We start from the raw sequence: 69,511 nt of genomic DNA, 5'->3' as shown, positions 1-69,511 counted from the left end.
ACTGCGAAACAGATAGCTATACCACTGGTTAAATTTGCATATCATCTACCATGCAGGTTTTTCCATTACATTGCATGACTACGCATGCCCCAGAAAGGGGTTCGTGTGGCTCCCCTCCCCAGGTCAATTTTGGCCTCATGGATCCCATCCCCCGGTGCCTGGCTCATTATTAAAAGGGATGTGGGGCTTTGCGGCCCCCTCTAGAACCGATTATGGCCCTGGGGTTTTCATCCCCTGTGGCCCATATATTTCATGCTCGGTGCCCTGGCCCCCCTCAGGGCATCCAGTGTGCACTGTTGGAGGCTGCGGGGGAGCTTCAATGCCCCCATGGTACCTGCCGGCCCCCTTCCTCCAGTGGGAGCCAGCCTTGCTGGTGCACACAGGGAGCAGAAAGAAATACTGCTCCCTGCATGCTGGAGATGGTTTTTCATTTTTTCCCTGCCCGTTTCAAGCAGACAGGGAAACAGATGAAAAGTCCACTCCTAGCTGGTGGAAGCAGTTTTGTAGGGGTGGCAGTTCCCAGGGCCATTAATGACTCCAGGAGGGGTGTCCTCTCCATTCAAATTCAAATTAAATGGACTGTGTGGGAAAGGTGGTGGTCCCTGGGGACAAAACGGGCCCAGGATGGGGGCCACTCCTTGTTCAAATTGGCCTGCCCCAGGAAGGTGGTGGTCCCCAAGGCAGGAAAGGGTCCTGGGGGGGGGTCTGCATGGCCCTCATTCACTTTGGAAACTTCGGCCTTGCCCTAGGGAGGTGGTGATCACCGGGGCAAAATGGGGACTGCATTAATTTCTTTTACATTTTTGCTGAGATTCAAAAAGATTTTCACAGCAAAATTTGTATAACAAATGCATTTTGGCCTAGGCAGGGTCCCTGTGGGAACCCACCACCAGGCCAAAAAGGACCGGATATTCTTAAACTGCCCCCATTCTCTTTTTTTAAACTTCCTGGTTGCAGTGTTGGCAGCCAATCAGATCTCAGTATGTCATTGGTTGGATCCACGGAGGATCAGCGTCCCTAGAAATAAAAATGTGTTTTTTCATTAATAACTTGAAATCTACTGAACTGATTTACCCCAAATCACAAAAAGGGCTCTTTCTGGTCTCAGAGCTTGATTTTTCCAAAATTTGGTGTCATTTTGTTCAGCAGTTCAGTCTTTAGTCATGGGACCCCCTTTTTCTCTGCCACCGCTTGAGGAATCACCGCAAAATCTTAACCTCAGCAGTTGAACTCATGTGCATACTAGTTTTGTAAACATTTTGAAAACATTTGTCAAACAGCGCCAAGGTTATTAGCAAAAAAAATCTAATTCTATAGAAACTAGGTTCTAACTATAACTGCCTAGTGGCAACCACCAATAGGATAGTTATAGTTAGGATCATGTTTCTATAGACTTGCTTTTATTTTTGGTGCATTTTAATAAATCTTCATGGAATTATGTGTCGTAGTCAGTCTTATCGTGAATGGAAAATTTTGAGGTGATCTGTCAAGTGGGGTAGAGAAAAAGGGGTGTTGAAAAAAATAAGATTTCCCATGTTAATTCCTGTTGGACTTGGCCCTTTTTGCAGGGTCATCCCTAAACTTTTTGCCTTCATCCTAGCCTTTTTTTTTACATGGTGTTGGTGGTTTTAGGACTCTGGGCACTTAAGCACTGCTGTCCAGTGTAAAGTGCGTGTGCTGTCTGTGTTAAATATGGTAAGATTGGTCTACACCTGTTTGGCCTATTTCATTTACCTGTCAGTCCCTTGTAAAGTGGTATCTCATATACCCAGGGCTGGTAAATTAAATGCTACTGGTGGGCTTGCAGCTCTGATTGCGTAACCCACCAAAGTAGCCTTTCAAACCTATCTCAGGCCTGTGCCATTGCAGGGCCTGTGCGCGCAGTGTTACTGCCATTGTGACGTGGTACCTAAAGTGTGTGCCATGTCTGTGAACCCCCTGTTCCTACATGTCAGACACCCCTAAGGTAGGCCCTAGCTAGCCCTATGGGCAGGGTGCATTGAGGTAAAATATAGGACATGTACCTTAAGTGAGTGACATGTCCTGGTAGTGACAAACAGCCATTTTGGTTTCTCACTACTGTGGGGCTGCCCTCCCATAGGAATGCATTGGGGATTCCCTGATAAGTGTTTCAGTGATAATTCCTGATATGAGAGGAGCAGCATGGTCAGGTTTAGTATATTTGAAATGGTAATGTTAAATTCTGCTCAATGGTGTGCGCACATTTATTATAACTATTTTAGAAATGCCACTTTTAGAAGTTGGCATTTCTGTGTGCTATGTGTCTGCCTTACCTGATGTGAATTGCATGTCTGGCTTTTGAGTGACAGGGGCTGGTGAGGTGTGTGTGGCTCCAGGAGGAGCAGGGTGAGTCAGCACTAGGGACATCTACATTTGGAGTAGTGGGAGGAGCAGTCCCCTGACCCTGAATAGGATTGTGCCTGCCATGTAAAATACTGGCTCCGCCACCTGTGGTGTGTCTGGTCATCGAGCCCCCACCTGACAGTGCAGTGGTGTTCGGGTAGTGTAGGGGGTCGTGCTGGGGTTGATGTGTTCTACGGTGTAGGGCAGTGCAGTGCTGTTCGATCAGTGTAGGTGGTCATGCTGGGGGTGGTGTTTCAGGGTTTAGGGCAGTGTAGTGGTGTTCAGGCAGTGTAAGGGGTCGTGCTGGGGTGGTGTTTCAGGGTTTGGGGCAGTGCAGTGGTGTTCGGGCAGTGTAGGGGGTCGTGCTGGGGGGTGGTGTTGCAGGGTTTTGGAGAGGGCATTGGTGTTCAGGCAGTGTAGGGGGTCATGCTGGGGGTGGTGTTTCAGGGTTTAGGGCAGTGCAGTGGTGTTTGGGGAGAGTAGGGGGTCGTGCTGGGGCTGGTGTTTCAGGTTTTAAGGCAGTGCAGTGGTGTTCGGGCAGTGTAGAGGGTCGTGCTGGGTGTTCTGTTTCAGGGTTTAGGGCAGTGCAGTCGTCTTCGGGCAGTGTAGGTGGTCATGCTGGGGGTGGTGTTTTAGGGTTTAGGGAAGTGCAGTGGTGTTCTGGCATTGTAGGGGGTAGTGCTGGGGCTGATGTTTCAGGGTTTAGGGCAGTGCTGTGCTGTTCGGGCAGTGTAGGGGGTTGTGCTGGGGCTGGTTTTTCAGGGTTTAGGGTAGTGCAATGGTGTTCGGGCAGTGTAGGTGGTCGTGCTGGGGGTGGTGTTTCAGGGTTTAGGGTGGTGCAGTGGTGTCATGGCAGTATAGGGGGTAGTGCAGGGTGTGGTATTTCAGGGTTTAGGGCAGTGCAGTGGTGTTCGGGCAGTGTAGGTGGTGGTACTGCGGGTGGTGTTTCAGAGTTTAGAGCAGTGCAGTGGTGTTTGGGCAGTGAAGGGGGTGGTGCTGGGACTGGTGTTTCAGGGTTTAGGGCAGTGCAGTGGTGTCATGGCAGTGTAGGGGGTAGTGCAGGGTGTGGTATTTCAGGGTTTAGGGCTGAGTAGTGGTGTTCAAGCAGTGTAGGGGGTCGTGCTGGGGTGGTGATTCAGGGTTTAGTGCAGTGCAGTGGTGTTCGGGCAGTTTAGGGGGTCATGCTGGGTGTGGTGTTTCAGAGTTTAGGGCAGAGCAGGGGTGTTTGGGCAGTGTAGGGGGTCGTGCTGGATGTGGTGTTTCAGGGTTTAGGTCACTGCAGGGGTGATTGGGCAGTATACAGGGTCATGCTGGGTGTGGTGTTTCAGAGTTTAGGGCAGAGCAGTGGTGTTCGGGCAGTGCAGGGGGTCGTGCTGGTGCTGGTGTTTCAGGGTTTAGGGCAGAGCAGTGGTTTTCGGGCAGTGCAGGGTGACTTGCTTGGAGTGGTGTTTCAGGGTTTAGGGCAGAGCAGTGGTGTTCGGGCAGCGCAGAGGGTCATGCTGGTGTGGTGTTTCAGGGTTTAGGACAGTGCAGTGGTGTTCGGGCAGTGTAGGGGGACGTGCTGGGACAGGTGTTTCAGGATTTAGGGCAGTGCCATGGTGTTCAGGCAGTTAAGGGGGTCGTGCTGGGGACGGTGTTTCAGTGTTTAGGGCAGTGCAGTAGTGTTTTGGGAGAGTAGGGGGTCGTGGTGGATCTGGTGTTTCAGGTCTTAGGGCAGTGCAGTGCTGTTCGGGCAGAGTAGGGGGTTGTGCTGGGGCTGGTGTTTCAGGGTTTAGGGTAGTGCAGTGGTGTTTGGGCAGTGTAGGGGTCATGCTGGGGCTGCTGTTTCAGGGTTTTGGGCAGTGCAGTGGTGTTCGGACAGTGTAGGTGGTCGTGCTGGGGATGGTGTTTCAGGGTTTAGGGCAGTGCAGTGGTGTTCGGGTAGTGTAGGGGGTGCTGTTGGGGCTGTGTGTTTCAGGGTTAAGGGCAGTGCCGTGGTGTTCGGGCAGTGTAGGGAGTCATGCTGGGGGTGGTGTTTGAGGGTTTAGGGCAGTGCAGTGGTATTCGGGCAGTGTAGGGGGTCGTGCTGGGGCTGGTGTTTCAGGGTTTAGGGCAGAGCAGTGGTGTTTGGGCAGTGCAGGGGGACTTGCCTGGGGTGGTGTTTCAGGGTATAGGGCAGAGCAGTCAGGCAGTGCAGTGGGTCATGCTGGGGTGGTGTTTCAGGGTTTAGGGCAGTGCAGTGGTGTTCGGGCAGTGTAGGGGGATGTGCTGGGGGTGGTGTTTTAGGGTTTAGGGCAGAGCAGTGGTGTTCGAGCAGTGTAGGGGGTCGTGCTGGGGGTGGTGTTTCAGGGTTTAGGGCAGTGCAGTGGTGTTTGGGCAGTGTAGGGGGTTGTGCTGGGGCATGTGTTTCAGGGTTTAGGGCAGTGCAGTGGTGTTCAGGGAGAGTAGGTGGTTGTTCTGGGGCTGGTGGTTCAGGGTTTAGGGCAGTGCAGTGGTGTTCGGGCAGTGTAGTGGTCGTGCTGGCGGTGTTGCTTCAGGGTTTAGGGCAGTGCAGTGGTGTTAGGGCAGTGTAGGTGGTCGTGCTAGGGGTGGTGTTTCAGGGTTTAGGGCAGTGCAGTGGTGTTCGGGGAGAGTAGGGGGTATTGCTGGGGCTGGTGTTTCAGGGTTTAGGGCACTGCAGTGGTGTTCTGGCAGTGTAGGAGGTCGTGCTGGGGCTGGTGTTTCAGAGTTTAGGGCAGTGCAGTGATGTTTGGGCAGTGCAGGTGGTCATGCTGGGGGTGGTGTTTCAGGGTTTAGGTCAGTGCGTGGTGATCGGGGACAGCAGGGGGTCATGCTGGGGTAGTGTTTCAGGGTTTAGGTCACTGCAGTGGTGTTTGGGCAGTGCAGGAGGTCGTGCTGGGGGTCATGTTTCAGGGTTTAGGGCAGAGCAGTGGTGTTCGGGCAGTGCAAGGTGTCATGCTGGTGCTTTTGTTTTAGGGTTTAGGGCAGAGCTCTGGTGTTCGGGCAGTGCAGGGGGACTTGCTGGGGGTGGTGTTTTAGGGTTTAGGGCAGAGCAGTGCTGTTCGGGCAGTGCAGAGGGTCATGCTGGGATGGTGTTTCAGTGTTTAGGGCAGTGCAGTTGTGTTCGGGCAGTGCAGGGGGTAGTGCAGGGGGTGGTGTTTCAGGCTTTAGGGCAGAGCAGTGGTGTCCGGGCAGTGCAGGGGGACTTGCTGGGGGTGGTGTTTCAGGGTATAGGGCAGAGCAGTCGGGCAGTCCAGGGGGTCATGCTGGGGTGGTGTTTCAGGGTTTAGGGCAGTGCAGTGGTGTTCGGGCAGTGTAGGGGGACATGCTGGGGGTGGTGTTTTAGGGTTTAGGGCAAAGCAGTGGTGTTTGAGCAGTGTAGGGGGTAGTGCTGGAGGTGGTGTTTCAGGGTTTAGTGCAGTGCAGTGGTGTTAGGGCAGTGTAGGGGGTCGTGATGGGCCTGGTATTCCAGGGCAAAAGGAAGTGCAGTGGTGTTCGGGCAGTGTAGGGGTCGTGCTGGGGGTTCTGTTTCAGGGTTTATGGCAGTGCAGTGGTGTTCTGGCAATGTAGGTGGTCGTGCTGGGGTGGTCTTTCAGGGTTTAGGGCAGTGCAGTGGTGTTTGGGCAGTGTAGGGGGTGGTGTTGGGGTCGTGTTTCAGGGTTTAGGGCAGTGCCGTGGTGTTCGGGCAGTGTAGGGGGTCGTGCTTGGGCTTGTGTTTCAGGATTTAGGGCAGTGCAGTGGTGTTCGGGCAGTGCAGGAGGTCATGCTGGGGGTAGTGGTTCAGGGTTTAGGTCACTGCAGTTGTGTTCGGGCAGTGTTGGGTGTCATGCTGGGGGTGATGTTTCAGGGTTTAGGGCAGAGCAGTGGTGTTCGGGCAGTGCAGGGGGACTTGCTGGGGGTGGTGTTTCAGGGTTTAGGGCAGAGCAGTGGTCTTCGGGCAGTGCAGGGGGTCATGCTGGGGTGGTGTTTCAGTGTTTAGGGCAGTGCAGTGGTTTTCGGGCAGTGTAGGGGATATGTTGGGGTGGGTGTTTAGGGTTTAGGGCAGAGCAGTGGTGTTCGAGCAGTGTAGGGGTCGTGCTTGGGGTGGTGTTTCAGGGTTTAGTGCAGTGCAGTGGTGTTTGGGCAGTGTAGGGGTCGTGCTTGGGGTGGTGTTTCAGGGTTTAGTGCAGTGCAGTGGTGTTTGGGCAGTGTAAGTGGTTGTGCTGGGGGTGGTGTTTCAGGGTTTAGGGCAGTGCAGTGGTGTTCAGGCAGTGTAGGGGGATGTGCTGGGGTGGTGTTTTAAGGTTTAGGACAGAGCAGTGGTGTTTGTGCAGTGTAGGGGGTCATGCTGGGGTAGTGTTTCAGGGTTTAGGGCAGAGCAGTGGTGTTCGGGCAGTGCAGGGAGACTTGCTGGGGCTGGTGTTTCAGGATTTAGGGCACTTCCGTGGTGTTCGGGCAGTTTAGGGGTCGTGCTGAGAAGGGTGTTTCAGGGTTTAGGGCAGTGCAGTTGTGTTCGGGGAGAGTTGGGGGTCGTGCTGGGGCTGATGTTTCAGGGTTTAGGGCAGTGCAGTGGTGTTCAGGGCGTGTAGGGGGTTTTCGTGCTGGGCCTGGTGTTTCAGGGTTTAGGGTAGTACAGTGGTGTTCGGGCAGTGTAGGGGTCGTGCTGGGGGTGCTGTTTCAGAGTTTAGGGCAGTGCAGTGGTGTTCGGGCAGTGTAGGTGGTCGTGCTGGGGGTGGTGTTTCAGGGTTTAGGGCAGTGCAGTGGTGTTCGGGCAGTTTAGGGCGTGGTGTTTCAGGGTTTCTGGCAGGGCAGTGGTGTTCGGGAAGTGTAGAGGGTGGCGCTGGGGCTGTGTGTTTCAGGGTTTAGGGCTGTGCCGTGGAGTTCGGGCAGTGTAGGGGGTTGTGCTGGGGGTCGTGTTTCAGGATTCAGCGCACAGCAGTGGTTTTCGGGCTGTGCAGGGGGTCCTGCTGGTGCTGTTTCTTCAGGGTTTATGGCAGAGCAGTGGTATTCGGGCAGTGCAGAGTGTCGTGCTTCAGGTGGTGTTTCAGGGTTTAGGGCAGAGCAGTGGCATTCGGGCAGTGCAGGGGGTTGTGCTCGGGTGGTGTTTCAGGGTTTAGGGCAGTGGAGTGGTGTTCGGGGAGTGCAGGGGGACGTGCTGGGGGTGGTGTTTCAGGGTTTAGGGTAGAGCAGTGGTGTTCGGGCAGTGTAGGGGGTCGTGCAGTGGGTGGTGTTTCAGGGTTTAGGGCAGTGCAGTGGTTTTCGGGCAGTGTAGGGAGTCTTGCTGGGGCTGGTGTTTTAGGGTTTAGGGCAGAGCAGTGGTGTTCGGGCAGTGCAGGGGGACTTGTTGGGGGTGGTGTTTCAGGGTTTAGGGCAGAGCAGTGGTGTTCGGAAAGTGTAGTGGTCGTGCCGGGGGTGGTGTTTCAGTGTTTAGCGCAGTGCAGTGGTGTTCGGTCAGTGTAGGTGGTCGTGCTGAGGGCGGTGTTTCAAGGTTTAGGGCAGTGCAGTGGTATTTGGGAAGTGTAAGGGGACGTGCTGGGGGTGGAATTTGAGAGTTTAGGGCAGAGCAGTGTTGTTCGAGTAGTGTAGGGGGTCGCGCTGGGGCTGCGTGTTTCAGGGTTTAGGGCAGTGCCATGGTGTTTAGGCAGGGTAGGGGGTCATGCTGGGGCTGGTGTTTCAGGATTTAGGGCAGTGCAGTGGTGTTTGGGCAGTGTAGGGAGATGTGCTGGAGCTGGTGTTTCTGGGTTTAGGGCAGTGCAGTGGTGTTCGGGCATTGTAGCGGGTCGTGCTTTGGCCGGTGTTTTAGGGTTTAGGGCAGAGCAGTGGTGTTCGGGCAGTGCAGGGGGTCGTGCTGGTGTTTCAGGGTTCAGGGCAGAGCAGTGTTTTTCGGGCAGTGCAGGGGGTCTTGCTGGCGGTGGTGTTTCAGGGTTTAGGTCAGTGCAGTGGTGTTCGGGCAGTGCAGGGGGATGTGCTGGGGGTGGTGTTTCAGGGTTTAGTTCACTGCAGTGGTGATCGGGCAGTATAGGGGGTCATGCTGGGTGTGGTGTTTCAGGGTTTAGGGCAGAGCAGTGGTGTTCGGGCAGTGCAGGGGGTCATGCTGGTTCTGGTGTTTCAGGGTTTAGGGGAGAGCAGTGGTTTTCGGGCAGTGCAGGGGGACTTGCTGGGGATGAAGTTTCAAGGTTTAGGGCAGTGCCATGGTGTTTGGGCAGTGTAGGGGGTCATGCTGTGGCTGATGTTTCAGGGTTTAGGGCAGTGCAGTGGTGTTTGGGCAGTGTAGGGAGATGTGCTGGAGCTGGTGTTTCTGGGTTTAGGGCAGTGCAGTGGTGTTTGGGCATTGTAGCGGGTCGTGCTGTGGCCGGTGTTTTAGGGTTTAGGGCAGAGCAGTGGTGTTCGGGCAGTGCAGGGGGTCGTGCTGGTGTTTCAGGGTTCAGGGCAGAGCAGTGTTGTTTGGGCAGTGCAGGGGGTCTTGCTGCGGTGGTGTTTCAGGGTTTAGGTCAGTGCAGTGGTGTTCAGGCAGTGCAGGGGGTCGTGCTGGGTCTGGTGTTTCAGAGTTTAGGGCAGTGCAGTGGTGTTTGGGCAGTGCAGGTGGTCATGCTGGGGGTGGTGTTTCAGGGTTTAGGTCAGTGCGTGGTGATCGGAACCAGCAGGGGGTCATGCTGGGGTAGTGTTTCAGGGTTTAGGTCACTGCAGTGGTGTTCGGGCAGTGCAGGAGGTCGTGCTGGCGGTCATGTTTCAGGGTTTAGGGCAGAGCAGTGGTGTTCGGGCAGTGCAAGGTGTCATGCTGGTGCTTTTGTTTTAGGGTTTAGGGCAGAGCTCTGGTGTTCGGGCAGTGCAGGGGTCTTGCTGGGGGTGGTGTTTTAAGGTTTAGGGCAGAGCAGTGGTGTTCGGGCAGTGCAGAGGGTCATGCTGGGATGGTGTTTCAGTGTTTAGGGCAGTGCAGTTGTGTTCGGGCAGTGCAGGGGGTAGTGCAGGGGGTGGTGTTTCAGGCTTTAGGGCAGAGCAGTGGTGTTCGGGCAGTGTAGGGGGACTTGCTGGGGGTGGTGTTTCAGGGTATAGGGCAGAGCAGTCGGCAGTCCAGGGGGTCATGCTGGGGTGGTGTTTCAGGGTTTAGGGCAATGCAGTGGTGTTCGGGCAGTGTAGGGGACGTGCTGGGGTGGTGTTTTAGGGTTTAGGGCAGAGTAGTGGTGTTCAAGCAGTGTAGGGGGTCGTGCTGGGGGTGGTGTTTCAGGGTTTAGTGCAGTGCAGTGGTGTTCGGGCAGTGTAGATGGTCGTGCTGGGGGTGGTGTTTTAGGGTTTAGGGCGGTGCAGTGGTGTCATGGCAGTGTAGGGGGTAGTGCAGGGTGTGGTATTTCAGGGTTTAGGGCAGTGCAGTGGTGTTCGGGCAGTGGAGGGGGTGGTACTGCGGGTGGTGTTTCAGAGTTTAAGGCAGTGCAGTGGTGTTTGGGCAGTGTAGGGGGTGGTGCTGGGACTGGTGTTTCAGGGTTTAGGGCAGTGCAGTGGTGTTCGGGCAGTGTAGGGGGTCGTGCAGTGGGTGGTGTTTCAGGGTTTAGGGCAGTGCAGTGGTTTTCGGGCAGTGTAGGGAGTCTTGCCGGGGCTGGTTTTTTAGGGTTTAGGGCAGAGCAGTGGTGTTCGGGCAGTGCAGGGGACTTGTTGGGGGTGGTGTTTCAGGGTTTAGGGCAGAGCAGTGGTGTTCGGAAAGTGTAGTGGTCGTGCTGGGGGTGGTGTTTCAGTGTTTAGCGCAGTGCAGTGGTGTTCGGTCAGTGTAGGTGGTCGTGCTGAGGGCGGTGTTTCAAGGTTTAGGGCAGTGCAGTGGTATTTGGGAAGTGTAAGGGGACGTGCTGGGGGTGGAATTTGAGAGTTTAGGGCAGAGCAGTGTTGTTCGAGTAGTGTAGAGGGTCGCGCTGGGGCTGCGTGTTTCAGGGTTTAGGGCAGTGCCATGGTGTTTGGGCAGTGTAGGGGGTCATGCTGGGGCTGGTGTTTCAGGGTTTAAGGCAGTGCAGTGGTGTTTGGGCAGTGTAGGGAGATGTGCTGGAGCTGGTGTTTCTGGGTTTAGGGCAGTGCAGTGGTGTTCGGGCATTGTAGCGGGTCGTGCTGTGGCCGGTGTTTTAGGGTTTAGGGCAGAGCAGTGGTGTTCGGGCAGTGCAGGGGGTCGTGCTGGTGTTTCAGGGTTCAGGGCAGAGCAGTGTTGTTCGGGCAGTGCAGGGGGTCTTGCTGCGGTGGTGTTTCAGGGTTTAGGTCAGTGCAGTGGTGTTCAGGCAGTGCAGGGGGTCGTGCTGGGGCTGGTGTTTCAGAGTTTAGGGCAGTGCAGTGGTGTTTGGGCAGTGCAGGTGGTCATGCTGGGGGTGGTGTTTCAGGGTTTAGGTCAGTGCGTGGTGATCGGGGACAGCAGGGGGTCATGCTGGGGTAGTGTTTCAGGGTTTAGGTCACTGCAGTGGTGTTCGGGCAGTGCAGGAGGTCGTGCTGGGGGTCATGTTTCAGGGTTTAGGGCAGAGCAGTGGTGTTCGGGCAGTGCAAGGTGTCATGCTGGTGCTTTTGTTTTAGGGTTTAGGGCAGAGCTCTGGTGTTCGGGCAGTGCAGGGGAACTTGCTGGGGGTGGTGTTTTAGGGTTTAGGGCAGAGCAGTGGTGTTCGGGCAGTGCAGAGGGTCATGCTGGGATGGTGTTTCAGTGTTTAGGGCAGTGCAGTTGTGTTCGGGCAGTGCAGGGGGTAGTGCAGGGGGTGGTGTTTCAGGCTTTAGGGCAGAGCAGTGGTGTTCGGGCAGTGTAGGGGGACTTGCTGGGGGTGGTGTTTCAGGGTATAGGGCAGATCAGTCGGGCAGTCCAGGGGGTCATGCTGGGGTGGTGTTTTAGGGTTTAGGGCAATGCAGTGGTGTTCGGGCAGTGTAGGGGGACGTGCTGGGGGTGGTGTTTTAGGGTTTAGGGCAGAGCAGTGGTGTTTGAGCAGTGTAGGGGGTAGTGCTGGAGGTGGTGTTTCAGGGTTTAGTGCAATGCAGTGGTGTTAGGGCAGTGCAGGGGGTCGTGATGGGGCTGGTGTTTCAGGCTTTAGGGCAGAGCAGTGGTGTTCGGGCAGTGTAGGGGGACTTGCTGGGGGTGGTGTTTCAGGGTATAGGGCAGATCAGTCAGGCAGTCCAGGGGGTCATGCTGGAGCTGGTGTTTCTGGGTTTAGGGCAGTGCAGTGGTGTTCGGGCATTGTAGCGGGTCGTGCTGTGGCCAGTGTTTTAGGGTTTAGGGCAGAGCAGTGGTGTTCGGGAAGTGCAGGGGGTCGTGCTGGTGTTTCAGGGTTCAGAGCAGAGCAGTGTTGTTCGGGCAGTGCAGGGGGTCTTCCTGACGGTGGTGTTTCAGGGTTTAGGTCAGTGCAGTGGTGTTCGGGCAGTGCAGGGGGACGTGGTGGGGGTGGTGTTTCATGGTTTAGTTCACTGCAGTGGTAATCGGGTAGTATAGGGGGTCATGCTGGGTGTGGTGTTTCAGGGTTTAGGGCAGAGCAGTGGTCGGGCAGTGCAGGGGGTCATGCTGGTTCTGGTGTTTCAGGGTTTAGGGCAGAGCAGTGGTGTTCGGTCAGTGCAGGGGGTCATGCTGGGGTGGTGTTTCAGCGTTTAGGGCAGTGCAGTGGTGTTTGGGCATTGTAGGGGACGTGCTGGGGTGGTGTTTTAGGGTTTAGGGCAGGGTAGTGGTGTTCAAGCAGTGTAGGGGGTCGTGCTGGGGGTGGTGTTTCAGGGTTTAGTGCAGTGCAGTGGTGTTCGGGCAGTGTAGATGGTCGTGCTGGGGGTGGTGTTTCAGGGTTTAGGGCGGTGCAGTGGTGTCATGGCAGTGTAGGGGGTAGTGCAGGGTGTGGTATTTCAGGGTTTAGGGCAGTGCAGTGGTGTTCGGGCAGTGTAGGGGGTGGTACTGCGGGTGGTGTTTCAGGGATTAGGGCAGTGCAGTGGTGTTTGGGCAGTATAGGGGGTTGTCTAGGGAGGTGGTGTTTCAGGGTTTAGGGCAGTTCAGTGGTGTTCGGGCAGTGTGCTGGGTCATGCGGGGGTGGTGTTTCAGGGTTTAGGGCAGTGCAGTGGTGTTCGGGCAGTGCAGGGGGTCAGGCTGGGATGGTGTTTCAGGGTTTATGGCAGTGCAGTGGTGTTCGGGCAGTGTGGGAGGTCATGCTGAGGCTGGTTTTTCATGGTTTAGGGCAGTGCCGTGGTGTTCGGGCAGTTTAGGGGGTGGTGCTGGGACTGGTGTTTCAGGGTTTAGGGCAGTGCAGTGGTGTCATGGCAGTGTAGGGGGTAGTGCATGGTGTGGTATTTCAGGGTTTAGGGCAGAGTAGTGGTGTTCAAGCAGTGTAGGGGGTCATCCTGGGGGTGGTGTTTCAGGGTTTAGAGCAGTGCAGTGGTGTTCGGGCAGTTTATGGGGTCGTGTTGGGGCATGTGTTTCAGGGTTTAGGGCAGTGCAGTGGTGTTTGGGGAGAGTAGGGGGTCGTGCTGGGGCTGGTGTTTCAGGTTTTAGGGCAGTGCAGTGGTGTTCGGGCAGTGTAGAGGGTCGTGCTGGGGCTGGTGTTTCAGGGTTTAGGGTAGGGGTGGGCGGAATTTGCGAAATCGCGTTACGCAAATCTCCGCGAAACGGTAAAAAATCTCCGCGAACACGCAGAAATTCCGCGAACATGCGGAATTGCTTGTTCGCGATACTTTTTTCCTGTTCGCGATCGCTGTTTGCGTGCTCGGGGTGAAATATCTCGCGAACACGCATATTGAGAACGCGAACAAGCAAAAAATTTCGCGAAGTCGCGGAACGCAGATTTTTGGCCAATTTCGCGTTCTCCGCGGAACGCGAAATTACCCAAATTCCGCAAATTCCGCGAACGGAACGGAATTTACCGCCCAGGCCTAGTTTAGGGTAGTGCAGTGGTATTCGGGCAATGTAGGGGTCGTGCTGGGTGTTCTGTTTCAGGGTTTTGGGCAGTGCAGTGGTGTTCGGGCAGGGTAGGGGGTGGTGTTGGGGGTGATGTTTCCGGGTTTAGGGCAGTGTAATGGTGTTCGGGCAGGGTAGGGGTCGTGCTAGAGCTGGTGTTTCAGGGTTTAGTGCAGTGGTGTTTGGGCACTATAAGTGGTCAAGCTGGGGGTGGTGTTTTAGGGTTTAGGGCAGACCAGTGGTGTTCAGGAAGTGCAGAGGGTCGTGCTGGTGCTGGTGTTTCAGAGTTCAGGGCAGAGCAGTGGTGTTTGGGCAGTGCAGAGGGTCGTGCAGGTTGTGGAGTTTCAGTGTTTAGGTCAGTGCAGTGGTGTTCGGGCAATGCAGGGGGTCATGCTGGATGTGGTGTTTCAGGATTTAGGTCACTGCAGGGGTGATTGGGCAGTATAGGGGTCATGCTGGGTGTGGTGTTTCAGAGTATAGGGCAGAGCAGTGGTGTTCGGGCAGTGCAGGGGGTCGTGCGGGTGCTGGTGTTTCAGGGTTTAGGGCAGAGCAGTGGTTTTCGGGCAGTGCAGGGGGACTTGCTTGGGGTGGTGTTTCAGGGTTTAGGGCAGAGCAGTGGTGTTCGGGCAGCGCAGAGGGTCATGCTGGTGTGGTGTTTCAGGGTTTAGGGCAGTGCCGTGGTGTTCGGGCAGTGTAGGGGGACGTGCTGGGACGGGTGTTTCAGGGTTTAGGGCAGTGCCATGGTGTTCAGGCAGTTTAGGGGGTCGTGCTGGGGCCGGTGTTTCAGTGTTTAGGGCAGTGCAGTAGTGTTTTGGGAGTGTAGGGGGTCGTGATGGATCTGGTGTTTCAGGTTTTAGGGCAGTGCAGTGCTGTTCGGGCAGTGTAGGGGTTGTGCTGGGGCTGGTGTTTCAGGGTTTAGGGTAGTGCAGTGGTGTTCGGGCAGTGTAGGTGGTCGTGCTGGGGGTGGTGTTTCAGGGTTTAGGGCGGTGCAGTGGTGTCATGGCAGTGTAGGGGGTAGTGCAGGGTGTGGTATTTCATGGTTTAGGGCAGTGCAGTGGTGTTCGGGCAGTGTAGGGGGTGGTACTGCGGGTGGTGTTTCAGAGTTTAGGGCAGTGCAGTTGTGTTTGGGCAGTGTAGGGGGTGGTGCTGGGACAGGTGTTTCAGGGTTTAGGGCTGTGCAGTGGTGGCATGGCAGTGTAGGGGGTAGTGCAGGGTGTGGTATTTCAGGGTTTAGGGCAGAGTAGTGGTGTTCAAGCAGTGTAGGGGGTCGTGCTGGGGTGGTGTTTCAGGGTTTAGGTCACTGCAGGGGTGATTGGGCAGTATACGGGGTCATGCTGGGTGTGGTGTTGTAGAGCTTAGGGCAGAGCAGTGGTGTTCGGGCAGTGCAGGGGGTCGTGCTGGTGCTGGTGTTTCAGGGTTTAGGGCAAAGCAGTGGTTTTCGGGCAGTGCAGGGTGACTTGCTTGGGGTGGTGTTTCAGGGTTTAGGGCAGAGCAGTGGTGTTCAGGCAGCGCAGAGGGTCATGCTGGTGTGGTGTTTCAGGGTTTAGGACAGTGCAGTGGTGTTCGGGCAGTGTAGGGGGACGTGCTGGGACGGGTGTTTCAGGGTTTAGGGCAGTGCCATGGTGTTCAGGCAGTTTAGGGGGTCGTGCTGGGGCCGGTGTTTCCGTGTTTAGGGCAGTGCAGTAGTGTTTTGGTAGAGTAGGGGGTCGTGGTGGATCTGGTGTTTCAGGTTTTAGGGCAGTGCAGTGCTGTTCGGGCAGTGTAGGGGGTTGTGCTGTGGCTGGTGTTTCAGGGTTTAGGGTAGTGCAGTGGTGTTCGGGCAGTGTAGGGGTCATGCTGGGGCTGCTGTTTTTGGGCAGTGGTGTTCGGACAGTGTAGGTGATCGTGCTGGGGGTGGTGTTTCAGGGTTTAGGGCAGTGCAGTGGTGTTCGGGTAGTGTAGGGGGTGCTTTTGGGGCTGTGTGTTTCAGGGTTAAGGGCAGTGCTGTGGTGTTCGGGCAGTGTAGTGGTATTCGGGCAGTGTAGGGGGTCGTGCTGGGGCTGGTATTTTAGGGTTTAGGGCAGTGCAGTGGTGTTCGGGCAGTGCAGGGAGTCATGCTGGGGGTGGTGTTTCAGGGTTTAGGTCAGTGCAGTGATGTTCGGGCAGTGCAGGGGGTCGTGCTGGGGGTTGTGTTTCAGGGTTTAGGTCACTGCAGTAGTGTTCGGGTAGTGTAGGGTGTCGTGCTGGGGGCGGTGTTTCAGGGTTTTGGGCAGAGCAGTGGTGTTCGGGAAGTGCAGCGGCTTGTGCTGGTGCTGGTGTTTCAGGGTTTAGGGCAGAGCAGTGGTGTTCGGGCAGTACAGGGGGACGTGCTGGGGGAGGTGTTTCAGAGTTTAGGGCAGAGCAGTGGTGTTCAGGCAGTGCAGGGGGTCATGTTGGGGTGGTGTTTCAGGGTTTAGGGCAGTGCAGTGGTGTTTTGGCAGTGTACGGGTGGTGCTGGGGGTGGTGTTTCAGGGTTTAGGGCAGTGCAGTGGTGTTTGGGCAATGTAGCGGGTGGTGCTGGGGCTGGTGTTTCAGGGTTTTGGGCAGTGCCGTGGTGTTCGGGCAGTTTAGGGGGTCGTGCTGGGGCGGGTGTTTCAGGGTTTAGGGCAGTGCAGTGTTGTTTGGGGAGAGTAGGGGGTCGTGCTGGAGCTGGTGTTTCAGGGTTTAGGGCAGTGCAGTGGTGTGCGAGCAGTGTAGGGGGTCGTGCTGGGGCTGGTGTTTCAGGGTTTAGGGTAGTGCAGTGGTGTTCGGGCAGTGTAGGGGTCGTGCTGGGGGTGCTGTTTCAGGGTTTAGAGCAGTGCAGTTGTGTTCGGGCAGTTAGGTGGTCGTGCTGGGGGTGGTGTTTCAGGGTTTTGGCAGTGCCGTGGTGTTCGGGCAGTGTATGGGTTGATGCTGGGGCTGGTGTTTCAGGGTTTAGGGCAGTGCAGTGGTGTTCGGGCAGTGTAGGGGGTGGCGCTGGGGCTGTGTGTTTCAGGGTTTAGGGCCGTGCCGTGGTGTTCGGGCAGTGTAGGGGGTCGTGCTGGGGCTGGTGTTTCAGGGTTTAAGGAAGTGCAGTGGCGTTCGGGAATTGTAGGGGGTCATGCTGCGGCTGGTGTTTCAGGGTTTAGGGCAGTGCAGTCGTGTTTGGGAAGTGTAGGGGGTCATGCTGGGGTGGTGTTTCAGGGTTTAGGGCAGAGCAGTGGTTTTTGGGCAGTGCAGGGGGTCCTGCGGGTGCTGGTATTTGAGGGTTTATGGCAGAGCAGTGGTGATTGGGCAGTGCAGGGGGTCATGCTTTGGGTGGTGTTTCAGGGTTTAGGGCAGTGCAGTGGTGTTCGGGCAGTGCAGGGGGATGTAGTGGGGGTGGTGTTTCAGGGTTTAGGGCAGAGCTGTGGTGTTCGGGCACTGTAGGGGGTCCTGCAGGGGGTGGTGTTTCAGGGTTTAGGGCAGTGTAGTGGTGTTTGGGCAGTGTAGGGCGTTGTGCACTGGGTGGTGTTTCAGGGTTTAGGACAGTGCTGTGGTTTTTAGGCAGTGTAGGGGTCTTGTTAGGGGTGATGTTTCAGGGATTAGGGCAGTGGTGTTTGGGCAGTGTAGGGAGTCTTGCTGGGGCTGGTGTTTCAGGGTTTAGGGCACTGCAGTGGTGTTTAGGCAGTGTAGGGGGTCGTGCTGGGGCTGGTATTTCAGGGTTTAGGACAGAGCAGTGGTGTTCGGGCAGTGCAGGGGGACTTGCTGGGGGTGGTGTTTCAGGGTTTAGGGCACAGCAGTGGTGTTCGGGCGGTGCATGTGGTCATGCTGGGGTAATGTTTCAGGTTTTAGGGCAGTGCATGTTGTTCGGGCAGTGTATGGGGACCTGCTGTGGTTGGTGTTTTAGGGTTTAGGGCAGAGCAGTGTTGTTCGAGCAGTGTAGGGGGTCGTGCTGGGGGTGGTGTTTCAGGTTTTGGAGCAGTGCAGTGGTTTTCGGGCAGTGTAGGGGGATGTGCTGGGGGTGGTGTTTTAGGGTTTATGGCAGAGCAGTGGTGTTCGAGCAGTGTAGGGGGTCGTGCTGGGGTGGTGTTTCAGCGTTTAGTGCGGTGCAGAGGTGTTTGGGCAATGTAGGTGGTCATGCTGGGGGTGGTGATTCAGGGTTTAGGGCAATGCAGTGGTTTTTGGGCAGTGCAGGGGGACTTGCTGGGGGTGGTGTTTCAGGGTTTAGGGCACAGCAGTGGTGTTCGGGCAGTGTAGGGGGACGTGCAGGGGGTGGTGTTTCAGGGTTTAGTGTAGTGCAGTGGTGTTCGGGCAGTGTAGGTGGTCGTGCTGGGGGTGGTGTTTCTGGGTTTAGGGCACTGCCGTGGTGTTTGGGCATTTTAGGGCGTAGTGCTGGGGCGGGTGTTTCAGGGTTTAGGGCAGTGCAGTAGTGTTCGGGGAGAGTAGGGGGTCGGTCTGGGGCTAGTGTTTCAGGGTTTAGGGCTGTGCAGTGGTGTTTGGGCAGTGTAGGGGGTCATGCTGGGGCTGGTGTTTCAGTGTTTAGGGTAGTGCAGTGGTGTTTGGGCAGTGTAGGGGTTGTGCTGGGGGTGCTGTTTCAGAGTTTAGGGCAGTGCTGGGGTGTTCGGGCAGTGCAGGGGGACGTGCTGGGGGTGGTGTTTCAGGGTTTAGGGCAGTGCAGTGGTGTTTGGGCAGTGTAGGGGGTGGTGTTGGGTGTGGTGTTTCATGGTTTAGGGCAGTGCAGTGGTGTTTGGGCAGTGTAGGGGGTGGTGTTGGGTGTGGTGTTTCATGGTTTAGGGCAGTGCAGTGGTGTTCGGGCAGTGTAGGGGGTGGCGCTGGAGCTGTGTGTTTCAGGGTTTAGAGCAGTGCCGTGTTATTCGGGCAGTGCAGGGGGTCATGCTGGGGCTGGTGTTTCAGGGTTTAGGGCAGTGCAGTGGTATTCGGGCAGTTTAGGTGGTCGTGCTGGGGCTGGTGATTCAGGGTTTAGGGCAGTGCAGTGGTGTTTGGGCAGTGTAGGGGGTCGTGCTGGGGGTGATGTTTCAGGGCTTAGGGCAGATCAGTGGTGTTCGGGCAGTGCAGGGGGTCCTGCTGGTGCTGGTGTTTCAGGGTTTAGTGCAGAACAGTGGTGTTCAGGCAGTGCAGGGGGTCCTGCTGGGGGTAATGTGTTGCAGGGGTTAGGGCAGAGCAGTGGTGTTCGGGCAGTGTTGGGGGTCTTGCAGTGGGTGGTGTTTCAGGGTTTAGGGCATTGGTGTTCGGGCAGTGTAGGGGTCATGATGGGGGTGGTGTTTCAGGGTTTAGGGCAGTGCAGTGATGTTCGGGCAGCATAGGGGGTCTTGCTGGGGGTGGTGTTTCAGGGTTAAGGGCAGTGGTGTTTGGGCAGTGTAGGGGGTCTTGCTAGGGGTGCTGTTTCAGGGATTAGGGCAGTGGTGTTCGGGCAGTGTAGGGAGTCTTGCTGGGGCTGATGTTTCAGGGTTTAGGGCAGTGCAGTGGTGTTTGGGCAGTTTAGGGGATCGTGCTGGGGCTGGTGATTCAGGGTTTAGGACAGTGCAGTGGTGTTCGGGCAGTGTAGGGGGTCGTGCTGGGGGTGGTGTTTCAGGGCTTAGGGCAGATCAGTGGTGTTTGGGCAGTGCATGGGGTCCTGCTGGTGCTGGTGTTTCAGGGTTTAGGGCAGAACAGTGGTGTTCAGGCAGTGCAGGGGGTCCTGCTGGGGGTAATGTGTTTCAGGGTTTTGGGCAGAGCAGTGGTGTTTGGGCAGTGTTGGGGGTCTTGCAGTGGGTGGTGTTTCAGGGTTTAGGGCAGAGCAGTGGTGTTCGGGCTGTACAGGGGGACGTGCTGGGGGAGGTGTTTCAGAGTTTAGGGCAGAGCAGTGGTGTTCAGGCAGTGCAGGGGGTCATGTTGGGGTGGTGTTTCAGGGTTTAGGGCAGTGCAGTGGTGTTTGGGCAGTGTACGGGTGGTGCTGGGGGTGGTGTTTCAGGGTTTAGGGCAGTGCAGTGGTGTTTGGGCAATGTAGCGGGTGGTGCTGGGGCTGGTGTTTCAGGGTTTTGGGCAGTGCCGTGGTGTTCGGGCAGTTTAGGGGGTCGTGCTGGGGCGGGTGTTTCAGGGTTTAGGGCAGTACAGTGTTGTTTGGGGAGAGTAGGGGGTCGTGCTGGAGCTGGTGTTTTAGGGTTTAGGGCAGTGCAGTGGTGTGCGAGCAGTGTAGGGGGTCGTGCTGGGGCTGGTGTTTCAGGGTTTAGGGTAGTGCAGTGGTGTTCGGGCAGTGTAGGGGTCGTGCTGGGGGTGCTGTTTCAGGGTTTAGAGCAGTGCAGTTGTCTTCGGGCAGTTAGGTGGTCGTGCTGTGGGTGGTGTTTCAGGGTTTTGGCAGTGCCGTGGTGTTCGGGCAGTGTATGGGTTGATGCTGGGGCTGGTGTTTCAGGGTTTAGGGCAGTGCAGTGGTGTTCGGGCAGTGTAGGGGGTGGTGCTGGGGCTGTGTGTTTCAGGGTTTAGGGCCGTGCCGTGGTGTTCGGGCAGTGTAGGGGGTCGTGCTGGGGCTGGTGTTTCAGGGTTTAAGGAAGTGCAGTGGCGTTCGGGAATTGTAGGGGGTCATGCTGCGGCTGGTGTTTCAGGGTTTAGGGCAGTGCAGTGGTGTTTGGGAAGTGTAGGGGGTCATGCTGGGGTGGTGTTTCAGGGTTTAGGGCAGAGCAGTGGTTTTTGGGCAGTGCAGGGGGTCCTGCGGGTGCTGGTATTTGAGGGTTTATGGCAGAGCAGTGGTGATTGGGCAGTGCAGGGGGTCATGCTTCGGGTGGTGTTTCAGGGTTTAGGGCAGTGCAGTGGTGTTCGGGCAGTGCAGGGGGATGTAGTGGGGGTGGTGTTTCAGGGTTTAGGGCAGAGCAGTGGTGTTTGGGCACTGTAGGGGGTCCTGCAGGGGGTGGTGTTTCTGGGTTTAGGACAGTGTAGTGGTGTTTGGGCAGTGTAGGGCGTTGTGCACTGGGTGGTGTTTCAGGGTTTAGGACAGTGCTGTGGTTTTTGGGCAGTGTAGGGGTCTTGTTAGGGGTGATGTTTCAGGGATTAGGACAGTGGTGTTTGGACAGTGTAGGGAGTCTTGCTGGGGCTGGTGTTTCAGGGTTTAGGGCACTGCAGTGGTGTTTGGGCAGTGTAGGGGGTTGTGCTGGGGCTGGTATTTCAGGGTTTAGGGCAGAGCAGTGGTGTTCGGGCAGTGCAGGGGGACTTGCTGGGGGTGGTGTTTCAGGGTTTAGGGCACAGCAGTGGTGTTCGGGCGGTGCATGGGGTCATGCTGGGGTAATGTTTCAGGTTTTAGGGCAGTGCATGGTGTTCGGGCAGTGTATGGGGACCTGCTGTGGTTGGTCTTTTAGGGTTTAGGGCAGAGCAGTGTTGTTCGAGCAGTGTAGGGGGTCGTGCTGGGGGTGGTGTTTCAGGATTTGGTGCAGTGCAGTGGTTTTCGGGCAGTGTAGGGGGATGTGCTGGGGGTGGTGTTTTAGGGTTTATGGCAGAGCAGTGGTGTTTGAGCAGTATAGGGGGTCGTGCTGGGGTGGTGTTTCAGCGTTTAGTGCGGTGCAGTGGTGTTTGGGCAATGTAGGTGGTCGTGCTGGGGGTGGTGTTTCAGGGTTTAGGGCAATGCAGTGGTTTTTGGGCAGTGCAGGGGGACTTGCTGGGGGTGGTGTTTCAGGGTTTAGGGCACAGCAGTGGTGTTCGGGCAGTGTATGGGGACGTGCAGGGGGTGGTGTTTCAGGGTTTAGTGTAGTGCAGTGGTGTTCGGGCAGTGTAGGTGGTCGTGCTGGGGGTGGTGTTTCTGGGTTTAGGGCACTGCCGTGGTGTTTGGGCATTTTAGGGGGTAGTGCTGGGGCGGGTGTTTCAGGGTTTAGGGCAGTGCAGTAGTGTTCGGGGAGAGTAGGGGGTCGGTCTGGGGCTAGTGTTTCAGGGTTTAGGGCTGTGCAGTGGTGTTCGGGCAGTGTAGGGGATCATGCTGGGGCTGGTGTTTCAGTGTTTAGGGTAGTGCAGTGGTGTTTGGGCAGTGTAGGGGTTGTGCTGGGGGTGCTGTTTCAGAGTTTAGGGCAGTGCTGGGGTGTTCGGGCAGTGCAGGGGGACGTGCTGGGGGTGGTGTTTCAGGGTTTAGGGCAGTGCAGTGGTGTTTGGGCAGTGTAGGGGGTGGTGTTGGGTGTGGTGTTTCATGGTTTAGGGCAGTGCAGTGGTGTTTGGGCAGTGTAGGGGGTGGTGTTGGGTGTGGTGTTTCATGGTTTAGGGCAGTGCAGTGGTGTTCGGGCAGTGTAGGGGGTGGCGCTGGGGCTGTGTGTTTCAGGGTTTAGAGCAGTGCCGTGTTATTCGGGCAGTGCAGGGGGTCGTGCTGGGGCTGGTGTTTCAGGGTTTAGGGCAGTGCAGTGGTATTCGGGCAGTTTAGGGGGTCGTGCTGGGGCTGGTGATTCAGGGTTTAGGGCAGTGCAGTGGTGTTCGGGCAGTGTAGGGGGTCGTGCTTGGGGTGGTGTTTCAGGGCTTAGGGCAGATCAGTGGTGTTTGGGCAGTGCATGGGGTCCTGCTGGTGCTGGTGTTTCAGGGTTTAGGGCAGAACAGTGGTGTTCAGGCAGTGCAGGGCGTCCTGCTGGGGGTAATGTGTTTCAGGGTTTTGGGCAGAGCAGCGGTGTTTGGGCAGTGTTGGGGGTCTTGCAGTGGGTGGTGTTTCAGGGTTTAGGGCAGAGCAGTGGTGTTCGGGCTGTGCAGGGGGACGTGCTGGGGGAGGTGTTTCAGAGTTTAGGGCAGAGCAGTGGTGTTCAGGCAGTGCAGGGGGTCATGTTGGGGTGGTGTTTCAGGGTTTAGGGCAGTGCAGTGGTGTTTGGGCAGTGTACGGGTGGTGCTGGGGGTGGTGTTTCAGGGTTTAGGGCAGTGCAGTGGTGTTTGGGCAATGTAGCGGGTGGTGCTGGGGCTGGTGTTTCAGGGTTTTGGGCAGTGCCGTGGTGTTCGGGCAGTTTAGGGGGTCGTGCTGGGGCGGGTGTTTCAGGGTTTAGGGCAGTACAGTGTTGTTTGGGGAGAGTAGGGGGTCGTGCTGGAGCTGGTGTTTCAGGGTTTAGGGCAGTGCAGTGGTGTGCGAGCAGTGTAGGGGGTCGTGCTGGGGCTGGTGTTTCAGGGTTTAGGGTAGTGCAGTGGTGTTCGGGCAGTGTAGGGGTCGTGCTGGGGGTGCTGTTTCAGGGTTTAGAGCAGTGCAGTTGTCTTCGGGCAGTTAGGTGGTCGTGCTGTGGGTGGTGTTTCAGGGTTTTGGCAGTGCCGTGGTGTTCGGGCAGTGTATGGGTTGATGCTGGGGCTGGTGTTTCAGGGTTTAGGGCAGTGCAGTGGTGTTCGGGCAGTGTAGGGGGTGGTGCTGGGGCTGTGTGTTTCAGGGTTTAGGGCCGTGCCGTGGTGTTCGGGCAGTGTAGGGGGTCATGCTGGGGCTGGTGTTTCAGGGTTTAAGGAAGTGCAGTGGCGTTCGGGAATTGTAGGGGGTCATGCTGCGGCTGGTGTTTCAGGGTTTAGGGCAGTGCAGTGGTGTTTGGGAAGTGTAGGGGGTCATGCTGGGGTGGTGTTTCAGGGTTTAGGGCAGAGCAGTGGTTTTTGGGCAGTGCAGGGGGTCCTGCGGGTGCTGGTATTTGAGGGTTTATGGCAGAGCAGTGGTGATTGGGCAGTGCAGGGGGTCATGCTTCGGGTGGTGTTTCAGGGTTTAGGGCAGTGCAGTGGTGTTCGGGCAGTGCAGGGGGATGTAGTGGGGGTGGTGTTTCAGGGTTTAGGGCAGAGCAGTGGTGTTTGGGCACTGTAGGGGGTCCTGCAGGGGGTGGTGTTTCAGGGTTTAGGACAGTGTAGTGGTGTTTGGGCAGTGTAGGGCGTTGTGCACTGGGTGGTGTTTCAGGGTTTAGGACAGTGCTGTGGTTTTTGGGCAGTGTAGGGGTCTTGTTAGGGGTGATGTTTCAGGGATTAGGACAGTGGTGTTTGGACAGTGTAGGGAGTCTTGCTGGGGCTGGTGTTTCAGGGTTTAGGGCACTGCAGTGGTGTTTGGGCAGTGTAGGGGGTTGTGCTGGGGCTGGTATTTCAGGGTTTTGGGCAGAGCAGTGGTGTTCGGGCAGTGCAGGGGGACTTGCTGGGGGTGGTGTTTCAGGGTTTAGGGCACAGCAGTGGTGTTCGGGCGGTGCATGGGGTCATGCTGGGGTAATGTTTCAGGTTTTAGGGCAGTGCATGGTGTTCGGGCAGTGTATGGGGACCTGCTGTGGTTGGTGTTTTAGGGTTTAGGGCAGAGCAGTGTTGTTCGAGCAGTGTAGGGGGTCGTGCTGGGGGTGGTGTTTCAGGATTTGGTGCAGTGCAGTGGTTTTCGGGCAGTGTAGGGGGATGTGCTGGGGGTGGTGTTTTAGGGTTTATGGCAGAGCAGTGGTGTTTGAGCAGTATAGGGGGTCGTGCTGGGGTGGTGTTTCAGCGTTTAGTGCGGTGCAGTGGTGTTTGGGCAATGTAGGTGGTCGTGCTGGGGGTGGTGTTTCAGGGTTTAGGGCAATGCAGTGGTTTTTGGGCAGTGCAGGGGGACTTGCTGGGGGTGGTGTTTCAGGGTTTAGGGCACAGCAGTGGAGTTCGGGCAGTGTAGGGGGACGTGCAGGGGGTGGTGTTTCAGGGTTTAGTGTAGTGCAGTGGTGTTCGGGCAGTGTAGGTGGTCGTGCTGGGGGTGGTGTTTCTGGGTTTAGGGCACTGCCGTGGTGTTTGGGCATTTTAGGGGGTAGTGCTGGGGCGGGTGTTTCAGGGTTTAGGGCAGTGCAGTAGTGTTCGGGGAGAGTAGGGGGTCGGTCTGGGGCTAGTGTTTCAGGGTTTAGGGCTGTGCAGTGGTGTTCGGGCAGTGTAGGGGATCATGCTGGGGCTGGTGTTTCAGTGTTTAGGGTAGTGCAGTGGTGTTTGGGCAGTGTAGGGGTTGTGCTGGGGGTGCTGTTTCAGAGTTTAGGGCAGTGCTGGGGTGTTCGGGCAGTGCAGGGGGACGTGCTGGGGGTGGTGTTTCAGGGTTTAGGGCAGTGCAGTGGTGTTTGGGCAGTGTAGGGGGTGGTGTTGGGTGTGGTGTTTCATGGTTTAGGGCAGTGCAGTGGTGTTTGGGCAGTGTAGGGGGTGGTGTTGGGTGTGGTGTTTCATGGTTTAGGGCAGTGCAGTGGTGTTCGGGCAGTGTAGGGGGTGGCGCTGGGGCTGTGTGTTTCAGGGTTTAGAGCAGTGCCGTGTTATTCGGGCAGTGCAGGGGGTCGTGCTGGGGCTGGTGTTTCAGGGTTTAGGGCAGTGCAGTGGTATTCGGGCAGTTTAGGGGGTCGTGCTGGGGCTGGTGATTCAGGGTTTAGGGCAGTGCAGTGGTGTTCGGGCAGTGTAGGGGGTCGTGCTGGGGGTGATGTTTCAGGGCTTAGGGCAGATCAGTGGTGTTCGGGCAGTGCAGGGGGTCCTGCTGGTGTTTCAGGGTTTAGGGTAGAACAGTGGTGTTCAGGCAGTGCAGGGGGTCCTGCTGGGGGTAATGTGTTTCAGGGTTTAGGGCAGAGCAGTGGTGTTCGGGCAGTGTTGGGGGTCTTGCAGTGGGTGGTGTTTCAGGGTTTAGGGCATTGGTGTTCGGGCAGTGTAGGGGTCATGATGGGGGTGGTGTTTCAGGGTTTAGGGCAGTGCAGTGATGTTCGGGCAGCATAGGGGGTCTTGCTGGGGGTGGTGTTAAAGGGTTAAGGGCAGTGGTGTTTGGGCAGTGTAGGGGGTCTTGCTAGGGGTGCTGTTTCAGGGATTAGGGCAGTGGTGTTCGGGCAGTGTAGGGAGTCTTGCTGGGGCTGATTTTTCAGGGTTTAGGGCAGTGCAGTGGTGTTTGGGCAGTTTAGGGGATCGTGCTGGGGCTGGTGATTCAGGGTTTAGGGCAGTGCAGTGGTGTTCGGGCAGTGTAGGGGGTTGCGCTGGGGGTGGTGTTTCAGGGCTTAGGGCAGATCAGTGGTGTTCGGGCAGTGCATGGGGTCCTGCTGGTGCTGGTGTTTCAGGGTTTAGGGCAGAACAGTGGTGTTCAGGCAGTGCAGGGGGTCCTGCTGGGGGTAATGTGTTTCAGGGTTTTGGGCAGAGCAGTGGTGTTTGGGCAGTGTTGGGGGTCTTGCAGTGGGTGATGTTTCAGGGTTTAGGGCATTGGTGTTCGGGCAGTGTAGGGGTCATGATGGGGGTGGTGTTTCAGGGTTTAGGGCAGTGCAGTGATGTTCGGGCAGCATAGGGGGTCTTGCTGGGGGTGGTGTTTCAGGGTTAAGGGCAGTGGTGTTTGGGCAGTGTAGGGGGTCTTGCTAGGGGTGGTGTTTCAGGGTTTATGGCAGTGCAGTGGTGTTTGGACAATGTAGGGGGTTTTGCTGGGGTGGTGTTTCAGGGTTTAGGGCAGTGCAGTGGTGTTTGGGCAGTATAGGTGGTTGTCTAGGGAGGTGGTGTTTCAGGGTTTAGGGCTGTGCAGTGGTGTTTGGGCAGTGTGCGGGGTCATGCCGGGGGAGGTGTTTCAGTGTTTAGGGCAGTGCAGTGGTGTTCGGGCAGTGCAGGGGGTCGGGCTGGGGTGGTGTTTCAGGGTTTAGTTCAGTGCAGTGGTGTTCGGGCAGTGTGGGGGGTCGTGCTGGGGCTGGTGTTTCAGGGTTTAGGGCAGAGCAGTGGTGTTCGGGCAGTGCAGGGGGTCCTGCGGGTGCTGGTATTTGAGGGTTTATGGTAGAGCAGTGGTGATCGGGCAGTGCAGGGGGTCGTGCTTCGGGTGGTGTTTCAGGGTTTAGGGCAGTGCAGTGGTGTTCGGGCAGTGCAGGGGGATGTAGTGAGGGTGGTGTTTCAGGGTTTAGGGCAGAGCAGTGTTGCTCGGGCACTGTAGGGGGTCGTGCAGGGTGTGGTGTTTCAGGGTTTAGGGCAGTGTAGTGGTGTTCGGGCAGTGTAGGGGGTTGTGCAGGGGTGGTGTTTCAGGGTTTAGGACAGTGCAGTGGTTTTCGGGCAGTGTAGGGGTCTTGTTAGGGGTGGTGTTTCAGGGATTAGGGCAGTGGTGTTTGGGCAGTGGAGTCTTGCTGGGGCTGGTGTTTCAGGGTTTAGGGCAGTGCAGTGGTGTTTGGGCAGTTTAGGGGTAGTGCTGGGGTGGGTGTTTCAGGGTTTAGGGCAGTGCAGTGGTGTTTGGGCATTATAGGGGGTTGTCTAGGGAGGTGGTGTTTCAGGGTTTAGGGCAGATCAGTGGTGTTCGGGCAGTGTGCTGGGTCATGCGGGGGTGGTGTTTCAGGGTTTAGGGCAGTGCAGTGGTGTTCGGGCGTGCAGGGGGTCAGGCTGGGGTGGTGTTTCAGGGTTTAGTGCAGTGCAGTGGTGTTCGGGCAGTGTGGGAGGTCATGCTGAGGCTGGTTTTTCATGGTTTAGGGCAGTGCCGTGGTGTTCGGGCAGTGTAGGAGGTTGTGCTGGGGCTGGTGCTTCAGGGTTTAGGGCAGTGCAGTGGTGTTCGGGAATTGTAGGAGGTCATGCTGGGGCTGGTGTTTCAGGGTTTAGGGCAGTGCAGTGGTGTTTGGGCAGTGTAGGGGGTCATGCTGGGGGTTGTGTTTCAGGGTTTAGGGCAGAGCAGTGGTGTTCGGGCAGTGCAGGGGGTCCTGCAGTGCTGGTATTTGAGGGTTTATGGCAGAGCAGTGGTGATCGGGCAGTGCAGGGGGTCGTGCTTCGGGTGGTGTTTCAGGGTTTAGGGCAGTGCAGTGGTGTTTGGGCAGTGCAGGGGGATGTAGTGGGGGTGGTGTTTCATGGTTTAGGGCAGAGCAGTGTTGTTCGGGCAGTGTAGGGGGTCGTGCAGGGGGTGGTGTTTCAGGGTTTAGGGCAGTGCAGTGGTGTTCGGGCAGTGTGGGGGGTCGTGCTGGGGCTGGTGTTTCAGGGTTTAGGGCAGAGCAGTGGTGTTCGGGCAGTGCAGGGCGTCCTGCGCGTGCTGGTATTTGAGGGTTTATGGCAGAGCAGTGGTGATCGGGCAGTGCAGGGGGTCGTGCTTCGGGTGGTGTTTCAGGGTTTAGGGCAGTGCAGTGGTGTTTGGGCAGTGCAGGGGGATGTAGTGTGGGTGGTGTTTCAGGGTTTAGGGCAGAGCAGTGTTGTTCGGGCACTGTAGGGGGTCGTGCAGGGGGTGGTGTTTCAGGGTTTAGGGCAGTGTAGTGGTGTTCGGGCAGTGTAGAGGGTTGTGCAGGGGTGGTGTTTCAGGGTTTAGGACAGTGCAGTGGTTTTCGGGCAGTGTAGGGGTCTTGTTAGGGGTGGTGTTTCAGGGATTAGGGCAGTGGTGTTTGGGCATTGGAGTCTTGCTGGGGCTGGTGTTTCAGGGTTTAGGGCAGTGCAGTGGTGTTTGGGCAGTGTAGGGGGTCGTTCTGGGGCTGGTATTTCAGGGTTTAGGGCAGGGCCGTGGTGTTTGGGCAGTTTAGGGGGTAGTGCTGGGGCGGGTGTTTCAGGGATTAGGGCAGTGCAGTGGTGTTTGGGCAGTATAGGGGGTTGTCTAGGGAGGTGGTGTTTCAGGGTTTAGGGCAATTCAGTGGTGTTCGGGCAGAGTGCTGGGTAATGCGGGGATGGTGTTTCAGGGTTTAGGGCAGTGCAGTGGTGTTCGGGCAGTGCAGGGGGTCAGGCTGGGATGGTGTTTCAGGGTTTATGGCAGTGCACTGGTGTTCGGGCAGTGTGGGAGGTCATGCTGAGGCTGGTTTTTCATGGTTTAGGGCAGTGCCGTGGTGTTCGGGCAGTGTAGGGGGTCGTGCTGGGGCTGGTGTTTCAGGGTTTAGGGCAGTGCAGTGGTGTTCGGGAATTGTAGGAGGTCATGCTGGGGCTGGTGTTTCATGGTTTAGGGCAGTGCAGTGGTGTTCAGGCAGTGTAGGGGGTCATGCTGGGGGTGGTGTTTCAGGGTTTAGGGCAGAGCAGTGGTGTTCGGGCAGTGCAGGGGGTCCTGCAGTGCTGGTATTTGAGGGTTTATGGCAGAGCAGTGGTGATCAGGCAGTGCAGGGGGTCGTGCTTTGGGTGGTGTTTCAGGGTTTAGGGTAGTGCAGTGGTGTTCGGGCAGTGCAGGGGGATGTAGTGGGGGTGGTGTCTCATGGTTTAGGGCAGAGCAGTGTTGTTCGGGCACTGTAGGGGGTCGTGCAGGGAGTGGTGTTTCAGGGTTTAGGGCAGTGCAGTGGTTTTCGGGCAGTGTAGGGGTCTTGTTAGGGGTGGTGTTTCAGGGATTAGGGCAGTGGTGTTCGGGCAGTGTAGGGAGTCTTGCTGGGGCTAGTGTTTCAGGGTTTAGGGCAGTGCAGTGGTGTTTGGGCAGTGTAGGGGGTCATGCTGGGGCTGGTATTTCAGGGTTTAGGGTAGTGCAGTGGTGTTCGGGCAGTGTAGGGGTCGTGCTGGGGGTGCTGTTTCAGGGTTTAGAGCAGTGCAGTTGTCTTCGGGCAGTTAGGTGGTCGTGCTGTGGGTGGTGTTTCAGGGTTTTGGCAGTGCCGTGGTGTTCGGGCAGTGTATGGGTTGATGCTGGGGCTGGTGTTTCAGGGTTTAGGGCAGTGCAGTGGTGTTCGGGCAGTGTAGGGGGTGGTGCTGGGGCTGTGTGTTTCAGGGTTTAGGGCCGTGCCGTGGTGTTCGGGCAGTGTAGGGGGTCATGCTGGGGCTGGTGTTTCAGGGTTTAAGGAAGTGCAGTGGCGTTCGGGAATTGTAGGGGGTCATGCTGCGGCTGGTGTTTCAGGGTTTAGGGCAGTGCAGTGGTGTTTGGGAAGTGTAGGGGGTCATGCTGGGGTGGTGTTTCAGGGTTTAGGGCAGAGCAGTGGTTTTTGGGCAGTGCAGGGGGTCCTGCGGGTGCTGGTATTTGAGGGTTTATGGCAGAGCAGTGGTGATTGGGCAGTGCAGGGGGTCATGCTTCGGGTGGTGTTTCAGGGTTTAGGGCAGTGCAGTGGTGTTCGGGCAGTGCAGGGGGATGTAGTGGGGGTGGTGTTTCAGGGTTTAGGGCAGAGCAGTGGTGTTTGGGCACTGTAGGGGGTCCTGCAGGGGGTGGTGTTTCAGGGTTTAGGACAGTGTAGTGGTGTTTGGGCAGTGTAGGGCGTTGTGCACTGGGTGGTGTTTCAGGGTTTAGGACAGTGCTGTGGTTTTTGGGCAGTGTAGGGGTCTTGTTAGGGGTGATGTTTCAGGGATTAGGACAGTGGTGTTTGGACAGTGTAGGGAGTCTTGCTGGGGCTGGTGTTTCAGGGTTTAGGGCACTGCAGTGGTGTTTGGGCAGTGTAGGGGGTTGTGCTGGGGCTGGTATTTCAGGGTTTTGGGCAGAGCAGTGGTGTTCGGGCAGTGCAGGGGGACTTGCTGGGGGTGGTGTTTCAGGGTTTAGGGCACAGCAGTGGTGTTCGGGCGGTGCATGGGGTCATGCTGGGGTAATGTTTCAGGTTTTAGGGCAGTGCATGGTGTTCGGGCAGTGTATGGGGACCTGCTGTGGTTGGTGTTTTAGGGTTTAGGGCAGAGCAGTGTTGTTCGAGCAGTGTAGGGGGTCGTGCTGGGGGTGGTGTTTCAGGATTTGGTGCAGTGCAGTGGTTTTCGGGCAGTGTAGGGGGATGTGCTGGGGGTGGTGTTTTAGGGTTTATGGCAGAGCAGTGGTGTTTGAGCAGTATAGGGGGTCGTGCTGGGGTGGTGTTTCAGCGTTTAGTGCGGTGCAGTGGTGTTTGGGCAATGTAGGTGGTCGTGCTGGGGGTGGTGTTTCAGGGTTTAGGGCAATGCAGTGGTTTTTGGGCAGTGCAGGGGGACTTGCTGGGGGTGGTGTTTCAGGGTTTAGGGCACAGCAGTGGTGTTCGGGCAGTGTAGGGGGACGTGCAGGGGGTGGTGTTTCAGGGTTTAGTGTAGTGCAGTGGTGTTCGGGCAGTGTAGGTGGTCGTGCTGGGGGTGGTGTTTCTGGGTTTAGGGCACTGCCGTGGTGTTTGGGCATTTTAGGGGGTAGTGCTGGGGCGGGTGTTTCAGGGTTTAGGGCAGTGAAGTAGTGTTCGGGGAGAGTAGGGGGTCGGTCTGGGGCTAGTGTTTCAGGGTTTAGGGCTGTGCAGTGGTGTTCGGGCAGTGTAGGGGATCATGCTGGGGCTGGTGTTTCAGTGTTTAGGGTAGTGCAGTGGTGTTTGGGCAGTGTAGGGGTTGTGCTGGGGGTGCTGTTTCAGAGTTTAGGGCAGTGCTGGGGTGTTCGGGCAGTGCAGGGGGACGTGCTGGGGGTGGTGTTTCAGGGTTTAGGGCAGTGCAGTGGTGTTTGGGCAGTGTAGGGGGTGGTGTTGGGTGTGGTGTTTCATGGTTTAGGGCAGTGCAGTGGTGTTTGGGCAGTGTAGGGGGTGGTGTTGGGTGTGGTGTTTCATGGTTTAGGGCAGTGCAGTGGTGTTCGGGCAGTGTAGGGGGTGGCGCTGGGGCTGTGTGTTTCAGGGTTTAGAGCAGTGCCGTGTTATTCGGGCAGTGCAGGGGGTCGTGCTGGGGCTGGTGTTTCAGGGTTTAGGGCAGTGCAGTGGTATTCGGGCAGTTTAGGGGGTCGTGCTGGGGCTGGTGATTCAGGGTTTAGGGCAGTGCAGTGGTGTTCGGGCAGTGTAGGGGGTCGTGCTGGGGGTGATGTTTCAGGGCTTAGGGCAGATCAGTGGTGTTCGGGCAGTGCAGGGGGTCCTGCTGGTGTTTCAGGGTTTAGGGTAGAACAGTGGTGTTCAGGCAGTGCAGGGGGTCCTGCTGGGGGTAATGTGTTTCAGGGTTTAGGGCAGAGCAGTGGTGTTCGGGCAGTGTTGGGGGTCTTGCAGTGGGTGGTGTTTCAGGGTTTAGGGCATTGGTGTTCGGGCAGTGTAGGGGTCATGATGGGGGTGGTGTTTCAGGGTTTAGGGCAGTGCAGTGATGTTCGGGCAGCATAGGGGGTCTTGCTGGGGGTGGTGTTAAAGGGTTAAGGGCAGTGGTGTTTGGGCAGTGTAGGGGGTCTTGCTAGGGGTGCTGTTTCAGGGATTAGGGCAGTGGTGTTCGGGCAGTGTAGGGAGTCTTGCTGGGGCTGATTTTTCAGGGTTTAGGGCAGTGCAGTGGTGTTTGGGCAGTTTAGGGGATCGTGCTGGGGCTGGTGATTCAGGGTTTAGGGCAGTGCAGTGGTGTTCGGGCAGTGTAGGGGGTTGCGCTGGGGGTGGTGTTTCAGGGCTTAGGGCAGATCAGTGGTGTTCGGGCAGTGCATGGGGTCCTGCTGGTGCTGGTGTTTCAGGGTTTAGGGCAGAACAGTGGTGTTCAGGCAGTGCAGGGGGTCCTGCTGGGGGTAATGTGTTTCAGGGTTTTGGGCAGAGCAGTGGTGTTTGGGCAGTGTTGGGGGTCTTGCAGTGGGTGATGTTTCAGGGTTTAGGGCATTGGTGTTCGGGCAGTGTAGGGGTCATGATGGGGGTGGTGTTTCAGGGTTTAGGGCAGTGCAGTGATGTTCGGGCAGCATAGGGGGTCTTGCTGGGGGTGGTGTTTCAGGGTTAAGGGCAGTGGTGTTTGGGCAGTGTAGGGGGTCTTGCTAGGGGTGGTGTTTCAGGGTTTATGGCAGTGCAGTGGTGTTTGGACAATGTAGGGGGTTTTGCTGGGGTGGTGTTTCAGGGTTTAGGGCAGTGCAGTGGTGTTTGGGCAGTATAGGTGGTTGTCTAGGGAGGTGGTGTTTCAGGGTTTAGGGCTGTGCAGTGGTGTTTGGGCAGTGTGCGGGGTCATGCCGGGGGAGGTGTTTCAGTGTTTAGGGCAGTGCAGTGGTGTTCGGGCAGTGCAGGGGGTCGGGCTGGGGTGGTGTTTCAGGGTTTAGTTCAGTGCAGTGGTGTTCGGGCAGTGTGGGGGGTCATGCTGGGGCTGGTGTTTCAGGGTTTAGGGCAGAGCAGTGGTGTTCGGGCAGTGCAGGGGGTCCTGCGGGTGCTGGTATTTGAGGGTTTATGGTAGAGCAGTGGTGATCGGGCAGTGCAGGGGGTCGTGCTTCGGGTGGTGTTTCAGGGTTTAGGGCAGTGCAGTGGTGTTCGGGCAGTGCAGGGGGATGTAGTGTGGGTGGTGTTTCAGGGTTTAGGGCAGAGCAGTGTTGCTCGGGCACTGTAGGGGGTCGTGCAGGGTGTGGTGTTTCAGGGTTTAGGGCAGTGTAGTGGTGTTCGGGCAGTGTAGGGGGTTGTGCAGGGGTGGTGTTTCAGGGTTTAGGACAGTGCAGTGGTTTTCGGGCAGTGTAGGGGTCTTGTTAGGGGTGGTGTTTCAGGGATTAGGGCAGTGGTGTTTGGGCAGTGGAGTCTTGCTGGGGCTGGTGTTTCAGGGTTTAGGGCAGTGCAGTGGTGTTTGGGCAGTTTAGGGGTAGTGCTGGGGTGGGTGTTTCAGGGTTTAGGGCAGTGCAGTGGTGTTTGGGCATTATAGGGGGTTGTCTAGGGAGGTGGTGTTTCAGGGTTTAGGGCAGTTCAGTGGTGTTCGGGCAGTGTGCTGGGTCATGCGGGGGTGGTGTTTCAGGGTTTAGGGCAGTGCAGTGGTGTTCGGGCGTGCAGGGGGTCAGGCTGGGGTGGTGTTTCAGGGTTTAGTGCAGTGCAGTGGTGTTCGGGCAGTGTGGGAGGTCATGCTGAGGCTGGTTTTTCATGGTTTAGGGCAGTGCCGTGGTGTTCGGGCAGTGTAGGAGGTTGTGCTGGGGCTGGTGCTTCAGGGTTTAGGGCAGTGCAGTGGTGTTCGGGAATTGTAGGAGGTCATGCTGGGGCTGGTGTTTCAGGGTTTAGGGCAGTGCAGTGGTGTTTGGGCAGTGTAGGGGGTCATGCTGGGGGTTGTGTTTCAGGGTTTAGGGCAGAGCAGTGGTGTTCGGGCAGTGCAGGGGGTCCTGCAGTGCTGGTATTTGAGGGTTTATGGCAGAGCAGTGGTGATCGGGCAGTGCAGGGGGTCGTGCTTCGGGTGGTGTTTCAGGGTTTAGGGCAGTGCAGTGGTGTTTGGGCAGTGCAGGGGGATGTAGTGGGGGTGGTGTTTCATGGTTTAGGGCAGAGCAGTGTTGTTCGGGCAGTGTAGGGGGTCGTGCAGGGGGTGGTGTTTCAGGGTTTAGGGCAGTGCAGTGGTGTTCGGGCAGTGTGGGGGGTCGTGCTGGGGCTGGTGTTTCAGGGTTTAGGGCAGAGCAGTGGTGTTCGGGCAGTGCAGGGCGTCCTGCGCGTGCTGGTATTTGAGGGTTTATGGCAGAGCAGTGGTGATCGGGCAGTGCAGGGGGTCGTGCTTCGGGTGGTGTTTCAGGGTTTAGGGCAGTGCAGTGGTGTTTGGGCAGTGCAGGGGGATGTAGTGTGGGTGGTGTTTCAGGGTTTAGGGCAGAGCAGTGTTGTTCGGGCACTGTAGGGGGTCGTGCAGGGGGTGGTGTTTCAGGGTTTAGGGCAGTGTAGTGGTGTTCGGGCAGTGTAGAGGGTTGTGCAGGGGTGGTGTTTCAGGGTTTAGGACAGTGCAGTGGTTTTCGGGCAGTGTAGGGGTCTTGTTAGGGGTGGTGTTTCAGGGATTAGGGCAGTGGTGTTTGGGCATTGGAGTCTTGCTGGGGCTGGTGTTTCAGGGTTTAGGGCAGTGCAGTGGTGTTTGGGCAGTGTAGGGGGTCGTTCTGGGGCTGGTATTTCAGGGTTTAGGGCAGGGCCGTGGTGTTTGGGCAGTTTAGGGGGTAGTGCTGGGGCGGGTGTTTCAGGGATTAGGGCAGTGCAGTGGTGTTTGGGCAGTATAGGGGGTTGTCTAGGGAGGTGGTGTTTCAGGGTTTAGGGCAATTCAGTGGTGTTCGGGCAGAGTGCTGGGTAATGCGGGGATGGTGTTTCAGGGTTTAGGGCAGTGCAGTGGTGTTCGGGCAGTGCAGGGGGTCAGGCTGGGATGGTGTTTCAGGGTTTATGGCAGTGCACTGGTGTTCGGGCAGTGTGGGAGGTCATGCTGAGGCTGGTTTTTCATGGTTTAGGGCAGTGCCGTGGTGTTCGGGCAGTGTAGGGGGTCGTGCTGGGGCTGGTGTTTCAGGGTTTAGGGCAGTGCAGTGGTGTTCGGGAATTGTAGGAGGTCATGCTGGGGCTGGTGTTTCATGGTTTAGGGCAGTGCAGTGGTGTTCAGGCAGTGTAGGGGGTCATGCTGGGGGTGGTGTTTCAGGGTTTAGGGCAGAGCAGTGGTGTTCGGGCAGTGCAGGGGGTCCTGCAGTGCTGGTATTTGAGGGTTTATGGCAGAGCAGTGGTGATCAGGCAGTGCAGGGGGTCGTGCTTTGGGTGGTGTTTCAGGGTTTAGGGTAGTGCAGTGGTGTTCGGGCAGTGCAGGGGGATGTAGTGGGGGTGGTGTCTCATGGTTTAGGGCAGAGCAGTGTTGTTCGGGCACTGTAGGGGGTCGTGCAGGGAGTGGTGTTTCAGGGTTTAGGGCAGTGCAGTGGTTTTCGGGCAGTGTAGGGGTCTTGTTAGGGGTGGTGTTTCAGGGATTAGGGCAGTGGTGTTCGGGCAGTGTAGGGAGTCTTGCTGGGGCTAGTGTTTCAGGGTTTAGGGCAGTGCAGTGGTGTTTGGGCAGTGTAGGGGGTCATGCTGGGGCTGGTATTTCAGGGTTTAGGGCAGTGCCGTGGTGTTTGGGCAGTTTAGGGGGTAGTGCTGTGGCGGGTGTTTCAGGGTTTAGGGCAGTGCAGTGGTGTTCGGGGAGAGTAGGGGGTCGGGATGGGGCTGGTGTTTCAGGGTTTAGGGCTGTACAGTGGTGTTCAGGCAGTGTAGGGGGTCATGCTGGGGATGGTGTTTCAGGGTTTAGGGCAGTGCAGTGGTGTTCGGGCAGTGTGGGAGGTCATGCTGAGGCTGGTTTTTCATGGTTTAGGGCAGTGCCGTGGTGTTCGGGCAGTGTAGGAGGTCGTGCTGGGGCTGGTGCTTCAGGGTTTAGGGCAGTGCAGTGGTGTTCGGGAATTGTAGGAGGTCATGCTGGGGCTGGTGTTTCAGGGTTTAGGGCAGTGCAGTGGTGTTTGGGCAGTGTAGGGGGTCATGCTGGGGGTGGTGTTTCAGAGTTTAGGGCAGAGCAGTGGTCTTCGGGCAGTGCAGGGGGTCCTGAAGTGCTGGTATTTGAGGGTTTATGGCAGAGCAGTGGTGATCGGGCAGTGCAGGGGGTCGTGCTTCGGGTGGTGTTTCAGGGTTTAGGGCAGTGCAGTGGTGTTCGGGCAGTGCAGGGGGATGTAGTGGGGGTGGTGTTTCATGGTTTAAGGCAGAGCAGTGTTGTTCGGGCACTGTAGGGGGTCATGCAGGGGGTGGTGTTTCAGGGTTTAGGGCAGTGCAGTGGTGTTCGGGCAGTGTGGGGGGTCGTGCTGGGGCTGGTGTTTCAGGGTTTAGGGCAGAGCAGTGGTGTTCGGGCAGTGCAGGGCGTCCTGCGGGTGCTGGTATTTGAGGGTTTATGGCAGAGCAGTGGTGATCGGGCAGTGCAGGGGGTCGTGCTTCGGGTGGTGTTTCAGGGTTTAGGGCAGTGCAGTGGTGTTCGGGCAGTGCAGGGGGATGTAGTGTGGGTGGTGTTTCAGGATTTAGGGCAGAGCAGTGTTATTCGGGCACTGTAGGGGGTCGTGCAGGGGGTGGTGTTTCAGGGTTTAGGGCAGTGTAGTTGATGAGTACAGGCCCCAGCTAGGCCCGCAGGACACAAGGGTTCGCTCTCCTGTAATGGAATCTACAAGGAAGTTGGCACGGAAACTGCGAAGTACAAAAACAAAGTTTATTAACCCTTAAGGGTGGTCCTACAATCCATACAACACCCTTCAGTATTGCATAGAGTAGCACAAAGAATTGGCGTACACGGTCCCCTTTTATACACAACAGAGGGGCTCATAAGTGGGTGGATACAACATGAGGCAAGGAGAATTACCTTTTATGGACATTTGCGATACAGAATCAATATGTGGGCGGGGTTAACACATCTCTAAACCCGCGAAAACATGGTCAAGCAAAGACTAACTGATAACAGATGCGGTCAAGTCTGGGCATGCGCCAGACGGACAAAGGAGTTATTTATAGACTGTTACTAGGCAGATTGCAAGAGCAACTAACACGAAGATAGGACTCTTCTCGTGCTGAGCACGTGGAGACATGACAATACAAAATGGAGTCCAGACTTTAGTCAACATAACGGAGAAAACTCGGTCATAAAAGGGGGAATCCATGTCTTTAGTGAATGCTTAATCACATCGTTGTTTCAATTTTCAACAGACGACCCTTTCAGCATTTACTGAAGACATCCGGTCTATTAGAATAATCATCATAAATGTCAATTTTCATCATTTCTTCTATTTCTTTAGTTAAATGTTTCTGATAAGTGACATTGGCAATAGCTTTCTTATCGGGAATACAGAATGACACACATAGGGAACAGAGTAAAGGACCACATTGGACACAAATGCAACAAGAAAACAGAACTGCCACGATAATGCAAAGACCAGTTAAAACCTTCCACCTCCATGTGGTGATCAATGCCCAAAACCATCCAGAAAAGGTCCAAGTGCCGTTTTCTGTATGGATTTCAGCTGCAATTTTATGCAACCTGTTGATAGCATTATAGACTGACGGCGTGTGGTCAGGGATGAACACACAACAACTACTTCCGATAATTTTACATGCTCCACCTCGGTCAGCTAACATAACATCTAACACCATACGATTCTGTAATGCAACAATTCTAGTAATTTGTAATTCTTCCGTAAGATTCCCAAGAGCAGCAGCGGTTTGATTTGTCACAGCCTCTACAACTCTTGTTAATCTTCGAACTTTCCTACTATTGAGGGCAGCTCCAACAAAGAAAAATAATCCTAGGTTAAAATCAACATACTGTTGCAAACTAGTATCAGTTTGGTCGACATCATCAATAGATAGAGTACGTTTATACCTATTTACAGTCACATTATTCAACAACTTCAGATCTTTATGATAAGATGCAGGTGGCAAGAATACAGGAGGTAATAGGAATGCTACATAACATACTCCAGACCAACCGGCTGGCAAACGATAATAACCTTTATTCCCACATACGAAATATGTATTATGGGATGCTAAGAAGGTACTATTATTCAATCCGTCAATGTTCAAGATAGTGATACAGTCACTAACACCAACAGGAATATAACCCACACTCTGGACGCACAGGTCCGCTTGAGCCTGTGCCACTTGAATCACAAATCGGTCTTTCCCCACAGTGTCTCTAGTGTTCGTGAAAATATAGGGAATCGATTCATTGTCTGGTCGATACTCTTCCCATTCCCAAATTGTCCCATTCGCTTGTGGATAACCATCTTTATCTTGATGACATTCCCTATTAAGTCTGAAGAGTAATCGTCCCACTGTAGGTTTCCTTGTGGCAAAAAGCAAAGTGTACCATGCTCTACAAGAGCCATTATGAGAAAAGGAAGAGGTATAAACGGAGTTCCTCCTTTCTTCTGGTGAGCTGGCATCATGCCACATATCCAACAATTCGTAGCATTAGTGGCAACATGGGTATGATGCAACATCTGGATGAAAGTGTTATTCAAATAAGACTGGCGATGCTTCAATTCTTGATACGGAAGGGTATAAAAGTAGTGCTCCTCAGGCACTGGAGTAGTCAAAACAAACAACTCTCGAGCAGGAGTCACATCTTCAACAAACCATGTGGTTATCCCAACAATAGCTATTGTAACAATAAAACCTATTGCGCAAAGAATCTTCTTCTTCTCCATTTTAAAATGAAAAATCAATATCTTCCTGAAACTAAAAGGTTGTCAGAACTCTTCCCCTTAGGCAGTGGTTGATTTCTTCACCAGCGGGCCAAGACGGGTGTCGCTACACTAATGCAGGGCTGATCCCCCCCCCTTGCCACATTGGCTCTCCGTTTCACTAACCCAAGGGCCGTTCTGACAACTTTGGATACAGCAATCACTTCCTTGGTCTAAGGTGATATCTTTTTCCTCCAGAAATCACTTGGTCCGGGAAGAGCTCCTCAGTGTCGTTCGGTTCCACAGCACGGCCTTTCTCCGCAGTCAGGATTTCTCGATGGTCGGTCAACACAGCAGGCTCCACCAATCCAGGCGGTACTTTACGACAGTGCAAGGAGTGGATCCAGTTCTTCCGATTGGAGACTCACACAGCTGTCCTCGTCGCAAGCAAGACTTGCTCAGGACCAACCCATCTCGGCTCCAGACTATTCGTCCTTTCGAAGACTTTGATCATAACATGATCACCAGGCCGGAGGTTATGTCCTTCACCTGTGGACCGGTCAGGGAGCGCCTCTCGAACCTGTTGATGAATAGAAACCAAATTATCCGTTAACTGTGCCAGATAGTCATTCATCATTACACAAGGTACATCATATACAGACTTAGGCCTTGGTGGACCCCAAATATTCATTGGGCGTCCAAAAACGATCTCATAAGGCGTGAGACCGGTTCGAGAATGCGGTATCGATCTAATTGACAATAATGCCCGCGGTAAAGCATCTGGCCAAGTCAAAGAAGTCGAAGCTTGGATCTTAGCGATCTTAAGCTTCAGAGTACCGTTATATTTCTCAACCAATCCCGCAGACTGAGGGTGAAACACAGCGTGGAACTTCTGGGTAATGCCTAGACCCTTCAGGACATACTTTATAACGTCCGCTATAAAGTGAGGTCCGTTATCACTCCACAACAATCTGCAAACCCCGTATCGAGGGAAGAACTCCTTCAATAGCATCTTGGCTGTAGTCATTGCAGTATTGTCTTTCGTAGGGTATGCCTCAACCCATTTACTGAAGGCACAAACCACCACTAAAACATACTTCAAATTGTTACAGCGTTCAAGCTGGATGTAATCCATCTGCAAAACCTCGAAGGGTGCAGTAGGTGTCGCAAATCCTCCTGCTGGGGTTCGAGTACCCTTTCCTGGGTTATACCTCAGACAAATCATACAGGTCTGCACTACCCTCTTTGCCGTGCTAGCAATCTCTGGATGCTCCCAGACTTGAGTAAGCAATTTTACAATTGCGGAAGCTCCAACATGTGCTAGCCCACGTGCCATCTGAACCATGGGTTGTACAAAAGCTGTGGGTAACTTCCATCTATCCATCTGCTTATTTCTCCAACAACCCTCATCATCCAATTCTCCATCACTAGACCATTGCTCCCGTTCTTTATCAGAAGCGGTCCTCTGTATTTCCAGCACTTCTCTCCTTGCATCGTGCCATCTTTCTACCTGCGACTTCACTACGTACATGGCAGTGGCACCAGGCTGAATCGCAGTCTCCCGTGCCACCCGGTCTGCCAAAGCATTACCTTCTCCAACTTTATCAACCACTTTCTTATGGGCACTACATTTAATTATAGCAATCTTCTTCGGATATGTTAATGCAGTCAAAAGGTTGTGAACTAACTCTCCATGCATTATAATAATAATAATAATAATACTGGATTTTATAAAGCGCGAACAGCTACCTCGCGAGGAGGTGTCCCGGCGCTAGAAGAACCATAGAAGACCTGGGGCGGAGATGGAAGACCTAGCGTGGCTGTGAGAAGAGCCAGGTCTTTAGCATCTTCTTAAAGCAGTGTTCAGATGGAGCTTGCTGGATTGCTTGAGGTAGAGAGTTCCACAGAACAGTGGCGTTTGCTGAAAAGGTGCGTCCGCCAAGGCGGACCTTTTTTGCTCGTGGAACAGCCAGTAAGACACGGTCATTTGACCGTAGTGCCCGACTTTGGGAATATCTTGGGAGGCGTTTTTTTAGGTAAAGTGGGCAGGAGCCATGCAGAGATCTGAACGCAAGTGTCAGAGCTTTGAATTTTATCCGGTTGACCACAGGGAGCCAATGCAGGGTTCGAAGATGCGGAGAGACTGACTGCTTGAAAGGAATTCGCAGTAGCAGCCTCGCAGCCGCATTTTGAACTACCTGCAGTTTATGGGTTAGGAATTTTGGGAGGCCCAGGTAGAGGCCATTAGCATAGTCAAGCCGTGAGGTGACTGTTGCATGGACTACCAATTTCCTACAGCTCTCTGGTAGAAGTTTAAGAAATTTTCGGAGGTTTCTTAGTTTACTCAAACAGCAGCCAACCACTTGTTGAATATGGGAAGTAAAAGACATTCTATTATCCCATCTCACTCCAAGGTTTTTTGCCGAGAGACTGGGCAAAGGGGGGGAGCCCATCTCCGTCGGCCACCATAGCTCTGGGGCGGGGGTGGGACCTTTACCGAAAAAGATAACTTCGGTTTTATTGGCATTTAGTTTTAACTTGTTGATATTCATCCAGTGAGCAATGTCCTGGAGACAGCCTTTAAAGTTTGCGAAGGATCCCTGTGTCATCTCAGAGTAAGGAAATACCAACTGGGTGTCGTCGGCGTAGGAAATTGCCTTAACACCCCAGTTGGCAATTAGCGTAAAAAGGGGGGCCAGATAGACATTAAACAAGAGAGGGCTCAGGGCCGAGCCCTGCGGGACTCCACAGTTATCTGTGCTCCATGTGACGTTAGAAACCCTCTCTCCTTCCAGAGTAGGCCGAAATCGTGCGCTACCCCGAAGGCATAACGGCTATCTGTATAAACATTCACACACAATCCTGTACTGAGCTCACATGCTCGTGTTAATGCTATCAGTTCCGCTGCTTGAGCTGATTTCTGTGGTATGCGCGCTGTCTCCACTATTGTTTGCAGTGTGGTAATTGCATATGCTGCTGAAGTCGTACCATCTGGTAGCTTCAGGCATGATCCATCCACCCACAGTTCTCCATCTACCTCTGGAAAGGGCGTATCCTGGAGATCAATACGACCCTTTGTCTGTTCCTCAGTCACCAGAATACAATCGTGTGCTTTTCGTGCTTCAGACTGAGTTTCCGGGAACGGCAACAATGTGGCCGGATTTAACATTACACACCTCTTTAACGTAATATGAGGAGCCAAAAGCGTCAACTCATATCCCGTTAAACGAGCACTGGTCAAATGCTGCGTCTTTGTCTGATTAAGCAGAGCATCAACAGCATGGGGGACTAATACCAACAGTTTGTGAGATAACACAATTCCCTCGCTTTGGCGTATTGACACAGCTGTTGCCGCAACCGAGCGAAAACAACCAGGTAATGCTCGGGCAACAGGATCAAGTACAGCCGAAAAATATGCACAAGGGCGCTGCTTGCCGCCATGCATCTGCACTAAAACTGATAATGCACATCCATCTTTCTCATGCACATACAATGAAAAGGACTTTGTATAATCAGGGGTCCCTAACACTGGTGCTGAACAAAGGGCCTGTCGCAATTGCTGGAAGGCAATTTCACACTCATTTGACCAGGGAAGAGGAATTGGTGTGTCTTTTGTCAAAAGGGCTAATAATGGCTTAGCTATGTGTGAAAACCCTAATATCCATTGCCTACAAAAAGAAACAAGACCCAAAAATGCGCGCACGTCCTTCTGTGTGGAAGGCACTGGCGTGTCCAAAAATGCTTGAATACGATCTGGTGTGAGTGCACGCCCCTCCTTAGACAAAAGGTGACCCAAATAAGTCACCTTTGGTCTACAGAATTGCAATTTCTTCCTCGACACTTTGTGATTGTGGGATGCCAAAAAGGAAAGCAAGGACAACGTGCTCTTCTCACACAGCTCAGGAGTGTCAGCTGCCAACAAGATGTCATCGACATATTGTATAAGGGCGACGCCCTCGAGCAGAATAAAGGAATCCAATTGCCGTTTCAATGCTTGACTGTAAATGCAAGGGCTTTCTGTGTAGCCCTGAGGGACTCTACAGAATCGATAAGACCTATTATTCAAAGTAAAACCAAAAAGGTATCGGCTATCAGGATGAATAGGGATCGAAAAGAAGGCATTTTTCAAATCAATAACTGAAAACGTGGTCGCCGTTGGCGGGACCAAAGTGAGCAACGTCGTGATATCAGAAACCACTGGATACTGAGGTATCACGATCTTGTTCACTTCCCTCAAATCAATGATAAACCGATAAACTTTGGCATCCGTATCTTTCTTCAAGATGGGTAAAATAGGACTGTTGCAGACGTTGTAGGGGACTTCCTCCACAACTCCCACCTTAATCAAATCCCGCACAATCTGTATAAGGGCCTCCTCCCCCTCCTGGGAAATACGATACTGAGGTAGGCGTGGTAACACCGCCCCCTCCTGGACACTAATATGGACGGGCGGAATCACCATCTGTCCCACATCAGTATCCGAAGTGGCCCACAAAGTACGAGGGAGGGAAGCTAACACAGTATCCTCTGCAACCACACACATCCGTTCTGTCAGAGGGTAATTGTCATTCAATATCACATGTACTCCAGCGGGGGAGCAGCGGATCGTAGCTCTGAAGTGCTTGAGCATATCAAGACCCATAATGTTGTCAGGCGTGTTCGGGGCAAGCAAAAACGGACAGGGTGCAGAAAAGGGATCAACATGGAATGCAAGGGGTCGAGAAAGAGGGCTTCGAGAGAGTGTACCATCAAACCCTACCGATGTAACCATTAAGCCAGATGGGGGAGCCCTCGGAACCAATTGTTTGGACAGCGCACTACGAGTCGCTCCTGTATCAACTAGGAACCGATCAGTAGAACCCAAAACCTTCGCTGAGACATAAGGACCCTTCTGATCAACCGGCACCTCAACTGATTCTAACCCCCATCCAACGCATTTCTATGCATGCTGCGAATCATGGTTTCCAGATAGGTCAGTCCCTGACACTTGATACTGGTGCTGTCGATCAAATACATTGGGTCTATCTCGTTGCTGCACAGTAGGTTCAAAACGAGCACGATCATTAGAATTCCCTCTGAAATTCGAGAAACCCCCTCTACCTCTCGGTGGACCTTGTTTACGCCCCTGACGAGACGCATACAACGCCGGACAATCTCTAGCCCAATGACCCGATTGTTTACAATACGCACATTGATTCCTATTTACATCTGATCGACCCGAAGGGGGACCATAGAATCCTCCCCTACCTCTATCGGCACCCCGACGAGGCGGACCATACACTTGCGCTAACATCACCTTTGTTTTTAAATCTTTCGACTTCTTCTCCTCCTGCCCCTTCGCTTCTTGTTCCTGACGCTCATAATACTGAGCTATAGTCAGGAGGGATGTCGGAGACGCGGTGGACCAAGAACTTTCACTCGCTTTTAAACGAGCTGCTATTTCCGGTAATAAATTCGCCACATATTTATCAGCAAAAAGGTGTTGGCCCGTATCATCCGTAAGTGACTGACCACTAAAATCATGAAATGTCTCCTCAAAGCGCGTAAAGAAATCTGCGACTGATTCATCAACCTTCTGTTTACACGAGGCTAACATGTTCCAGTCAATCTTTTTAGGGGGGATAATTGTTTTCAACTTGGCCAAAATAGCAGCGGGGAGATCTAAGATAAGCTGAGGCGGTTTTTGCGCGGGTTTCCTCTCCCTATCCTCATCCTCAATCTCAGACCACTTGGCCTTAAAAGCGGCTTGATCATCCACCTTCCGCACAGACCGCCACATATCCGGTGGTAAGATAAGCCCAAAGAACAGATCTATATCTGCTAAGGTCATAGTACAAGAATTCAAGGCCCCCTCGACTTTTTCATAAAAAGCCGCTGGATTCTTGCGGGGGTCAGGCAATGCATTCTTTAATGCCATAACATCAGCCCTATGCCAGGGAGTATAGACCCAATTATACACAAAATATCCCTTAGCATCGGCGGAAGTAATATCCGAACTACTTCCCGCTCCTTTAGGAGGAACATACAAAGGTGCCGCCTCTCGCATGGGTTTAGCATGCACTAGTTCGCCCTTATCTGGCTGGGAGGAAGACGGCTGCTGGTCGTCTGCCTGCAAGGTCAAGCTCTCCTCCTCCTTGTTCCGGCGCGCTTTGTCCCGCAGTTGACGCATCTCATCCCGTAGCGCGAACAGTCATCGGACCGCATCAGGCACCTGAGAGGGAGAGAAAGTACCATTACGTAGTGCTCTAGAATCCGACACTATCTCCTGTGGCTCAAAAACATCAGAATATTTTCGAAAGGCAGCAACCACTTCATCAGAGAAAATGGCAGCAAAATACAACTTCTCCCTATACTGCCATCCCTCCAGAATCGGTAATAACTCTGCAGAAGATATCTTATTCGAGACTGCACGATAAGAAAGTTTCCGAAGCTCACCCGAGTGCTCAAGAGATAACATGGATCGCGTGTCTATCTTATCTTTACCCGATCCAGAATCCTGAACGGCCGGAGCAGACGCACCTACATAAGGTGGCGGGGAACAATCTAATAGGAAAAAATCATCATCAAGATTAGTAAAGACAGGATAAAGAGGCTGCCGAACAGCATATTGACCCGAGACTTGCAACCTACGCTCTTTCTCTTGTCTCTCCGTCTGTTCTCTTTCCTCCCGACGCTTCGCTTCCTGTGCTCGCACATGATCATTCTTCCGTTGCTCTTTATCAAACAGCGCTTTCTCACGTTTGTCTCGCTCCCGCACTTCCTTCACCCATAATCGCACACACTCAAACATATCTTGACGAGCACGCCGTTTACACATACACTGTTCCACATACTCAATCTTACGCATATCAAATGATCCATACAAAGGCCAGCGCAACTCAGGATCCTTTTTGGTGTATTTCCTCCATACTGTGCTGTACATTCTAGAAGAAAGACCATGCTTCACATACATATCCCTATTAGGAGTCCCCTATGGGGGGGCTGGAGCAGATTCCTCGAGGTTTAACCGGTTTCCAAAGCAGCAGCACCACTTACGGAGTGCGCTAAAAGCAGGCATGCTCAAAAATAATGCAAATATGCAGTATTATAAAAAAAAAATGGCACTTAAACTTTGCGCCGTTCAAATTTACACAGCTCCGGAGAAATATCTCCACATTACCTGCCTATATGTGTTGCAACGCATATATTCTCACAATAATCAATACAAGATATGACCGGTCATCACAAATCAAACTCAAATAGCCAACCCAGGCTTCAAAACTCGGAGCAAGTACCGTACAACGGTTCTTACCAATCAAGAGTGTCCAGATTCCAACTGCCAAGCTCCAAAATTCGCCCAAACGGCTGTCACGGCAAAACCGACAGAAGAGGTCTCAGTCGAGGACCGGCGCCACCCAGAAGGTCAGTTCGGAAGGGAAGGAAGAAACCTCGGGATGCCAGGACTAAAATGCCTCTGGCAGTGATCACATCCCCGGCCAAATTCCTCACCTCCGTCACGACCAGTCCTTCGAGCATCCGAGTCGCCGATGAGCCCCACGTGACGGGCGCCAATTGATGAGTACAGGCCCCAGCTAGGCCCGCAGGACACAAGGGTTCGCTCTCCTGTAATGGAATCTACAAGGAAGTTGGCACGGAAACTGCGAAGTACAAAAACAAAGTTTATTAACCCTTAAGGGTGGTCCTACAATCCATACAACACCCTTCAGTATTGCATAGAGTAGCACAAAGAACTGGCGTACACGGCCCCCTTTTATACACAACAGAGGGGCTCATAAGTGGGTGGATACAACATGAGGCAAGGAGAATTACCTTTTTATGGACATTTTCGATACAGAATCAATATGTGGGCGGGGTTAACACATCTCTAAACCCGCGAAGACATGGTCAAGCAAAGACTAACTGATAACAGATGCGGTCAAGTCTGGGCATGCGCCAGACGGACAAAGGAGTTATTTATAGACTGTTACTAGGCAGATTGCAAGAGCCACTAACACGAAGATAGGACTCTTCTCGTGCTGAGCACGTGGAGACATGACAATACAAAATGGAGTCCAGACTTTAGTCAACATAACGGAGAAAACTCGGTCATAAAAGGGGGAATCCATGTCTTTAGTGAATGCTTAATCACATCGTTGTTTCAATTTTCAACATAGTGGTGTTCGGGCAGTGTAGGGGGTTGTGCAGGGGTGGTGTTTCAGGGTTTAGGACAGTGCAGTGGTTTTCGGGCAGTGTAGGGGTCTTGTTAGAGGTGGTGTTTCAGGGATTAGGGCAGTGGTGTTTGGGCAGTGGAGTCTTGCTGGGGCTGGTGTTTCAGGGTTTAGGGCAGTGCAGTGGTGTTTGGGCAGTGTAGGGGGTCGTTCTGGGGCTGGTATTTCAGGGTTTAGGGCAGTGCCGTGGTGTTTGGGGAGTTTAGGGGGTAGTGCTGGGGCGGGTGTTTCAGGGATTAGGGCAGTGCAGTGGTGTTTGGGCAGTATAGGGGGTTTTCTAGGGAGGTGGTGTTTCAGGGTTCAGGGCAGTTCAGTGGTGTTCGGGCAGTGTGCTGGGTCATGCGGGGGTGGTGTTTCAGGGTTTAGGGCAGTGCAGTGGTGTTCGGGCAGTGCAGGGGGTCAGGCTGGGATGGTTTTTCAGGGTTTATGGCAGTGCAGTGGTGTTCGGGCAGTGTGGGAGGTCATGCTGAGGCTGGTTTTTCATGGTTTAGGGCAGTGCCGTGGTGTTCGGGCAGTGTAGGGGGTCGTGCTGGGGCTGGTGTTTCAGGGTTTAGGGCAGTGCAGTGGTGTTCGGGAATTGTAGGAGGTCATGCTGGGGCTGGTGTTTCATGGTTTAGGGCAGTGCAGTGGTGTTCGGGCAGTGTAGGGGGTCATGCTGGGGGTGGTGTTTCAGGGTTTAGGGCAGAGCAGTGGTGTTCGGGCAGTGCAGGGGGTCCTGCAGTGCTGGTATTTGAGGGTTTATGGCAGAGCAGTGGTGATCAGGCAGTGCAGGGGGTCGTGCTTCGGGTGTTGTTTCAGGGTTTAGGGTAGTGCAGTGGTGTTCGGGCAGTGCAGGGGGATGTAGTGGGGGTGGTGTTTCATGGTTTAGGGCAGAGCAGTGTTGTTCGGGCACTGTAGGGGGTCGTGCAGGGGGTGGTGTTTCAGGGTTTAGGGCAGTGCAGTGGTTTTCGGGCAGTGTAGGGGTCTTGTTAGGGGTGGTGTTTCAGGGATTAGGGCAGTGGTGTTCGGGCAGTGTAGGGAGTCTTGCTGGGGCTAGTGTTTCAGGGTTTAGGGCAGTGCAGTGGTGTTTGGGCAGTGTAGGGGGTCGTGCTGGGGCTGGTATTTCAGGGTTTAGGGCAGTGCCGTGGTGTTTGGGCAGTTTAGGGGGTAGTGCTGGGGCGGGTGTTTCAGGGTTTAGGGCAGTGCAGTGGTGTTCGGGGACAGTAGGGGGTCGGGCTGGGGCTGGTGTTTCAGGGTTTAGGGCTGTGCAGTGGTGTTCAGGCAGTGTAGGGGGTCATGCTGGGGATGGTGTTTCAGGGTTTAGGGCAGAGCAGTGGTGTTCAGGCAGTGCAGGGGGTCATACTTCGGGTGGTGTTTCAGGGTTTAGGGCAGTGGTGTTTGGGCAGGGTAGGGGGTTGTCTAAGGGGTGGTGTTTCAGGGTTTAGGGCAGTGCAGTGGTGTTTGGGCAGTATGCGGGGGTCATGCTGGCGGTGGTGTTTCAGGGTTCAGGGCTGTGCAGTGGTGTTTGTGCAGTGCAGGGGGTCAGGCTGGGGTGGTGTTTCAGGGTTCAGGGCAGTGCAGTGGTGTTTGTGCAGTGCAGGGGGTCAGGCTGGGGTGGTGTTTCAGGGTTTAGGGCAGTGCAGTGGTATTCGGGCAGTGTGGGAGGTCGTGCTAGGGCTGGTGTTTCGGGGTTCAGGGAAGTGCAGTGGTGTTCGGGGAGGGCGGGGGGTCATGCTGGTGCTGGTGTTTCAGGGTTTAGGGCAGTGCAGTGGTGTTCGGGGAGTGTTGGGGGTCATGCTGGGGCTGCTGTTTCAGGGTTTAGGGCATTGCAGTGTTGTTCGAGGAGTGTATGGGGTCGTCCTGGGGCTGGTGTTTCAGGGTTTAGGGCAGTGCAGTGTTGTTCGGGGAGTGTATGAGGTCGTCCTGGGGCTGGTGTTTCAGGGTTTAGCGCAGTGCAGTGGTGTTCGGGCAGTATAGGGGGTGGCGTTGGGGGTGGTGTTTCAGGGTTTGGGGCAGGGCAGTGGTGTTCGGGCAGTGTAGGGGGTGGCGCTGGGGCTGTGTGTTTCAGGGTTTAGCGCAGTGCAGTGGTGTTCGGGCAGTATAGGGGGTGGCGTTGGGGGTGGTGTTTCAGGGTTTAGGGCAGGGCAGTGGTGTTCGGGCAGTGCAGGGGGTCCTGCTGGTGCTGGTGTTTCAGGTTTTAGGGCAGAACAGTGGTGTTCGGGCAGTGCAGGGGGTCCTGCTGGGGGTAATGTGTTTCAGGGTTTAGGGCAGAGCAGTGGTGTTCGAGCAGTGTTGGGGGTCTTGCAGTGGGTGGTGTTTCAGGGTTTAGGGCATTGGTGTTTGGGCAGTGTATGGGTCATGTTGGGGTGGTGTTTCAGGGTTTAGGGCAGTGCAGTGGTGTTTGGACAGTGTAGGGGGTCTTGCTGGGGTGGAGTTTCAGGGTTTAGGGCAGTGCAGTGGTGTTTGGCCAGTATAGGGCATTGTCTAGGGAGGTGTTGTTTCAGGGTTTAGGGCAGTGCAGTGGTGTTCGGGCAGTATGCGGGGTCATGCCGGGGGTGGTGTTTCAGGGTCTAGGACAGTGCAGTGGTGTTCGGGTAGTCCAGGGGGTCGGGCTGGGGTGGTGTTTTAGGGTTTAGGGCAGTGCAGTGGTGTTCGGGAATTGTAGGAGGTCACGCTGGGGCTGGTGTTTCAGGGTTTAGGGCAGTGCAGTGGTGTTCGGGCAGTGTAGGGGGTCATGCTGGGGTGGTGTTTCAGGGTTTAGGGCAGAGCAGTGGTGTTCGGGCAGTGCAGGGGGTCTTGCGGGTGCTGGTATTTGAGGGTTTAGGGCAATGCAGTGGTGTTCGGGCAGTGCAGGGGGATGTAGTGGGGGTGGTGTTTAAGGGTTTAGGGCAGAGCAGTGTTGTTCGGGTACTGTAGGGGGTTGTGCAGGGGGTGGTGTTTCACGGTTTAGGGCAGTGTAGTGGTGTTCGGGTAGTGTAGGGCGTTGTGCAGGGGGTGGTGTTTCAGGGTTTAGGACAGTGCAGTGGTTTTCGGGCAGTGTAGGGGTCTTGTTAGGGGTGGTGTTTCAGGGATTAGGGCAGTGGAGTTTGGGCAGTGTAGGGGGTCTTGCTGGAGGTGATGTTTCAGGGGTTAGGGCAGTGCAGTAGTGTTCAGGTAGTGTCGGGGGTCTGGCTGGCGGTAGTGTTTCAGGGTTTAGGGCAGTGCAGTGGTTTTCAGGCAGTGTAGGGGGTTGTGCTGGGGGTGGTGTTTCAGGGTTAAGGGCAGTGCATTGGTGTTCGGGCAGTGTAGGCGGTCGTGCTAGGGGTGGTGTTCCAGGGTTTAGGGCAGTGCAGTGGTGTTTGGGCAGTGTAGGGGGTCGTGTTGGGGGTAGAGTTTCAGGTTTTAGGGCAGTGCAGTGGTGTTTGGGCAGTGTAGGGGTCGTGCTGGTGGTGGGGTTTCAGGGTTTAGGACAGTGCAGTGGTGTTCGGGCAGTGTAGGGGGTCATGCTGGGGGTAGTGTTTCAGGGTTTAGGGCAGTGCAGTGGTGTTCGGGCAGTGTAGGGAGTCGTGTTGGGGTAGTGTTTCAGGGTTTAGGGTAGTGCAGTGGCATTTGTGCAGTGTAGGGGCTCGTGTTGGGGTAGTGTTTTAGGGTTTAGGGCAGTGCAGTTGTATTTGTGTAGTGCGCAGCTCATGTGCTGCATTTCTAGGCGAGACCTAAAAAGCATTGCACCAAAATGGCTGCCAACACTTCCTGGATTGAAGTGTTTGCAGCCAATTAGAGCAAAACCCGTGCTTGTGTAGTTAGGTCTCGCCCAGATATATTAAAACATTTTTCCTTCAATATCTCGAAAACTATCAAACGGATTTACATCATTTAAAAAATGGTTGCTTTATGAACCAAGCACTACCTTTTTGCCAAATTTGGTGAAATTCCGTTCAGCAGTTTCAGCTGTAACAGTGTCTAAAATTTCCTATGGAAAATTGATTTTTTGATCTCTATTTTTTGATTATCTCAGGAACTACTGAACGGATTTACACCATTTAAAAAAAAAAGGTCTCTTTCTGAACCAAGGGCTACCTTTTAGCCAAATTTGCTGTAATTCCATTCAACAGTTCGGGCTGTAGTGGTGTCTAAAGTTTGCTATGGGAAATAACATGGAGAAAACGCATTTTGGGACCCTCCCTTTTCTCTCTGCCCCCGCTTGGTGAATCCCCCGAAACTCTCAGGATAGGAGCTAACCAGAGCAGGACCAACGTTTTGAAAATGTTGCGAAGATTCGTCAACCGGTGCCAAAGTTATTGGGAAAAGAACAAACGCTTTTTGAATAGAAACAAGGCCCTAACTATAACTACCTACTGGCGACCGCCAGTAGGTAATATATATATCTCCAGAAAAAGCATTGTTTATTCCTCCAGTCAATGTTGGATATATAAATAAATATATATATATATATATTATCTACTGGCGGTCGCCAGTAGATAGTTATAGTTAGGACCGTGTTTTCATAGGAAATCCACAACATTCTATTTGGAATAACTTTGGCGCCGGTTGACGGATCCTTGCAAAATTTTCAAAATAGGTGGGGCGCTCCGCTCCGCTCCTACCCTGAAAGTCTCGGGGTGATTCGTCAAGCGGGGGCCGAGAAAAAAGGGGGGTCCCAAACGCGTTTTCCCCATGCATTTTTCCATAGGACCTTTAGTCGAAGGTACAGCCCGAACGGCTGAACAGAATTACTTGAAATTTGGCAGAGAGGTAGTCCTCAGGTCAGGGAAGTGCCTTTTGCAGGTCTGGTGTCAATCTGTTCAGTAGTTCTTGAGAAAATTAAAAGTAAAATCATATATATGTGGGCGGAGCCTAACCACACATCTCATCCTGAGATCTGATTGGCTGTCAGCACTTCATCCAAGAAGTGTTGGTAGCCATCTTGGGACCAATATACATGATAGCACCTCATTAAAAAGCATTGCAGTTAATAGAAGGTTTTAAGACTTTAGTTACATTATAAATCATTTGTTGATAGTACCATACTCATTTTAGGAATTGTGGTATGTTCTAAGGTGATTTCACCATGTGAAAAAGCCTTCTGCTGGGATATCATGATTGAGAGAAAAATATTTTCTCATGCTTTTCCCACAGAGGTTTGGAAGGTGATCTATAAGCTAAACTGAGAGCTTATTTTCTGTAAATTCACATTATCTTTCTCAGTCATGTGAGAATGAAGTCTGACATTCTCAGTAAAACATGTACATCCAACAAGGGCAGAGACTGTCAGTTGATTCCTTTGTGTTCTACTGCAGCTTCCCAGAGTGTTCCAAAGAACAACTAGAGCGCTAACAGTCCTACTTATGATAAACGTATGGCACACCTGAAGCCATCTTGCTTGGATTAAAGTGGTAACTCTTAAACATTTAATTTAAAAAGGAACACAATGAGGGGGTTCATTTTTCCATAAAAAGTATGATTAGTGCTGCAGAAAGAAAAATTAGGGCACATTTTGAGTGACTTCTCAAATCCTCTTCTATTTCATTAAAAAAATTCTGACATGCAGACTGAAACATGCACTTTCAATACCAGCAGCAGTTTTCCCTGGTGAGCAGTAGCTTTACTACAGTGATCTAATGAGCACAAAGAGTGCTAACATTCTGAATTTATGGCAAATGTGTGACACATCTGAATGCCTTCTTGATGGAATCAAAGTAAAAAACTGAAAGTATTTCCTACTGAGGAGACTGCAGTAAATGAGGAAATTAGGAAACTTCATAACAAATAAGTCTCCCAAGATGGCCACCAGAAAAAAAAGAGCCCAAATGTAGCCCAAATATCACCCAGATGTAGCCCAAGTATAGCCCAATGACAGAATGTCCCAGAGTGTTCTTAAAAACAACTAGAGCGCTTACTGTCTTCATTATGACAAAAGTATGGCACACCTGAAGCCATCTTGATTGGAATAAACTGGTAACACTTAAAACATTTAATTTAAAAAGGAACACAATGAGGGGGTTCATTTTGCCATAGAAATTATGATTAATGCTGAAGAAAGAAAATGAGGGCACATTTTGAGTGACTTCTCAAATCCTCTTCTATTTCATTAAAAAATTCTGACATGCAGACTGAAACATGCACTTTTAATACCAGGAGCAGACTTCCATGGTGAACAGTAGTTTTACTACAGTGATCTAATGAGCAACTAAAGTGCTAACATTCAGAATTTATGGCAAATGTGTGACATATCTGAATATCTTCATGATGGAATCAAAGTAAAAACCTGAAAGCATTTCCTACTGAGGAGACTGCAGTACATGAGGAAATTAGGAAACTTCATAACAAATAAATCTCCCAAGATGGCCACCGGAGACAAAAGAGCCCAAATGTAGCCCAAAATCACCCAGATGTAGCCCAAATATAGCCCAATGACAGAAGTGTGCAAAACACTTATTATTTTGTGTTTTTGCAGTGTTATATAGTGCAGACTTATCAGGTATTGGAGTGCTTTACATGAGCATTGGTTACATCACACAAGAACAAATTCATTTTGGTTGTAGACATGGGGAGACTAAGTGATTTGACCAGAATCACAGAATGTCGAGCTGAAGCAGAAACTCCAACCTGGTTTCCCAGTTGCAAAGTCTGCAGTTCTGGAAGTAACACCACATCCTCTCCCCTAAGTGCAACATTTAATCAAGTGGTCAACTGGATAAAAAAAACATAAAGATAACAAATAATTTAAAAGTGCTTTGTCGCTATTTGAAAACTCAGAAAATATGTCCTTATTTTAGTCTTTTAGAGCACTAACCATAATTTTGATGCCAATAAGACCCTCTCATATATGTAATTTCTAAAGGAAATGCTCTAGGTATTACAGTTTTGATTACATCAAGATGACGTCAGGCGTTCCACACTTTTGTAATAAATATAGAATGTTAGCAATCTCGTTGTTCATTAGGATACTGTTGAGAGGCAGAGGCCAAGGGCACGGACTCTGAAAATTGAAGGCAGGTAGGAGGGTGCAAAGGCAACAATTTAACCACACTGAGCAGGCAGGAAGGGTCGTGGCAGCACAACAGACTATGGAGGGCAGTGGAAAGGGGGGCAGGGGCAACAAACCAACAATACAGGACTTGCAAGAGAGGCTGTGGCAATGTAATAGACCATTGTGGGCAGAAGGAAGAGGCAATGGTAGTACAACCATACATGCCAACAGACCCGATTCAGCCAGGAAACGTACAATGTTTTTAAGCTCAAATGGGCTTTATTTGATCTGTCTCCTGTCTACAATCTCCTCTTTTTCAATGTAACTCAAAGGGGAAAATCAATACCCCAGTTTTTTTTCAAAATCTCCCTCTTACCAAGTTCAAAATGTTCGCAAGTATGGTACATTGGATCATGGAAGGAAATGGGGTAGGGACATGGACTTGGATAACAGAGGACAGGAGGGACATGGAGAGGTGCACCAAACTGACCCTGCAGGGCAGGCATCAGGGTTTGCAGCAGCACAATACACCACACAGGGCATGCGGGACGGGAGTGCAGCACAACAATCCATAGAAAGCAAGAGGGAGGGGACAGGACCATGCACATGGACAACAGAGAACAGAGGGTAAAGAGGCAATGGTAGCTAGCTGACCATAATGGACAGACAGGAGAGAAAGCTGCAGCATAACAGACCATAAAGGGCAGGAGGGATGGATCAGGGGCATTACAATGGAACAGACAAGCCAGGAGAGAAGGAGTAGGGGTCTGCACATGTAAACAGAGGGCTGGGGGAAAGGGGGCAGGGCAGGAGCAGCAAGATAGCCATGGAGGTCAGGCAGGATGGGCACTAGAAGCAAGACACACCATGAAGAGCAACAGCGAGACTGTGATGGCATACACACAGACCATGGAGGGAAGGTGGGAGGGGGTCAGGGGCAGCTAACTGTCCACACAGGGAAGGTGGGAGGGGCCATGGCAGCACAGAAGACCATGCATGGCAAGTGGGAGGGTTAGTGGCAGCACAATGGCTATGATGGGCAAGAAGGAGGGTGCAGGGGCATGCACAAACGACGATGGAGGATAGAAGGGAGGGTCAGGACCTGTGCACAGACAAGAAAGTTCAGGGGAAGGGGCCTCACAACAGACCGCATGGGGCAGGCAGGAGGAGCAGTTGCAGCACAACAGACCAGGGAGGGCAGAAGGGTGTGGCAGTACAATGGACCATGTAGGACAGGAGGAAGAGGATAGGGGCATGTCATGTGGACAGGCAGGGTGGAGAAGGCAGGGACAGGTTACAGTCATCTGACAATGCTAGGCAGGTGGGAGGGGAGTGGCAGCTCAACAGAACACTCAGAGTAGATAGGAGTGGCAGGTCCATAGAACATGGTGGGCAAAAAGGATGGAGCAGGGGCATGCACAAAGACATCGGAGGGCAGGGGGAAGGAGAATAGGGGCAGCAAGCTAAGCACAGAGTTTAAGCAGGAGGTCAATGATGGGGCATATAATTGGGCAATGGAGGGCAGGAGGAGTGGACTGGTACATCATACTAAATTGAGGGCAGTGGCAGCACATCAGACCATGCATGGCAGGAGGGAGGAGGCTAGTCCATGGATTCACACAACAGAGGATAGGGAGGAGGGGGATGGGGCAGCAAGCTAACTGTTCAGAGAAACGGGTATTAGGAACTTTATTGTTTTTAAAACGTGTGTCTGTGCGAACTACTTAAAATATGAACAAGTATGCAGCATAATCTCACTTTTATTCAGGAAGAAGAGGACGTTTGTGACTGTGACTCTGGGCTCACTTGGCAGAAACACCCCTGACCCTCCGCCCCCTATCGCAAAATGTAATGCCCATGAAAAGGGTAGGTGAACACAGTGTTATATAGAACATAGCCCTGAGAGCACGATTGAAAATGAAAACTATATATAGTGTATGGTATAAACTATGCACCAAAAAGTGTGATATAAGATGAACCGGGAGTGAAATATAATATGCAATACATTGTGCGCAATGAGAGATTCATTGGAGAGCGCGAGATAGCACAGGCACTAGCGCGTGCTATGCGATATGCGCCTTGGAGTGTAATATGCACAGGGCAGTGTTGTGTAACCTAACTAGTCTCTAAAGTTGTAATAGAAAATATGTGCTGGGGAGTGTAAAGTTGCATATGCACTGTGACAAAGATATGGATCCCAGATTGTAATATGTATGGCATAGCACTGTGAGTTTTAACATAGGCATCGAGGAAGGCACGTTAGATGGGGCAATATAACCTGTGTGAAGACAAGTGTGGCATGACATATTCACGGGGTGGTGTTACAGTGCACATGGGCTAGAGAGTGTCATAGCATATGCACTAGCTAGTGGAATACAACACAGAGGTGTGTGGCACTCAGCAGGCAATGGTGGGTGTAACACAGCATTGGGCTCTGCCAGGAGCGCGCTGTGACTCTCAAGTGATGTTCGTCCCCTTTCCAGAGAGTAAAATAAAAAGTATTACACATCCGGCAGTGGATGTGTGTTTTATTAACTGTGAGGGGGGTTTCTTGCATAGTTTTGGTCGAATTTTTGTCGAATCCCCTTTGAATGGCTTGGTGTGCATGTGTATTAAATGTGCCCGTCAATAGCTACCCATGTTTGTATAAATAAACGACAAGGGTGTCTACCGGGATTAGGCACGGTGGGGCATCAGACATGTTAGAGCTTCACTAGTGGTGTAAATACATTCCACGTGGATTCATTGTATGCATAGTCGCCTTTTAATAAATATCACACAAATCGTCATGGTGATAGGTACGTACGGTTTGTCCAGCATGTCCTAGGTGTGTCTATCAATATATATTTTTTCAAATTAATAAAAAACAGTGGCCGGCCCTGGGGATTGGGGTCAAAAAAATATAATTAGGAGACAGGCCCTGGGGGATGGGGTCATCAGGGCCAATAAATTAGAATACGAAGGGGAACCACACAGCCCCCCTTCTTAAAAAATTAAAATAAATAAAAGACTGGCATCTTGCCGGAGGCCACGCCCCCTCCTTGCACCACTCTGCAAACGCGCCCCCTTGCGAGTTGTAAGTTGGAGAATTAATTCCTCTTCAATACTGAGGGTCCCTGAGTGCCAACTAGCCCAACAGGCATCTCCAGTATGCGCCAGGGAGCTGCGCTGCAGACAGGTATTCTGAGGCCAAGCCCCTTTTTACACCTCTCTGCAACGCAGCTCTGTGGCGCTTACTAGAGGTACCTAGTGGTCTAGTTTGACCCTAGGGACCCTTAGGATTCAAGGGGACTTAATCTCTCAATTTAGAAAAGCCACAGGGCGCGTTTACACAGTGGTGAAGGGAGAGGACGGGGCCTGAGGTGACGTGTGCAAACACGCACTATGGCACATTTTTAATTGGGGATATAATTTCCCTTCAATACTGAGGGCCCCTGGGGGCTAACTAGCCCACCAAGTGCTTCCAGTAAGCGCCACTGAGTTGCATTGCAGAGAGGTGGTCCAGGCCGTGCCACTTTTTACACCTCTCTGCGACGCAGCTCTGTGGCACTTACTGGAGGTACCTAGTGGGCTAGTTGGACCCTAAGGACCCTCAGGATTCAAATGAACTTAATCTCCCAACTAAAAACGGACACAGGGCGTGTTTACACAGTGGTGAAGGGAGGGGACGGGGCCTGAGTTAACGTGTGCAAAAACGCCCTGTGGCCTGTTTTAAGAGGTAGTTTTAATCCCCCTGCCCTATTATATACTAGGGGCTTACAGAGGAGGTCATGCTAATCACAGGGGGACCCCAACGCATAATGTTCCCTAGTGTATGTAGGTGTTTTCACTGTATTCTAAGTGTCTTTTAACATAGCACTGGCTCTAGGACTGGTTAGTCAGACTCAGTTACCACCAGTATCCGTCTGAAAAAGTTGAGGGTACAGGATGATTTTGCAACAAGGCTTCTTTCTGCTCTTCTTTTTGTTCTTTCTGCACGTTATCCTTCTTCCTGCACTTTTCTTCATCTTTGAGGACTTCTGTTGCTTCTTTCTGCATTTTTTTTCTTTCTGTGCATTTTTTCTTCTTTCTTCACATGTCCTATCTCTGTAGGCATAGTTAGAAATTAGCATTTAAAAAACCTTTGAAATTCACAGAAAAAACCATAGGTTTCAGGCACGTTATAGTTAGGAATTAGCATTTAAAAAACCTCAGAAATTCACTGAAAAAACCATAGGTTTCAGGAGTGTTATAGTTAGCTGGACTTTTCACTTGTACAAAACCATTGAAATTCCCCCGTTATAGTTAGTTCAGCTAACTATAACTCGCGCGCCCGCAATGCACTGCTGATGACGTCACATATTACATCACTCATGACATGGTCAGTGACATCACTCATGACATCACTGATGACATCTCAAATGACATCACTGATGACCTCACTGATGACATCATCCTTGTGATAGAGTGGTAGACCTGCTCTCACACTAATATAACCTTTGATACACACATTCAAAAATAGAGACTGAAATTTTCAAAACAATGGACATACCAATACCAGTTACAGCAACCTCTTCAGTAATTCTAAGATCCACATACACATCCACTCATTCACCAACAGTCCTATACAGTCACTCATACATGTACTCACTCATCATATGTACTCATACACCTATACATCCTGTTACACAATGCCACTCAACCATAGAGTTACTCACACACATAGTCACTCATGCTAATAAAGAATCAAACATACGTTTACTTGCATATACAGTTATACACACACCACCACACTTACTTCTACGAAAACTTACACATACTTAGTCTTTTAAACAATCACTTATAGAAACACATACTTATTCATACAGGAACTCTTTCAATCTCCCACTCTCACATATACTCACTTATATACACCAATAGTCACATATACTAGTTTAAAATATATGTAGTTACTCGTAAAGACACTATTGAGATAGTCATTCACTCACTAACACACCCATACACACACTCATCCACCCGTACAGTCCTGCACACATGCTGTCTTCAACACATACAAACAGTGAGTCACTCATTTATGCACCTATGCACTACGTAATACCCCCCACCGAACCATGCAGACTCTCACACTGATACTCAAAAAAACAACTAATAACCTATATAGACACCCATGTAGCTACTCACCAACCCATGCAGCCACTTATACACAAAGTGAGAGACTGATACAGATATTTACATATTTAAACATTACTCACTAAGCCATGTATTCACTATGATACACTTAATCAGTCAGTTACACAATCAATTTTTCAAAAACAAATCATCCATTTAGACACTTATATACCCCTTTATTCTTCCATCGACCTTGAGATATACATATATAAAACATATTTAATTTTCAGAAAAACACACATTCACTGGATGATGTCATCAGTGATGTCATCAGTGATGTCATTTGAGATGTCATCAGTGATTTCATGAGTGATGTCACTGACCATGTCATGAGTGATGTAATATGTGACGTCATCAGCAGTGCATTGCGGGCGAGCGAGTTATAGTTAGCTGAACTAACTATAACGGGGGAATTTCAATGGTTTTGTACAAGTGAAAAGTCCAGCTAACTATAACACCCCTGAAACCTATGGTTTTTTCAGTGAATATATATATATATATATATATCTATATATATATATATATATATATAGATATATATATATATATATATAAAAACCACGAGTTGCCTCCAAATGACGAGGCCACATCCCAGCATGTTGAATCCATTTTATTCCAAGGATTGTCTCAACCAAGTCGCAGCACACAAATATGGCCAAACGCGTTTCGGGCGTTGGACGCCCTTGATCACTGGCACAGGAAACCCCAAAGCAAAAGCAGTCCACTTGAGCACAATAAATGTCCCGCCCATGTGGGCGTGTGCCGCAGAGAGTTCTGGTTATTGTGGTCTGCTAAATTCAAACCCCAGTGGGCGCCAAGGGATCCCCAAATTCACAGTCTTACCCCAGTGGGTATGCGTTGCAGCCAGGTAGAGGAACGATTCCACCCTCCTCAGAATGGACATGCTGTTCCAGAAGTGCTTCTTAGTACATTGCACTCCGGACGCGCAAGATCTGCAGTGGGGCCCCATCGCAGCTGGGCAGGCCGCTATAAACAAAAACCACGAGTTGCTTCCAAATGACGAGGCCACATCCCAGCATGTTGAATCCATTTTATTCCAAGGGTTGTCTCAAACAAGTCGCAGCACACAAATATGGCCAAACGCGTTTCGGGCGTTGGACGCCCTTGATCACTGGCACAGGAAACCCCAAAGCAAAAGCAGTCCACTTGAGCACAATAAATGTCCCGCCCATGTGGCGTGTGCCGCAGAGAGTTCTGGTTATTGTGGTCCGCTAGATTCAAACCCCAGTGGGCGCCAAGGGATCCCCAAATTCACAGTCTTACCCCAGTGGGTATGCGTTGCAGCCAGGTAGAGGAACGATTCCACCCTCCTCAGAATGGACATGCTGTTCCAGAAGTGCTTCTTAGTACATTGCACTCCGGACCCGCTAGATCTGCAGTGGGGCCCCATCGCGGCCGGGCAGGCCGCTATACACAAAAACCACGAGTTGCCTCCAAATGACGAGGCCACATCCCAGCATGTTGAATCCATTTTATTCCAAGGATTGTCTCAACCAAGTCGCAGCACACAAATATGGCCAAACGCGTTTCGGGCGTTGGACGCCCTTGATCACTGGCACAGGAAACCCCAAAGCAAAAGCAGTCCACTTGAGCACAATAAATGTCCCGCCCATGTGGGCTGCAACGCATACCCACTGGGGTAAGACTGTGAATTTGGGGATCCCTTGGCACTATGTTATAGTTAGCTGGACATTTCACTCGTAAAAAACCAATGAAATTCCCCTGTTATAGTTAGTGCAGGCAACTATAACTCACGCGACCGCAATCCTCTGCTGATGACGTCAGATATTACATCACTGTATTTGGACACTTATTTACCCATGTCTTCTTCCATTAATCTTTAGCTATACATATATTACAAATATTTATTTTTCATAAAGACACATATGTCATCAGTGATGTAATATCTGATGTCATCAGCAGAGGATTGCGGTCGCGTGAGTTATAGTTGTCTGCACTAACTATAACGGGGGAATTTCATTGGTTTTTTACGAGTGAAATGTCCAGCTAACTATAACATGTGTGAAACCTATGGTTTTTTAAGTGAATTTGCAAGGTTTTTTAAATGCTAATTCGTAACTATAACGTGTGTGAAACCTATGGTTTTTTCAGTGAATTTGTACGGTTTTTTAAATGCTAAGTTATGTATTTATACTTTTTTTTTTTTTCAGGTCTTTCACCGTGCGCGCACGGTGCGCTTCGCGCACTGAGGACCCGCGGTTCGCAGTACGTGCCGTGCGCGCGCGGTGCGCGCACCTCGCGATTTTAAACAACAAAAAAATTGTTTTTTTCTCCCTTGGGGGTCCTTCTGTGACCCCCTGACCAAGGCTAGGGGGTCAGGAGCTGTCCACTCTGCCCCCTTTTCACGTTCTCCACCTTTGTTTTTCACCCCCTCAGACTGCGAGAGACAAAATGGCGGCCGACACTTCCTGGTTTCGACCGATTCGAATGTTTACCGACATCTAACAACCAATCAGAATTGCGCTTGCGCACGGCAGGGTGCGCGCACAGTGCTCGCACCGTGCGTGCGTATAGATATTGATATGCTTTTAAATGCTATTTTCACAGGAAATACTGAACAGATTTACACCAGACCTGCAAAAGGCACTTCCTTAACCTTATGGCTACCTCTCTGCCAAATTTCACCTAATTCTTTTCAGCCGTTCGGGCTGTAGCTGCGACTAAAGGTCCCATGGAAAAATGCATGGGGAAAACGCGTTTTGGGACCCCCCCTTTTTCTCGGCCCCCGCTTGACGAATCACCCCGAGACTTTCAGGGTAGGAGCTGAACGCAGCGCCCCATTTGTTTTGAACATTTCGCGAGGATTCGTCAACCGGCGCGAAAGTTATTCTAAATAGAATTTTGAGATTTCCTATGGAAACTAGGTTGTAACTATAACTATCTACTGGCGACCGCCAGTAGATAATATATATATATATATATATATATATATATATATATACACACATATATGTATATACACACACACACACACACCCATATATGTACATATATATATATATTTATATAAATATGCTCCATAATTATGAAATCTTGAGAATGCATAATGCGGCAGTCCTGTTCAGGCTCCGGAAGACCAAAATTTCAGCACCTTTGTCCCTGCTGATAAAGAAACATGAGGACAACTCTGGGATGCTCGTATTATTTATGTCATCATTGCTGCCTCACCAAGGCATTTCGGACGTAGCCTTGTCCACGGTATAGAGATGGACCTGGCATGATCATTTACAACGTCATGGTCATTAACATTAAGACAGATAAAAAACAGCTCTTCAAAACAGTGTGTACTCAAATAGAAGCTAAACAGAGGAATCAAATACTGTTTAGTAGAGTATTTCAACACTGTTATAACTATTAGAGAACTTTGTGAACAATGCATACATAATACGATTGCAGATGTTGTAGAACAATCAAACAGTGGGGCATCCGTCAGTGCATCAATCAATACCCCCCGCCCTAACAGAGCCTTTAGCAGGTCAGCTGTTTGGTCCATTAGATACAGCAAGCTGCCATAAACTAAAGCAGTAGCCCCAATCGCTTCATGATTCCTCACATTGCGAATAAAAATCTGCCCAGGCAGGGAAACATTCCTCTACCTGTATTGATACTGAGAAACTGAGAGCTGGACAAAGCTACTAATATAATTAATATATTTTCCCACGGTTTTTCATTGACTTCAATAGAACAAATTGTCCTATTTTAGATTTGACTTTTCCAGCATTAAGTTAATGGCTTTGCATCTCTTTCTACAGTTGGTAATGCATTGTGCGCAGGGTCAGATCCAAGCAGGAGCTGTGGTCAGGTAAGAATAATTTAATTAACTTTTTACACCATATTGGTAAGGACAATCGTTGATCAATTTTGGCAGAAAAAGAGCACGCTTTTGAAGAAAACAATCTGGATCATGGGATTGCTATTTTGTTTTTTCCTTCAATAGCTTTTTTTTTAAATTCATTTTTTCATCTGTTGTGTCATTGGATTTTGTTGTTTCTGGGATGTTGAAGAATGCGCTATTAAAAATAGATTTTGCCCACCTTTGTCTTTTTGTGATGGATTGTTTGGATTTGATGGGAACTCCCTGAATTGTTTGCTTACGTGTGACTCTTGGTGATTGTGTACAAAAAATATCAACAAGAGTTGAAGAAAAAAAATCAACTACAGGTAGGAAGTAAAAGAAGTTTTTCATTTTCCAGCTTTATTTCGGCCACTTGGGCCATAAAAGAATAAAACAGATAAACATACAATATAAAAGACATATTATACACCTCATGTAAAAATGCATTATTTAGAATTAGCAGCATGGCAACATTAGGAAAGTCCATTCTCAATTTATAGGTTTTGCGTAACGATTGCGGCTGATCCACATAGCTGTTAGGAATTTCGCAACAGCAAATACTATGGGTGATGATAAGTCCGTTTTTAAAATTCTGTAAGCTGGAATGTAGTGCTTAAAACCCAAATTTTTTAAAAGTGGAAGGAGCCAATATCTTCGTGGTCTGTGGTAGGCTCGACAAAAGAAGATTATATGCAGGTCAGACTCTGATGGGTGGCCACATGCTGGGCATTGAGTTGCTGAATTAGATGACCAGCTGGCAGTGTGGGCTCCAAGAGGCAAAGTGCCGTAGCGCCATTGCAGGTAAAGTTTCCTGGTTAAAATTGGTTGGATGTCATCTAGGACTGATTCCCGGATATATGTATCTTTGAATCCCAGGAACTGTTCTGTTAGGGATCCAGCCCTGGCCTTCATGGATAGAACACGTAAATTGTGCTCATAGTAGGCCAGAGAGATGGTTTTACGGGAAGTCCTTTGGCATGTATTAGCTGGGTCAGTCCACAACTCGGGTATTCCCATTGACTCGCAGGAGTGTTTAATATATACAAGCCATGGTACTTGATCAGTTCTTATAAGGCGCAGAATGTCTTGTAGTTCCATTCTATAATTCTCAAGCTCTGGGGTGCGCCATAATTTATGCCAGAAGATTAGGGGTTTGAGGCCTAGTTCCACCGCAATGGGTCTTAAGCCCATATCTAATCTTAAAGGTAGTAAGGGGGTACTTGGTGGTAAGGCTGTCAGCTGCCTCAAAAAATTATTCTCGACAACCTGTAATTTCTGAATGGGTATATGTCCCCAGATTTCCCCCCCCATATAATCCTGCCGCCCGGGCCTGGGTTTTATAGATATGGAGACGTGGGCCTAGTGGTTTATAGTTCAGCCCACTCAACATCCTAGAGATAGCACCCGTCATCTGGGTTAACTTCAAGTTCACTTTTGTCTGATGTAAATCCCACTTCATTAGTGGATTAAAAATGACCCCCAAATCTTCAAAGGTATATACCCTCTCAAGAATGGATGTCCCTATCCGTGGACTAGGTCGGGTAGAGGCAGGCGGGTTGAAGATCATATATTTTGTTTTTGTAGTGTTGATCTCCAGTCCATGTGATTTGCAAAAGTCAACAAAACCATCCAGGACCCTTTGTATACCCATAGGCGATTTGGAGAGCAACAGGGTATCATCGGCAAACATAATTGCCAACCTAGGGGCATCGATGTTACTAATCCCATTAAGATGATTAACCCCTTCAGTGCCCGCCCCTTTCCCCGCCCAGTGCCGGCCGTTGCATTAGCGGGCGGGGTCTATGACGAGCTGGACTCGTCATGGGCACAGCGCCACCGCGGCCCATGACGAGTCCAGCTCGTCATGGGCACTGAAGGGGTTAAAGATCCCGTTGACAAAGAGGCAGAAGAGGGTGGGTGCAAGCACACAACCCTGTCTGACCCCCTTGTCAACGGGAAAAGGTTCTGAAAGGGTACCTCCTCTGCCACATCTTACCCTTGCATAGTTACCCCGATGTAGTTTTTTCAGGATGAAAAGTAGATCAGCGGGAACCCCTGAAGCTGTCAAGACTGCCCAAAGTTTGTCCCTGGAGACTAAATCAAATGCCGCCCACAGGTCGACGAATATCGTATATAAACTGCCCCCCTCAATTGTTACTGATTTCCAGTAAAGAAGGTTCAAACGGAAGATCTGGTCCACCGTTGAAACGCCCCTTCTGAAACCTGCTTGAAAGGGACTCAAGATGTTGTTGTCGTCAATCCAGACCTGGAGTCGGTTCAAGATCAGTCTGCCAAAGATCTTTTGTGGGACATCTATGAGACTTATGGGTCTATAGTTGGCTGGGAGCAGAGGAGAGCCCTTTTTAAAAACAGGAACGATCTCTGCGCCCAGCCAAGTAGCAGGAATCTCCATGCCACGGAGAATATGATTAAATAGTAAAACTAAATATGGAGTCCAGACATCCGGCTCCTGCTTAAAGAGGTCACCTGGGATGCCATCCAGCCCGGGGGCTTTGCCTGAAGCTAGTCCGGCTATGGCCACTCTAACCTCCTTGATTGTTTCTTTAGGATCCTCAGACCATGTGGGGTAGAAGGCAACCTGTTCCCCATCTGGTAGTTGATACAGCGATTTGAAATGATCTGACCGTGCACTAGGTGAGATGTTCGGCTCCAGTGCTGGGGCCAGTTCCAGTGAACCAGTATTCACTGTTCGCCAGAATGTGCGTGAATCCCCCCTGGCCAGAGATACAGAGAGGGATTCCCATTTCTGGTGTTCCCATTCTTTTTTTGCATTACAGATTAGGATTTTATAAGCGGATCTCTTGGCTCTAATTATCTCGCTTCCCAGGCCCGCCTTAATGGAGGTCAGGAGGCTTGATTTGGCATTGCGACAGGTCTTATTATACCAAATTGGACCCACAACACATCCATTTGGCCTCTTTAGTGTGCTGGAAAGTGATGCGGATACTGTCTCAGAGAGGATTCTATGGCACTGCCCTACTTGTTTTTGATTACTCTGAATTATATCATAGGCCATAAATGCCTGAACCTTTTTGAGTATAGGGACAACCCTTAAGTAGAGCATAGGTATCTTCTCTGGGTTAGAGATAAATTTCTCCCACTTTACTCTACGTCTGTTTTGTGTCAGGCCGAGGCCGGGGTCCAGGGATTCCCTCGATCTCAATCTAGAATCTAGGCCAGGATGGGTTAGTTCCAGTTTCAGCGCATTGTGGTCACTGTCTTCCCTAGGCAATACCCAGAAATCAATGATGCATGACCACATTGGTAATGGGGCCAATATATAATCCAGTCTTGACTCCCTGCCCCTGCTATTAAAAGTAAAGCTAGCTGGGTTATCTGAGGTTGTCCTTCCATTGCATGCCCGCAGACCATATTTCATGGTTAGAGCGGTGATTTGTGTAGCAAGAGGGGTCCATGCTCTGGGGGCTGTTGCTTGCAAGGGAGGAATGGACCACTCCAAGTCCTCTTCCACGGCTAGGTCCATCAGTAGTTCCGGAAGGGGCTCGTAGTGGGAATTAAGATCTCCGCCTATCAGGAAAAAAGTGCCCTGCGGGATATCATCTAAGACTTCTGCAAGCTCCTCTATCGTATTTGAAGTCTGGGAGATCTTAGTTGGTCTGGAGTATACATTAATCAACAGAAGGCTATTTGCATTCGGCCAGTCAAGCCGAACCACAAGGATGTTCGACGAATTTTGTGGGTATTCAACAGCCTTACATCCCAGGTCAGTGGCTACCCAGGTAGCCAGTCCTCCTGAGGGGCGTCCAATGCCAGCCCATGTTGCCTGCGCAGAGAATGAAGCGAAACCTATTTGAGTGGGATGTTCTCTCGCCCAGGTTTCTTGAAAGAGGCAGATATCTTGGGCCTGGATAAGTGCACTCCATTCTGGGCAGTTGACTTTGTTAGCCAACCCTGCCACATTCCAGGACAGGATCTTGAAGGATGGACGGTTGGGTATTTCCGTTGCAATAGTTGCAGAGGCATCATTCTCCCTCATATCCTGCCTTGTGGACTCAGGAGCCTGTGGCTTCACCACTTGGAGTGCAGATTCCTCGTGTGGGCTATGCGTTGGGAGGGGGAAACCCAAATTTTTTTCCTTAACTTGGTGTTCTCCAATTGTTATGGTATATTCAGAAGGGGTAGCTAACCCGGTCAATGTATTAGTAGAGTCATTGGGCCCTGATGTTACCGCCCCTAGTGACTTTGTTGGTCAATCGATCATGTCGAGGCTGCTAAATCTGTTGTAGGTGGATAAGCAGTCGAAACGTGGGGGCTTAGGATGTGGAATTGCTCTAAATGCTCTAGGGGCCTGATTTCTAGTCCTTCTAGACACTAGTTCCCAACAGTCTTCTCCCCTCTCGAGATTAGCAGTTGGATAAAAGAAGGAAAGGGGGAGGGGGTAAATCTGTGATCCTTGAGACTGGTAGGGCCAACTACATATGTGCGAGACAGTAAAGGGATCTCTAAAATTGATCAGAGCACAATCTCCCTGGATTGACTTCCTGGTATTTCCTATCCAGGGGATTCGCCTTACCATCAAAATCTCACTGTAAATTCCTTCTGGCAGCGGCCTATTTATAGAGAGCCAGTGAATTACCTTGTTCTTCAAGGCCTCTGCTGGCTCTCTAGTAGAGGGATTTAGTTTAGGGATGCCAGCTAGAATTACAGTGTAAGGCATTGCTTCTGGCGGTAAATCAATAGTTCTATAGTTTTGGTCGTTGCCGTTGGTGCTCATAGAAGGTGTGACTGTCTTCGGTTGGTCACTTGAGCCATAGACTTTTGTTATGGGGATATGGTTCGGGGGAACTACAGGGGTGATGGTAAGCTGCTGTGATTGTATGGGGTGTGAGGTAGAACTGCCCGCCTCCCCTCGAATCTCAGGTGTAGGAGTATTGGTGGTAAATAGAGATTTATTGCGTGGAATCTGGTTAAATAAATCAGAGCCCTCATCTACACGAGTGAGATCCTTCTGGCGCTGCACTAAGGCTCTTTCTATCTTTACTAGACAGCTTAAGATGGGGTTGAGTACATCCCTCAGAAGTTTGCCAATGTTCAATAATGTAAGGCCCTTTTCTCCTAGAGCATCAGTTATAATTAGTTTATTTTTGGGCTGTGTGTTGGTGAATGAGAGGCCTTGTTTTTGAGATCTCAACGTGGCTTTTTTAGCTATACTAGCCGTATTGTTATCACGGGAAGGAGTACGTTTAATATTCTTAGTTTTGGCTCCTCTTGCACTTTGTGCCCCTTTTTTGTCTTAGGGATTGCTCCTTCCCTCTCATGTGCGGTAATTTGTTCTTCCTGGACTGTGGAAGTTGGTTCGATTAAATCTTTGTCAGGGGAACTGGGTTCAATAATATTGGGTAATATAGACAAAGTGGGTAGAGGAAGGGGTATTAGGCTAGATTCAGAATTAGCAGAGAAGTCGTGGATGGTTAATGAGTCATTTGGAATACCAAGTGACGAATGTTCAGATATATTGTGCACTTTACCGTTTACCCCCCCCTCTTCCAACGTTGTGCCCCTAACTAGAGGTGCCGGAGATGTGGCATGTTGTATGGGACCCAGGGAGGATCTTCTAGCCCATTCTATCTCTTGGGAAATTTGCCTTTCTAGAATAGAAATTTCATCTATAAGGAGAGATCCCGCTTTCACAAAGTAAGTGTCCAATGTACCTGAGGGGGCCCCCGTGGCCAACGAGCTTTTGCTCCTGGTTGTCCTTGGCGACATCCTCGGCCTCCCAAGTGTACAAGACGTGTCAATAGAAATCAGCACTGGATGGTAGTCCTTCCCCTTCCTCGACCGTCCTCGAACGATCTCAAACGGCCCGCTCTTTGCCCGGTCTTCGCCCCGGGCTACGACCCGCGCGCGTCCCGCTAGCGCGTTTGGGCGGGGCTTTGTTGTTATAGAGTACAGGGACAGGAGTAGGGGAGGAGTCGGGAAGAGGACCAGGTGCAGCTGATGAATGCTGCGCTCAGCACCCTGGTCCTCGCAGTCCCGAGTGCTGGGTAATCCAATTTCAGGCAGCAAAGTCTCTCCTTGTCAGAGCACAGCGTGGCGGCCTTCTCAGCGTTACAACAGGTGAAGATCAGGAGCCCAAGAGTTCTGTGCGTGAGTCCGAGCCTACGAGCGACACCCGCGAAGCGTGGGTCGCGAGGCGTATTAAGGTTGGAAGGGGAGGAGTCGGGAAGAGGACCAGGTGCAGCTGATGAATGCTGCGCTCAGCACCCTGGTCCTTGCAGTCCCGAGTGCTGGGTAATCCAATTTCAGGCAGCAAAGTCTCTCCTTGTCAGAGCACAGCGTGGCGGCCTTCTCAGCGTTACAACAGGTGAAGATCAGGAGCCCAAGAGTTCTGTGCGTGAGTCCGAGCCTACGAGCGACACCCGCGAAGCGTGGGTCGCGAGGCGTATTAAGGTTGGAAGGGGAGGAGTCGGGAAGAGGACCAGGTGCAGCTGATGAATGCTGCGCTCAGCACCCTGGTCCTTGCAGTCCCGAGTGCTGGGTAATCCAATTTCAGGCAGCAAAGTCTCTCCTTGTCAGAGCACAGCGTGGCGGCCTTCTCAGCGTTACAACAGGTGAAGATCAGGAGCCCAAGAGTTCTGTGCGTGAGTCCGAGCCTACGAGCGACACCCGCGAAGCGTGGGTCGCGAGGCGTATTAAGGTTGGAAGGGGAGGAGTCGGGAAGAGGACCAGGTGCAGCTGATGAATGCTGCGCTCAGCACCCTGGTCCTTGCAGTCCCGAGTGCTGGGTAATCCAATTTCAGGCAGCAAAGTCTCTCCTTGTCAGAGCACAGCGTGGCGGCCTTCTCAGCGTTACAACAGGTGAAGATCAGGAGCCCAAGAGTTCTGTGCGTGAGTCCGAGCCTACGAGCGACACAAAAGAAGTTTTACAATTTGAAAAAACCCAATTTCTAAATGCCAATTAAATGAGCTTTTACAGTCAAAATAGGAGAGTAATTTTAGAAAATGTTTGTTATGGTTTTTAGTGTAAAATGAAGGCTGTATTGTCAAGGTAGTCTGAAACTCCCACCAAATGAAAATGGTGTATTTTAGCTACTAGTTTTTCAGACATTTCTTTAGCTTTTCTAGATACCTAAGGGGTCAGCCTACCTGACAATGATTACACCATTATAATGTCCTGTGATATCTGTTCAAACTATCAAATAAATGATAAAAGGGAGGGTGTTTTTTTCTAAATGAGTAGCTGAGAGAATTAGGCCCACCCTCTTTGGTGGTATTGTTTTTGGCACCTCCATCTAAGCAGGTCGAGTAAAAGTTCCACCATACAATAGGAAACCTTAGTTCCTTCTGTGATTTGACCTGCTTAGATGGTCAATCCAAGTGTCTTCGACATAGAGGTCAAATACAAATTGACGCTGGCTTCCAGAAAACGGGTGCCTAGAGAGATGGCCTGGTATAATTTGGCCCATGCAGCTGAGACACATGATGTTACCTTGTTTTGCTCATTACTCCCTGGTCATAGGTCTTAGTCCTTTGGATATTACTTTGGTTGAGGGCCTGGGGGTAATGCACCTAGCCCTGATGAAGTTCCACTTGATGCCTTTAGAGCATGGGTGGAATTATGGTGTCCCATTCTGACCTGAGCATTTGTGCACAATTCCATCTAGCGGGCCTGATTCAATTGAAGTGC

The sequence above is a fragment of the Triturus cristatus genome, chromosome 2_2, assembly GCF_964204655.1.
Source record: "Triturus cristatus chromosome 2_2, aTriCri1.1, whole genome shotgun sequence".
In the NCBI taxonomy this organism is placed as follows: domain Eukaryota; kingdom Metazoa; phylum Chordata; class Amphibia; order Caudata; family Salamandridae; genus Triturus; species Triturus cristatus.
The sequence above is the reverse complement of the archived record's forward strand: the minus strand, read 5'-3'. Positions refer to the sequence as shown.